Source organism: Neomonachus schauinslandi, chromosome 9 (assembly GCF_002201575.2).
Source record: "Neomonachus schauinslandi chromosome 9, ASM220157v2, whole genome shotgun sequence".
Lineage (NCBI taxonomy): Eukaryota > Metazoa > Chordata > Mammalia > Carnivora > Phocidae > Neomonachus > Neomonachus schauinslandi.
In genome coordinates this window covers 11,026,567-11,098,655 of record NC_058411.1, presented here as the reverse complement: position 1 = coordinate 11,098,655, position 72,089 = coordinate 11,026,567, and the positions used below count along the sequence as shown (strand labels likewise).

Here is a 72,089-nt window from a genome sequence, read left to right as displayed (position 1 = left end):
GTCACAACCTGAGCTGAAATCAAGAGTTAGACGCCAAACCGACTGAGCCATCCAGGTGCCCCTTGTGTCCGGATTTTTTTTTAAGATTTTATTTATTTATATGACAGAGAGAGAGAGTGCACAAGCAGGGGGAGTGGCAGGCAGAGGGAGAAGCAGGCTTCCTGCTGAGCAAGGAGCCTGATGTGGGACTTGATGTCAGGACCCTGGGATCATGACCTGAGCCGAAGGCAACTGCTTAACCAACTGAGCCACCCAGGCACCCGTGTCTGGATTTTTTAAGCACTTAGCAGAATGTTTTCAAGGTTCATCTGCATTGTAGCTTGTATCAATACTTCATTCCTTGTTATGGCTGAATAATATTCCATTGTATGAATATGACACATTCTTTTAAAGATTTATTTATTTATTTATTTATTTGACAGAGAGAGAGAGGGAGAGAGCACAAGCAGGAGTGGGAGAGGGAGAAGCAGGCTCCTCACCGAGCCAGGAGCTCGACACGGACCTCAATACCAGGACCCTGGGATCATGACCCAAGCTGAAGGCAGACACTTAACAACTGAGCCACCCAGGTGCCCCAAAATGCCACATTTTAAATCCGTTCAGCAGTTGATGGATATTCTGGTTGTTTCCACTTGTTTATTATGAATAGTACTGCTATAAACAGTCGCGTACAGGTTTTTGTGTGGACATATTTTTTCATGACTCTTGGGTATACACTAAGGAGTAGAATTTCTGGGTCATTACTAAAATCTGTTTAAGTTTTCTTGCAACTCTTTTTGTTCTTAGGGTATATATGAGAATGTGCAGTCAAATTATCTTGTTTTAAAGTCACTTGAAATAGTTTCCGTTTGTGTGGTAATGCCACAACTCAATACACAGATGTTATTTCATTTTTTATTTTGATTTAAGGGATTTCTTTTTTAAATTTAATTTTTTTATATTTATGTGAGATATTCATATGGGCTCCCCATGTTCCTTCTTTGTTCAGTTCCCTGATAGTCCAGCTGAAAATTGATTGGGCAGGTCCAGACGAGGAAGACAACCAGGTTTGGAGGTGCCTCAGCAGCAGTTAGAACCCAGACAGGTAAGAGGCCCAGCAGGTCAGCGACCTGGCAGTTGGGGTCTCAGAAAGGAAGGTGGCCGAGTTGGCCAGTGACACAGCAGAGCTGGGAGATTAGTTACATGAAGTGGGATTGGGCGAATACATAAATATATTGAGGATAATGGATAATGGGAGGCGGATTTCTCAATGTCAGGGGAGAGAGTTCCAAAACTTTTTTTTTTCTTTTTAAGATTTTATTTATTTATTTGACACACAAAGAGTGAGAGGGAGAGCACAAGCAGGGGGAATGGCAGGTAGAGGGAGAGGGAGAAGCAGGCTCCCCCAGGAGCAGGGAGCCCGATGCAGGGCTCGATCCCAGGACCCTGGGATCATGACCCGAGCCAAAGGCAGATGCTTAACTGACAGAGCCACCCAGGTGCCCGGGAGTTCCAAATCTTATAAGGGAGAAATCTAGAACAAACCTGTGATGTTGGATTGGCATTGGAGGTATTGCTGAACTCCTGTTCCTCAAAATAAAAGATAGCTATAGAAATAGACAGCAAGTAACAATGAACAAACCCAGCACTCAGACCTTGGTTTCTAAATGCCATTTTTTTTTCTAGCCAAGTGAACAAGGGACCCTTGCAGAAGTTACTGATTCTAGGAGTGAGGCACAGGAAGTATACAATAAATCTGAAACATGCTGTGGTATCAGAAATCAAGGAGGTGTTCTCATGAGAGTGACATGCCAATGGGACAAAGAAGCCAGATTCTAGGACAATTTGAACATCACCATAGTTAGTGGGAGTGACAGATGGTGCTCCATTGAATGACACAGGAATCCATGAGTCTACATTGATATCCACAAATGAACGGATGAGTGAGGAGAAAGAAAAGCACTTCCTGCAGTGGAATGTTACCTAATAAATGTGAGAGGAGTGATGGAATCGTAAAATCATCATTTGGCAGTCATTAATTCAGGCATGAAACATCGATGGATGCTAAATTCAGCAGGTGAACCTTGGATGAGAAACAGGGATGGGAGGCTTCTCACTGTGTTCCTACTTGGTGGGGAGGGGAGAGCTCTCTGGTATCTTCTCCTAACAGGGGACTAACCCTATTTAACAGGGCCCCACTCTTATGACTTCACTTAACTACCTTCCTATAGGCTCTATCTCTAAATTCGGTCACATTGGAGGTCAGGGCTTCAATATATGAACTCATGGGGGCACACGATTCAGTTCTGTTGGGGAGCAAGAATTCCTGTCTCCTACAAGGTCCTTCTAGCTAAGCTAAGAATCCACTTGACTTGAGAAATGGACAGGAGAAAATCAAATTTAATTTCATATGTATGGGGAATCCACACAGACATGGGAATTCCGAAGATGGTCAGGCAAAATGAGGTCTGTATGTCCATCCTGAAGGAAGAAGAAAAGGGCAGGGGTCTGGGGCTTCAAGGGAAGGAATGCACCTCATGAGGCAGTAAAAAAAAGCAGACATTAGGTAATTAGATGTTTGCCCTCCCATACACATAGGTCACTCCGATAACATTTATCTCTGGTAATAACCTTTATTCTTGGAAAGGCCTTTAATTTAGATTCTTCTATTTAACTGAGGGAGGGAGAAAGTTTCACCTGAGTCCACCGAATCCCAGCATCTCAGAGCTGGAAGGGACTGAGGGCAAACACATTTAACTCCTTTGGGATTCCTCTGAGCTATCTCTTGATGGGGTGTGGGGAATGATTGGGTGGGGCTCTGCTTAACCCTCTTCCCCACTCCTACCCTCTTCATCCACAATCCTCAATCAGGACTGCTCCACTGTGACACATTTTATATATGGGGATAGACATAAGATTTCCTTTAAAGAAAGAATTCTATGCATAACGATCACTCACATAATGTTAAAAACCACTAATGACCCATTTTACAGATGAAGAAATTGAGGAGGCCCTGAGAGATCAAGGGAGCTGTCCGTGACGCCAAAGCAAGGCACAAAATGCTATTTGTTGATGCCCAGGCATGGGCTGTTTCCAGGACACATAGCCTCTTTTCTACCCAGCCTCACGGCCAATATGGGGTCATATGGGGGCTAGGGACCTCTCAGCAAGGACAAAGACGGGCTAAGGAGTGGCATGGATGGGGGCCTAGGAGGTTTCATCAGGGGCTCGGAGCAGTATAGCATTCCAGATGACATGGAAAACACAGAATTGGTCTGCCCCATCCGGAGGAACTTCCAAACAAGTATGGGAATATGAGTTTCTGTGCATCATTCAGGGTCAGTTCATGGAAAGATTGCATGCTGTGCTCCATAAACAAAAGGATACAGCAATACCCCTTTTGCCTGTCAATCCAGATAGAATATACAGACATACAGACACACATATGTATATTGTAAGTAGTCAGTGCCTCCTACTGCTGGAAGATAAAAATGCACAAATTTCACTCTTCAGATCTGTTCAACCAGGAAGTACAGCCACAGAACCCAAGAGCTGAAGGAACATGGACTCTTCAAATGAGGGTCACAAAATTCCTAAGGGATGCCTATACCAGCTGGGCAGGTGATGGAAATGAGGAATATAATTTGATTCCAAGAGGCAGGACCACAAGGACATGGGGAATACATTTAGCCTCCTAGGGTATTCCAAGTTTAAAAAAAAATTAAAGTTATTTATTTTCAAAAAATAGATTCTCATGGTACAGAATGCAAAGGGTACATACAGAAGAGGATTCATTGAAGAATAGACCTCCCTCTCACCCCTCATACCCAATCATGTTTCCTCCCAGGAAGCTAAGAAAGTGCCCCTCAAGAGATAGACTCTACCCATAAATGATATTTTAAACAAATGATAGCATACATGAACACCATTTTTTTTTAGCTTAACATCGGTTGTTCAGATGTTGGAGTTCATTTCCTATCTCTACATAAGAGCTTCTGTGATTTTTTTTAAACAGCTGCATGACATTCCATTGGTTGAATGTACCAAGATGTTTAGATCAATGAACATTTAACTCATTGCCAGTATTTGCTATTATATAAGCAACACTGTAGTTAATAACTTTTATATGTCATTTTGCCTATGTGTAAGCATAGCTGTAGTATAATTTCCTAAAAGTGGAATTGCCTTCTTAAAGAGAGTGTGTATTTTTTAATTGTTTTAATTAAGATAGAACATAGATACAAAAAAATTAATAAATGTTAAGTATATGCTTAATGAAATTTTACATATGTATCTATACCTCCTATCAACACCAAACTCAAGATGTAGAACATTATGAGCACCCTAGGAGCCTCCACTGTGACCACTTCTAGTCAGTATCTGCCCCCCTCCTCCAAGGTAACTACAATTATTTAACTTCTATAATCATAGTTTAGCTTTATGTGTCCTTCACCTTCATGTAAATGGAATTGTAAGTATGTAGTCTTTTGAACTGGCTTCTTTTAACTCAACACTATGGCTTTAACTCAGTTGTGTCTGATTCACCCACGTTGTTGCATGTAGTTACAGTCTCTTAGTTTTCATTGTACTGGCTTTTTGCCCAGTTATAGACCAGACCTGTAACTGAACCAACATGAGTTCATTCTTTGGTGAGTCCCAGATACACCAGGTGGAGTGGTCATACAAAGTAAACTTCACTTGCAGCAAATAAGGAGGTCACAGGGAATAGCTTCCAAAGCCGTGACTCCCTGAGAGAAGGTGAATGGGTACCTCTTGTTTAGGATTAGGATGAACATTTAGATAGGGAAGCCTTGTCATCGTATGTAGAGATGAGCATAAGGTCGTGCATGCGCCTTAAGAAAACATGCCTATATACACATTGTATGTTATGTAAATGGGTCTGAGGCTCCTCCTTAGGTGGAGATTTTAGTATTATAAGGAGGTAAAGGTAATTGTAGGTCATTTCAGGCGTCACTCGATGGTCCATCCGCATAGGTGTGAGTGAGTCAGTGGTTTAGCTCAAAAGCTCTGGGTGGTCTGGGCCAGCCGGAGGTCTTGTCAAATAGTCACTATCACCTGAGGGGTGTTTCAGGTTTCACTGCCTGAGTTTAGAGGTAAGATGGAAAGAAGAGCTTAAGGGAAAATGTAAGACAAAGGGAAGTGAATACAAGCAGATGGGCATTCAGGTCAGGTCTTGGGGGCTAGCTGGTGACAGGCCTATATTTAGTTTTAATAGATCCCGATTTTCCGAAGTGGTTCTACCACTTACACTCTTGTCAGAAATGCCTGTGAGTTTTAGCAGCTCCGAGAATTCATCAGTACTTGGTATTTTCTTTTTTCTTTTTTTTTTAAAGATTTTATGTATTTATTTGAGACAGAGCGAGAGAGAGCGAGCACGAGCTGGAGGGGCAGAGGTGGAGGGAGAAGCAGACTCCCCACTGAGCAGAGACCGCCCCCCCCCAATGCGGAGGATGTGGGGCTCGATCCCAGGACCCTGGGATCATGACCTGAGCCTAGGGCAGATATTTAGCCTACTGAGACACCCAGGCACCCCAGTACTTTGTATTTACCATCCTTTTACACTTTAACCATTCCGGCGGATGTATAAAGGTATTTCATTGTGATTTTAATTTGCATTTCTCTGATGACTAATAGCTTTCTCATGTGCTTTTGACCAATTATATATTTTCTCTTGTGAAGTGCTTATTTATTAGTCCATTTTTGTTAGGTTGATTGCCCTTCTTTATTTATTTGTAAAAGAGCTTTACCTACTATGGATACAAACCCTTTTCAAATATTTGTATTGTAAATATCTTCTCACAATCTTTGGCTAACTTTTCACTCTCAATTTTTTTTTCCTTTATGGAAAGCAATCCTTAATTTTAACAAAGCCCAAATTATCAATCTTTTCTTTCATAGTTAATATTTTGTGTGTGTCTTGTAAAAGGTTTTTTTGTCTACTTCAAGGTCATAGAGATGTTCTCCTGTTTTCTTGTAGAAGCTTTATTATTTTCCATTTCACATTTTGATCTGTAATCCTTTTGGAACTGATTTTATGTTTGGTGTAAGTAGGAGTGTCTTAGTCCATTTGGGCTGCTATAACAAAAATACCAAAGATGGGGTGGTTTATAAATAACAGAAATTGGGGCGCCTGAGTGGCTCAGTCAGTTAAGCATCTGCCTTCGGCTCGGGTCATGATCTCAGGGTCCTGGGATTGAGCCCAGCGTCGAGCTCCCTGCTCAGTGGGGAGTCTGCTTCTCCCTGGCCCCCTTCCCCCACTTGCTCTCTCTGTCTCTCTCTCAAAGAAATAAATAAAATCTTTAAAAATAAATAAATAAATAAATAAATAACAGAAATTTATTACTGATGGTACTGAAGCCTGGAAAGTCTAAGATCAAAGCACTAGCAGATTCAGTGTCTGGTGAGAACCTGCTCCTGGTTCATAGACAGCTGTCTTCTCACTATAACCTTAATGGTGGAAGGGGCAGGGGATCTCTCTGGGGACTGTTTTATAAGGTCAATAATCCCATTTATGAGGGCTTTACCCTTAAGGCCATAATCACCTCTTAAAGGCCCCAACCCCAAATACCATCACATTAGGGATTAGAATTTCAATATATGAATTTTGGGGGTACCCAAACATTCAGTCTATAGCAAGGGAGTAAGATTCATTTTTTTCCCATGTGGATATCAAACTCAGCAAGGGGCTTGTACATTTTAAATTTTGATATACTTTCTACATTGCCCCCCATAGAGGTTGTATCAATTTACATTTCTATTAATAATACATAAGAATGTCTATTTCTCCACACTTTTTTTTAAGATTTTGTTTTTTTATTTGAGATAGAATGAGAGAGAGAGAGCGAGCACAAGAAGGGGGGAGGGTCAGAGGGAGAAGCAGACTCCCCACTAAGCGGAGAGCCTGATGCGGGACTCCATCCTGGGTCTCCATCCTGGGATTACGGGATCATGACCTGAGCCGAAGGCAGACACTTAACCAACTGAGCCACCCAAGTGCCCCTATTTCTCCACACTCTTGCCAACACAATATGAGTGTATGTTTGTGGGTTTTTAAAATTAAACATTTGGCTGTGGCCAAAACAAAACAAATAAAACAAAAGCAATTAATTGAGATCGCAAATTTATGACCACTAATCCTGGTTCAACTATTCATTTCATAAATGAGGCCTAGGAAGTGGGGCGGTTTGCCCAAGTTCACACAGCTAGGAACTAGAACTATGATCAGAACCAAGGTTTTCTTACTTTCAGCCTAAATATATTCTAGTTCATTATAGTCTTTTTTTTTTCTGATAAAATTGAGGGTCAGAGAGATTAAGGCACTTGAAACTAATTGACAGCCAAATAAGAATCCAGATCATCCAATTTCTGCCTTTTTACCATGCTGTCTCAATTCATTGTACATTATCATTCATTCATTACTCAATATGGCAGATGTTGCCATGGCAATATCTGCCCATGCCTTGTACTTTCCTAAGCTCTGCTAATAGAGCCACGGACAAGAAAGATAGTCCCTGTCTTCCTTCATGTAATCACACGTATGTAAATGCTATGAAGAAGCAGCATAGGGTGGAAGAAAGAGTATAACAGCTGTGTGATGCCAGTCAAGTGGGATGCTAGTCAAGTGGGAGACACAGAAGGGGAGTCACTCCCCACATGGATCTTACATTTTTACTGCTAGGGGAGGCAAATACTCTGATATGTTAGTGTAACCAGTTTATTAGGAAGTCCCAACTCACTGGGGGCACCAACAGGAAATAATTCCATTTCTTCCATTAATTCTCTTCAACTCTACTTTTGATTTGTAGGAGATCCCATTTTTTTCCTTTGAATGATAGTTTCCTTGAGATGATCTGTCTGATTCTATAACTTTCAGCCACTTTCAGTTATTAGAACAGACTTGTCCTGGTATTTCACATTCAGCTCTGTTTAATTCTTCACTTAGATTTGAGTTACCATCTGGTATCATTCCCTGCAGCTTGCAGGATTTCCTTTAATATTTATTATATATTATATTTATTATTATATATTATTTATTTCTCATAAGGCAGATCTACTAACCACAAATTCTCTCAGTGTCTGTTTCTCTGGGAATGTCTTTATCTTGATTTCATTTCTGAGGGATCATTCTATTAGAGAATTCTTGTTTGACGGCTTTTCTCTCCTTCAGCACTTTCAATATGCCATTCCACTGCCTTCTCTCTTCCACTGCCATCTCCATTATTCCTGACGTGACATCAGCTTTTATTCTTGTGCCCTGTGTGTGATGAGTCATTCAGAAGTCAAGCAGTTTACAAGACTGCCCTGTCTTTTATTCTACTGGGTTTTCTAGTGTCTCCTCTGTATCTGTGTAAGGCTTCACGTTGAGACAGGATGAGTAGATGACTAGGGCTCTCTCAAGAGTCTCCTGAGCTTACACAGCCTTGCACACAACCTCCCAGACCACCAAAGTATGTGGGAGCTTATCAAAGTCCATTATAATAACTGTCTCATTGAGCAGGGATCTCCCTGCTAAACTTCTAGGAAGCCTTCTCGTCAGTTGTTGACCCAACCAATATGGCAACCTCGGGCAGCTGCAATGTTGGCATTCCAAACGGAGGCTTCCCCTCGGTCATGAGGATTTTCTGGCTCCGCTCCAAATCAAGTCGCCTTCTCAGGCAGCAAAGCTGCTGGTTTCCCAGCTTTCCCAGCCCTGGTAGGACAATTTCCATGAAACTGGAGGGGGAGATTGGGAATTGCTCTGGGCTAAAATGTCATATACTCTCACTGTTCCTACTCAAAGCTTAGTAGCTTTTCTTGAATAAATGCTTCTCTTTTTTTGGGAAGTGGGGTTTCCTTTTTTTATTTAAATTCAATTAATTAACATTTAGTGTATTATTAGTTTCAGAGGTAGAGTTCAGTGATTCATCAGTTGCATAGAACACCCAGTGCTCATTACATCACATGCCCTCCTTAATGCCCGTCACCCAGTTACCCCATCCCCCCATCCCCCTCCCCTCCAGCAACCATCAGTTTGTTTCCTATGCTTAAGAGTCTCTTATGGTTTGCCTCCCTCTCTGATTTCGTCTTGTTTTATTTTTCCCGGGTTTGTTTCTTTTACTAACCAGAATCATGCTGTATGATTGTTCTTTTTTTTTTTTAATTGTGTTTTAAAGATTTTTATTTATTTGAGAGAGAGGGAAAGAGAGCACAAGCAGAGGGAAGAGGCAGAGGGAGAAGGAGGCCTCCCACTGAGCAGGGAGCCTGACGCGGGGCTCGATCCCAAGACCCTGAGATCATGACCTGAGCCGAAGGCAGACGCTTAACGACTGAGCCACCCAGGCGCCCTGTATGATTGTTCTTTGATGTTGGCCTTTTGGAGATGTTCTCAGCCTAGCACACTCCTTTTATCCATTATATATTCCATATAAGTAGTGTCACTGTTTGGGTTGCTTCATTCTGCTGTTATAATTATGCCCACTTTTGTGCACAAACTTGAACACAGGGGCTGGAATTTGAGGGGAAGAATGCCAGTTTGAGTCCTTGGCAATCTGAGGTGAAGGGGTATTGACTTGACATTGAGCAGGTGGCAGGCCGTGCATGCTGACTCGGGCAGGAGGGCGGCTGGACTGTGAATTTGGGACCCACAGGCCAATGGCATGTGACAGGGATGTGGCTGGTTTTGCTTTTAACTTTTGTTTTTCTGGGAAACTCTCTCTCTCCTTCTATTCTAAATGAAAGGCTTGCTGGATAAAGTATTCTTGGCTGTAGATTTTTTTCCTTTTAGCAGTTGGAATTGATCATGCCACTTTCTTCTGGCCTGCATAGTTTCTGCTGAAAAACCCACTGATAGTTGTATGGGGTTTCTTTTGTATGTCACTGCTTCCCTTTCTCTTGCTGCTTTTAAAATTCTCTCTTTATCACTACTTTTGGCCATCTTATTTACTTTGTGTCTTGGTGCAGACCTCTTTGGGTTGGTTGTGTTGGGGGTTCTCTGTCCCTCCTGGATCTGGATTTCTCTCTCCTTCCCCAGATTCAGGAAATTTTCAGCTATTATTTCTTCAAATAAATCTTCTGCCCCCTTTTCTCACTCTTCTCCTTCTGGGATCCCTGTCATGCTACTGTTAATGGTTGACAGTGTCACTGAGTTCCCTGCGTCTGTTCTCATTTCCCCCCTCTCATCTGCTCAGCTTGATTACTTTCCATTACTCTGTCCTCCAGGTGGCTGATTTGTTCTTCTACTTCCTCTTGTTTGCTATTTATTCCAGGTGGTCTATTTTTGTTTCCATCTAGTGAGTCCAATAGCTCTAATTGGTTCTTTTTTACATCCCCTATCTCTTGGTGGAGGGTCTCAAAGAGGTCCTGCACTCTTCTCAATTCTAGCAAGTATCTTTATGAGCATGATTTTAAATTCTCTATCAGACATATTAGTTATCTCCATTTTGTTTAGGTCTCTTGATTTTGTTCCGCTCTTTCATTTGGGACATATTCCTCTGTCTCCTCGTTTTGTCTATTTTTGTGTCTGTTTCTATGTGTTAGGAAAGTCAGCTACGTCTCCTGCACTTGAAAGTAGTGGCTTTATGAAGAGGTCCTGCAGTGCAATGTCTGTTCCCCAGAACCTGGTGCTTCAGGGGGTGTCTCCTATGTGTGTTGCTCCAGGGGTGTCCTCCCATTGTGGCTGGGATGTGTTTGCCTTCAGTCCAGCCTGCGATGGCTCTCTGCCTGTTGTGGGCAGAGTCGGGTGCCTGTGGTGTTAGTGGACTGCTCCGAGGCTGCCTTGGGCTTGAGTTGAGTCAGACTAGGTGTTTGCCAGAGATGAAGTAGCACCAAACTGCAGGCACTTCCCCTGTGTTGTCCCCGGAGAAGCTTTTGTTGGTGGGTGGGGCCTGTAGTCCGACCAGCTGCCTGCCCCCAGCCCACTGCTGGGGTCACAATCAGACTAGTGTGTGGTTATCTTCCCTCTCCCTGGAGCAGGACTCACTTTGGAGTGATGCTGACCCTTGTCTGGGCTGTGCGCACACTGCAGGCTTATGGCACCGCTTTGATGGGATCTTGCCAAGAGTGATTGGAGGGGGTGGATCTGCTTTGCTGTGGCCTCTTGTCTACTTCGGGCTGTGGAGTCTGTTCTGCCAGTTTTGGGGTTGCTTTCTGGGTTATTTATGCGGATGTGGGTGTTCTCTAGGTAGCCACGAGGCAAGAGGTGAACCCATGGTCCTCCTACTCCGACATCTTCCCAGCAGCCTCTGTTTGAATAAATGCTTCTTTTTTTTAATTTTTAAGAAGATTTTATTTATTTATTTGACAGAGAGAGACACAGCGAGAGAGAGAACACAAGCAGGGGGAGTGGGAGAGGGAGAAGCAGGCCTCCCGCTGAGCAGGGAGCCCGATACGGGGCTCGATCCCAGGGCCCTGGGATCATGACCTGAGCCGAAGACAAACACTTAATGACTGAGCCACCCAGGCACCCCGAATAAATGCTTCTTAATTGGTGTTATGCCTGGGATCGACTCCAGGGAGTTGAAATGGTTTTTTTTTTAATCACAATTTTGTCCAGTCTCATCGTTGCTATTTGGGGAGAGGATTTGCTGAGTTCCTCACTCTGCCATTCCAAAAGTCATAATACAGCCCGGTTTGTTTAAAATCGTATTCTTTTTTTTTTTTTTTTAAGGTTTTATTATTTGTCTGAGAGAGAGACAGCACAAGCAGGGGGAGCGGCAGGCAGAGGGAAGAAGCAGGCTCCCCACTGAGCAGGGAGCTTGATGTGGGACTCGATCCCAGGACCCTGGGTTCATGACCTGAGCCAGAAGCAGATGCTTAACCAACTGAGCCACCCAGGCATCCCTAAAATTTTATTCTTAAGCTCTATTCAAAGTTCTCCCCCCTGGCTCCTGGAGCAGACTATTGGTTGCACTAGAGACAGAGTGGAGGCTGGATTCTCCATCTGGTCCTCACATACCTTCTCTCTTTTTTGAGGAGTTAATTCCTCTGGTGGCATGAGGACAGGGAGGAAGGGAAAAGAAAAAAGCACATTTTCTTACCTACTGGACAAGGTTGTAACCTCTGTCTCTTGGCTCTGCTGTTTCTCTGGCTAATCCAGCCTGGCCCCAGTGACTTCAGGGTGGCAGATCTCTATATGCTGACTCTCTTAGGGAGTATATGTGAAAATTCTGGAAACATTCTTTTGGGGGCCTGCCCACTGCTAATATATTTGACATGGAGCTTCGGCTCTGCTTCAGCTTCTTTCATCCTCACCCCTTCAGTGGTTAAGAGCATTGTCTCTGTAGCCACACTAACCTGGTTTGAATCCCAGATGTACTGCTTACACGCTGCATGCCCACGCAGCTGCACCCTAGCTGACTGTAAGCTAAGGTGGGTGATGGTCTGGGGAGGTCAGAGAAAAGACCCAGAGACAGTGATTGAGACGTAGGTTTACTGGGATAACTTATGTATGGGGAGTCCAGGAGCCACTGACCAGACAAAGCATCCACTGCTGGGATCTACATGCAGCGAGTTTTATATCATAGCAACTTAACTTAGCAATTATCAGTGGCCCTTTCCCTCTTTGCACAACCAGTGTTACTGAGGAGATTGAGGCCTGCCACCTGGACACTCTTCGTTACAAGGGAGACACTCTGGGTTGGCTGCCCCCAGGTCCTGAACTTGAACACTGAACAACACATTCTACTGCACATTCTGCTTGATAGGAATATAGTCAGAGGACAAGATCTCTACATTTTCAAGATAGTGATAAACATGGGCATTCAGGGTATGCTTGCACAAACTAGCTATCCAGTGTGTACCATACAGTGACCATGGGAAAGTAACTAAACCTCTCTGAATCTCAGTGTCTTCACCTGTAAAATGGGGGGGGGGTGTATTAATCATATTTCATTAGGTAAGGCTATGTAAGATACAGTCCCAAATCTCAGTGGCATCTAAAAGCAAAGGTTTATTTTTCACTCCTGTGACCTGCTAGATGTGGGCTGCTTTGCATTTCTTTTTCCTTCCAGGACGCAGGGGGTGGGAGCAGCCCTATCTGGACTAGCCATTCTCATGAGAGAGGAAGAAGATCAAGAAAGCTGATGGAAATACAGAATAGCTCTTAACACTTCTGCTCAGATGTGGTGGAAGGTCTTCTGTTCCCATTCCACGGCCAGAGCAAGTCACATGGTCAAGCTTGACGTCAGTGAGGCTGGAAAGGACACTCCTATAGGAGGCATTGCAATCGCCTGGCAATAGGTAGTGATGTATAATCCTTAACAGGAAGAGCTACTTACTGGTTGGGAACAAGACCACCTATCACAGGATAATAACAGCACCTTCCTTACAGTTGCTGTAAGAATGAAATGAGGTGAAGCACGCCCAGTGTGTGACAGTTGTCTGCACTTAATAAGGGCTCAACAACTGTTAGATAGTATTATTATTACTTCCTGCTGCTGCTGAAAGTTTTCCCATTCACTAAACTGGGCTAAAACCTGACTTGAGAAGAGAAAAAGGAGTTCTAATCACTCCTAATATTCAATTGGAGAAAATAAAACACTGAGTCTAAGGGCGCAGGCTTTGGAGTAATGTGGACTCCTCACGAAGACAGATGATCTTAGACAAGTTACTTAACCTCCCTGAGCATTAGTTTCATCAACCTGAAAATGGGGATCCCTGGGACTATGTTGTGGGCTTGCCATCAGAGCCAAATTAGCCTGATCCTGTGCACCATAGTAGGAGCTGAGTATTTAATTACTGATGTGGATTTTAGACTAATTTCCAAATATTCAATGAACTGTATGCATAACATAACTACAGTATTGCTGGATAGAAAGCCCCTTTACAGGTCTTTTCCATCTTTTGGGTCTCAGCTCAAGTGTCCCCTCCTCAGAGAGACCTTCCCTGATCACACCATTTTTAAAGTGCTTCCCCCACCTCTTAAAATCGACTCCTTCCATCACTGGTTTATTTAATATCTGTCTCTGCCACTAGAAAGGAAGCTCCGTGAAATCAGGGATCTTGTTTTCTGTATTCCCATCTCCCTGGGTCCTCAGCATTCTCATCCGTAAAACTGGCAGGCGAAGGAGGGAGAGGGAGAGGTGAAGGTTGTCGGGTCCACTTGGGTCTCACGCCCCGCCCAACACTTACCTCCAATTCCTTGGGGGCGGGGCACCGCCTCTGTCACCCTAGGGGCGGCAGCGGGGTCCCGCCCCTGGTGGGCGTGGCCTACAATGTTGTGCAGGCCGCCTCCACGGGAAGAGAGCTACGTCACACGCACCAGGCGGAGGAAGGGCGTGGCCAGGAGCGAGGCCCCCGCAGCCGCCGGCGCCGCCGCCTGAGTCGCCTCCAGGTGGCTGCTGTTGGTCCGGGCCGCTCAGGCAACTCGAAAGCCACTCTGTTTTGGGGTCCTCGCCGCCCTTCCACGTCTCCCGGAAGAGTAGCGGGGCCGCGGCGGGGCTGGGGCCACGTTTACTCTGCCGGGCCCTATCGCCGCGGGCTGCTGAGGTGGGGGGCGGCCCAGGAGGGCGACAAGACAGCGGTGCAGCCGCTCTAGAGTCCTCAGGTGAGGCGGTAGCGTGAGCCCTGTAGGCCGGACGGGTCCGTCTGGTGTGTTAACGGCCTTAGGCGAGGGGCTGGCCTCCCCTCAGCGGAGACTCTGGTCTCTCCGCTTTGGGGGGAGCTGAGAGAGAGGGAGGGGAGCCCCCCGGGACCTCAGCAGGTGTTGTTTAGTGCCCTCTGCTCTCCTCCTTTCTCCCGCCCCAGCCTGGTTTGGCCGCTCCTCACGCTCCAGAGGCTCTGCGAGGGGGGTGGGGAGCGAAGTGGGGGTCTGTAACTCGGCTACCTGGGGTCCACTGATGACAGACTCCCTGGGACCCACCGGCTGACCCCAGCCTCTCTTCCTCTGTGTTGACACTTGGCCTTCGAAGCAGGTCCTGCCACTGCTGTCTGCGGACCCCTCCCCATGCCACGCACTGTCACCCTCTCTTCACCGCCGTGTGGGCCATTTCCTGGGAGCAGTGCTTGAGAAATTACTTGAGGGCACTGTACCTCTGAAGTCCGCTGGAGTTTGTCACTGGAGCCAGTGCCAAGGATCCATGTTTGTATTTAAATTGGGTAATCAATATTAAGGCACGGAGTTTTGTTTTAAAGCCCTATTAACTTTAAAATGGGAGGCGAGATAATAGGGAATTAATAAGAGTGTTGCCGCCCAATCACCACCGATGTCTACTTGAGAATAATACTTTACATCTGTAGGGAGTTTTATATGTTACAGATCATTGCACCTCCATTTTCATTTGATGACACATAAACTGTGAAATACACAGGCATGTAATAGTCCCATTTTGTAAGGAGCAGGTTTAGAGGATGAATTTCTTTATGAGGTTATTCAGATCCTGAGAGGCTAGATGGGAAAGGCAGGGGTTAAAAAAAAGTGGGTTTGGCTGACTTAGATTTGAGTTGCTCAGCTGCCATCTAAACTTGGGGATCTTTCTAAATCTTTTCCCCATTTGTGGAGAATAAGATATTACTACTAACCACATAATGTGGTTGTGAAAATTATGTGTGATAAAGGTAATGAGACAGAAGAAAACCATATAAAACATGAAGGGTTGTGAGGGAAAAGCATAGCATATGAACAGAGAATGATAAAACCTAATCTAGATGGAAAGAAAGAGAGCTGTGTTTTGGAGCCCATGATATCGTACACTTCTATATCTATAAGGACTAATTACTTCATCATTCTCATTCATTCTGGCACACCATAAGTACTTAGGTCTATTTATCAGATGAATGGCCATGCAGTCATTTTTTTTAAAATTCTGAACTTAGGGCGCCTGGGTGGCTCAGTTGGTTAAGCAACTGCCTTCGGCTCAGGTCATGATCCCGGAGTTCCGGGATCGAGTCCCACATCGGGCTCCCTACTCGGCAGGGAGTCTGCTTCTCCCTCTAACCCTACCCCCCTCTTGCGCTCTCTCTCTCACTCTCTCTCTCTCAAATAAATAAATAAAATCCTTAAAAAAAAAAAAATTCTGAACTTAGCCAATGTGCGCATAGTGGGTACTGAGTATTTAAATTATTGTAGGTGTACTTTACACAGATTATATATGTGCACACCTAAATTATCCATAATTGTGCTGCATTTTAACATGAAGATGGATTTAGTATCAGAAGTTTCAAGTTTTAGCACCTTGAAGCAAACTCCAGGGAATTGTTTTTATTTGGCTGTACTGCAATTTTGCCATATTGATGATTTGCTATTTGAATGTTTTTGCTATGGTAACATTTGCCTTTTGTTGAAATAGGAGTTATAACAGTAGTGATAGGTGTAATTATTATGCTAATAGCAACTACTAAAATGAGTGTCTACTGTGTGTCAGGCATTTTGCAAAGAGTTTTTTATATATATTATTTCATCTTTAAACTGTCCTATAATGTAAATACATTTATTTTTCTCATTTTCTAGATAAAGCTTCTCACTTTCAGTGAAGTAGTTTGCTCAAGGTTACAGTTAGTAAGAGGCAGGGTTAGGCTTTCAGTCCAGGACCTCACTGGTCTTAACTGCTATGCTCTGCTGTTCGGCCATACTGATCCCTTTATGTCCTTTTTACAGGTTCACCAATAGGATTATTCTGCTACCATCATGTCTTGGTTTGCTGATCTTGCTGGAAAGGCAGAAGATCTTTTAAATCGAGTTGATCAAGGGGCTGCAACAGCTCTCAGTAGAAAAGAGAACAGCAGCAACATCACATATAACAAAAATGCTGACTATCCTGAACTTCAGCAAAATACAGATTTGACTTATCAGACTGGATCCAAAGCTACATATATTTCCTCAGCAGCTGATAACATAGGAAATCAGAAAGCCACTATCTTAGCTGGCACTGCAAATGTAAAAGTAGGATCTAGGACATCAGCGGAGGCTTCCCATCCTGTTGAAAACGCATCTGTTCCTAGGCCTTCATCCCAGTTTGTTCGAAGAAAAAAGTCAGAACCGGATGATGAGCTGCTGTTTGACTTTCTTAACAGTTCACAGAAGGAACCCACTGGGAGGGTGGAAATCAAAAAAGAAAGGAGCAAGACACCTGTCCTTCAGAGTTCTCGGACAGCAGGTGTCAGTTCTGTGAACACCAGCATAACCACCGTCAAAACCATTGAGGAAAATCCTTCTGGGAGCCAAAGCGATGGTAGTTAATCGGCCCTCTGCTTCTTTTAGAGTTAAGCAAATTGGATGTGTTATCCTAGTCTAAACGTTTTGGTAGTGTTTCCCATCCTCTGTTTTGTTACCTTTCCCCACTGGTGTAAAGGCAGTCTCTGAAACGTGTGGTATAAACCAGGGAGACAATGTGGCATGCTATTAGTCAGTATACAGTTATAATAGGGACCTTTAAATGCTGTCTTTTGGGTAACTTTACCCAGCCTAGCATCTAAGAAGTTCTGTCCAGAATGGTTTTCTGAGATATTTTAAAATAAAAAAGGACAGTTTTGAAATCGGAAAGAAAACAGTTTAGTTTGGGATTTGGGACTATCTCATTTCATTTCTTTCTGGGATTATAAAATAGGAGGCTGTACTTTACATATATTCTGGATTGTGAGAATTTTTTTGTGTGTGTTTTTCTTTCCCCCTTGCATCCCTCAGAAGTAAAGCTGAGAGACCGAACTTGAATCCAAGTTGAAGGGTTGAAGGCATTGACCTGGTGGTGAAGTAACAGTTTAGAATTCTGGTATTCAATTGTTTAATTTGCCGTGAAATTACCTCTACGTGTATATCTTCTCACCCGCAAAAATGAGGTTAACATGGTAATGTGGCTAATTCAAGTACCTACTAACCATTTTAAAGCTTTTATTTATTTATTTGTCAGAGAGAGAGAGAGCATGAGCAGGGGGAAACAGCAGGCAGATGCTAGATGCTCCCTGCTGAGCAAGGAGCCCGACGCAGGACTCGATCCCAGGACCCTAGGATCATGACCTGGGCTGAAGGCAGATGCTTAACCAACTGAGCCACCCAGGCGTCCCCTTACTAACCATTTTATCTTTTTTTTTTTTAAAGATTTTATTTATTTGACAGAGCACAAGCAGAGGGAGAGAGAGGGAGAAGCAGGTTCCCTGCTGAGCAAGGAGCCCGATGTGGGACTCGATCCCAGGACCCTGGGATCATGACCTGGGCCAAAGGCAGCCGCTTAACCGACTGAGCCTCCCAGGCGTCCCCTTACTAACCATTTTAAAGTAACAATGTACATGATAGGTTCTTGCAGAGATTCTTTATAAAGTTGATGATTAATGGAAGCTTGTTTTCTTAAATGTTACAGCTTCTCCCACGGTCTTGGCTGTTGGTGAATAAAAATATGCCTTGTATCTTCGAGATAAAGTGGTAAAGAGACAAGTGTTTGGGGTATTCAAGACCAGATCATGCAGTAGCTGTTGACTATGTACACATACTCCTCAGTTTCTCTCAACAGGGTCTGGTGGGTGAGGCAGACATGTAAACGGATAATTTACATATAGTATATTAGTATATAGTATAGTAAGTATAGCGATTGAGATATGGTTAGAGTATTGTGGAGGCACTAAGGAGAGAGTAACTAATTGTCTAAGGTATTCAGGTAAGGATTCATAGGGGGTCTGTAATTTGAGCTGGGTCTTAAAAAAAGAGTAGAAATTTTCCAGGTGAAAAAGAAAAGGGTTTGGAGACAGCATTCAATGCAGAGATTCTTTAAAAGTTTGGTAGAGTGTCCTGGGAACAGTGCGTATGAGATGGACAGCAGTGAAGAAAATGAAACTAGCAAAGAAAGTTGGGAGCTGCCTTTGTATGCCTCTGTTTACATATTTAAACCTATTATTTGTAAACATCATTCTTTCTTAAAGAGTGGTCCCTGAACAACCTGCATTGAAAGTACTTGTGTGATTAATAAAAAATGAATCATTGAGTGCCTCCCCAGACTTCATGAATCAGGTTTTTCTGGGGAAGGAGCCATGGCATGTTATTTTTTGTTGTTCTCCAAGTGATTGCTCGGCCTATGTAAGTGTCAGTGACCCAGTAATGTGATGCTAATAGAGGTCTTTCAAAGAAAGTTGACAGTATTTTCTACTTTTAGGGAAAACTACTTAGATTTAATTGTAAAGGATGGATCAAAGGAAACCTGGTTGACAGGGAAATGAGTTAGAACCAGTTAATACATGGGAGTTATAATGATTAAGTTTTGTTTCTCTAGGGCAAGGTTTCTCAGTCTTGGGACTATTGACATTTTGGGTGGAATAAATCTTTGTTGTAGGAGGCTGTCCTGTCCTTTGCAGGATGTTCAGCAGCATCCCTGGCCTCTTAACCCATTGGATGCCAGTGACATCCCCAATTGTGACAACTAAAAATGTTTTTCTTTATTGCCAAATGTCCCTTGGGGAGCAAAATCACCCTAGGTTGAGAACCAGTGCCCTAGGATGCCTAGAAATGTCTTTAAATGGAATTGCTGAGTTGTAGGGTGTGACAGTGTTCAAGTACACTAGTTTTCTGAAGAGGTTGTACCAATTTATACTTGACCAACTGTGGTTAATATTCCTTTTGCTCTGCATTCTCACCAAGGTTGGATATTTTCAAAAACTTTTTATGTTTTGTTAATCAGGTGTGGAAAAGTTTGTTATATTTTACTTTTCTCATTACTAATGAGGTTGAGCATCTTTTCAAATATTTAATTATTCAGGTTTCATCTTCTGGGAAGTGCCTGTTCAGTCTTTTGATTAATTTTTTCCAATGGATCATTTGTCTTTTTCCTTATTGATTTATAGATATTCCTTATGTATTCCAGATGGTAACTCTTTCTACACCTCCTCCAGTTTTACCTTGGTTTTTCCCCCCACCTCTCTCTAAGGTGTCTCAATAGAGTTCTTAATGTAGATGAATTTATCAATCTTTTCTTGATGGTATGTTTCCTTGTGTCTTAGAAAAATTTTCCCTATCCTAAGATCATTAGGATATTTTCCTATATTATCTTCTAAGGGTTTTATAGTTTTACCTGTCATATCTATATGGTTATTTAAATTTTTGGTTTTTTTAATGAATGGTGTGAGGTAGGCATCTCATTCCATTTTTTCCCATATGGGAAAGTCTTTCCACCCCATTTCCCCAACTACCACTGTTCTGATTTTTTTCACCTAGTTTTTGTCCTAAAACTTCATTTAAATGGAATCATGTAGTATGTGTACTCTCTTATCTTCAGGTAAGGATTCACAGAGGGTCTGTAATTTGAGCTGGGTCTTAAAGAATGAGTAGAAGTTTTCCAAGTGAAAAAGAAGAGGGTTGGAAATCTGTTATCTCAGCATCTAGCATCATTCATTGAAAATATTTCCTTTTCCAGGCACCTGGGTGGCTTAGTAGTTAAGCATCTGCCTTCAACTTGGGTCATGATCCCAGAATCCTGGGATCCAGCCCCGCATTGGGCTCCATGCTAGACGGAAAGCCTGCTTCTCCCTCTCTCGCTCCCCTTGCTTGTGTTCCTTCTCTCGCTGTGTCTCTCTCTGTCAATAAATAATTAAAATCTTTAAAAAAAGAAGAAAAAAAATATTTCCTTTTCCCTATCAATCTGCAATATCACCCCTGGCATATTATCAAGCATCCATCTATACATCGCTCTGTTTCTGGGCACTTAATTCTGTTTCATTGGGTGGTTTTTGTGCCAATGCCACACTATCTTAATTAATGTAGTTTTATAGTGTTTTGATATCTCCTAGAGCAATTTCTCCTACCTGGTCCTTCAAGAATGTTTTGGCTATTCTTGGAATTTTTTTTTTTTGTACATCCATATTCATTTTAGAATTTGCTTGCCAAGTTTCACAAAAATTCTGTTGGTCTTTTTATTGGGAGTCCATTGCTTCTATATGGACAGTTGAGTGAGAATCAGCGTCTTTACAATACTGAGGTTTTACCCATTCTAACATGGTATAATCTCAATTCAGTTTTTAAATGTCTTTCATTAAGATTTTATTATTTTCTCCATGAAGGTCTTGCATACTTTTTGTCAGATTAATTTTTTTGAAACTTATAGATGGTATCTTTTTTATTTTATTTTATTTTTTTAAATTTTATTTTATTTTTTTAAGATTTTATTTATTTATTCATGACAGAGAGAGAGAGAGAGAGAGAGAGAAACAGAGGGAGAAGCAGACTCCCAAGGAGCAGGGAGCCCGATGCGGGACTCGATCCCAGGACTCTGGGATCATGACCTGAGCCGAAGGCAGACGCTTAACCATCTGAGCCACCCAGGCGCCCCAATGGTATCTTTTTTAAATTTTTGCTTTCTTTTTTTTTTTTAAGATTTTTTATTTATTTATTTGACAGAGAGAGAGAGAGCACAAGTAGGGAGAGCGGCAGGCAGAGGGAAAGGGAGAAGCAGGCTCTCTGCTGAGCAGGGAGCCCGATGTGGGGCTTGATCCCAGCACCCTGGGATCATGACCTGAGCCGAAGGCAGCCACTTAACCAACTGAGCCACCCAGGTGCCCCATAAATTTTTGCTTTCTTTTGACACACAGCAACCTACATAGCTCTTAATCTTGATATTTTTCTGTACATTCATTTAGATTTTCAACAGTACAGTATCTGTGGATAATGACCATTTGGTTTCTTAACCCTTTTATCTTTTTAAAAAAATCTTTTCTTTGCCTCACTGCATTGGCTTGGACGGAAAACCAATTTTGTATCTTTGTCTTAAATAGAAGGCTTCGACTGTTTCACCAAATACAGTGTTTGTGTTAGGTTTTTCACAGGTACTTTTTATCAGGTGAATATTTCTATATATATCTAGTTTCAGTTTTTCTGTTGAATTTTAGCAGCGTTTTTTCCTGTTATGTATGAAATATCGTATGTTTTTTTATATGATTTTTGTTCTTTAGTATTAATATGGTATACAAATCAATTGACTTTTTATAACCTAAAACCAAACTTAACTTTCAGTTTGCTGATGTTCTGGTTAGGATTTTTGCATTTGTTTCATAAGCAAGATTGATCTGTAATATTGTTAGGTTTCGGTATTACAGTTATGTTAGCCTTATAAAATGATTTGCAAAGTGCTCCCTCCTTTTCTGTTGTCTTAATTATTTGATGTAAGATTATTTATTCCCTGATTGTTTGCTGGAACTCACTGGTAAAACCATCAGGGTCTGGGTTATTATTTTTTTTTTTTAAGATTTTATTTATTTATTTATTTGAGAGAGCGCGAGTGAGAGAGAGCACAAGCTGGCAGGGAGAGGCAGAGGGAGAGGGACAAGCAGAGTCCCCACTGAGAGGGAGCCCAACGTGGGGCTAGATTCCGGGACCCAGGGATAATGACCCAAGCTGAAGGCAGACAGCCACCCCGGGCCTTTGGGGTCTTCTTAATGGAAGATTTTAACTATTGATTGCATTGGCTTTCCACTTCCTCTCTTTTTGGTGAGTTACATTTTTTCCTAAGAATTTGTCTATTCTATGTACACTTTGGGGGATTATATTTATTTTACTTAATTTCAGGAAGTAATGAAAGTGTCACAGCTGAAACAAGCCCATTTGGACCTTAATCATTCATATTAACCCTGCAGAAACCAAAGCTTGATCACAGATACTACCAGAAAAATATCAATATCTGGCACTGTGCTAAATGTCTTTTTTTCAAATAGTGTTAATGAAGTATAACTGACATAATAAATTATACATACTTAAGTATACAATTTGGTAGGTTTCAACGTAGTATACATTTAAAAATTCATTGGCATAATGTTAATTATATGTCCCTCTGAATACCATTTTAATTCTCTCTAGCAAGTTTCTTTTCTATTTTGTTAATTTCTGGTCTTTATTGTTAATTTCCGCTTTGGGGTTTATTCTGCTGTTTTTTATAGCCTTTAAGGTGGATAGAAAACTCATTAATTTTCTTACTTTCATTTTTAATATAAATATTAAAGACTATAGATGTCCTTCTAAATACTACTTTATTGGATATATACTTTATTTCTTCTGAAAAATTTTTGTTTTGGAAATTTCAAACATATCAAAGTAGATTTTGATGACTCCCTCCAATATTACCTGTCTGGCTGTATTAATCAACACTTACGGCCATTCTTGTTTTATTTATACCTCCCATTTTCCATCCCTCCTTTACCTCTACCCTCCACAGAATTATTTTGCAGCAAATCACAGATCTCATATCATTTCTTCTAGAAATATTTCATTTTATTACCCTAAAAAAATGCAAGCTTTATTTTTTTTTAAAGATTTTATTTATTTGAGAGAGAGACAGGGAGAGTACAAGCAGGGGGAGGGGCAGAGGGAGAGGGACTGGCAGACTCCCCCGCTAAGCTGAGAGCCCAAGCTTGATCCCAGGACCCTGAGGTCATGACCTGACCCGAAGTCAGTTGCTTAACCACCTGAGCCACCCGGGTGCCCCAAAATGCAAGCTTTAGAAACACTCATACCATCATCACCCTAAAAATGTAATAATTCCTTAGTATCATCTAGTGCCTAGTCATTATTCAAATTTCCATTTCTCATAATTTTTTCTGTATGTTGAAATGCACAAACCTTAGCTATACAGATAAATGGCTATACCTGTGTAACCCACACTTTTATGATAACACTTCTTTCCCTCACGTCCCTTTCCAGTTAATCTTTCCATCCCATTTCCCCAATTACCACTGCTCTGATTTTTTTCACCTTAGTTTTTGTCCTAAAGTTTCATATAAATGGAATCATGTAGTATGTACACTCTCTTATCTGACTTCTTTTACTCACCATGTTAGTGAGATTCATCCATGTTATTGGGTATATCAATAGTTCTTTTTTATTTTGTAGTATTCTACTGGAGATACACCACAATTTATCCATTCTCTTTTATGGACAGTGGATTGTTTCCAGTTTTGGGTTATTGTGAATAAAGCTGCTATGAACATTTTTGTACTTGTCTATTTGTGGGGAAATGTTTTCGTTTCTCTTGGAAATGAAAACCTGGGAAGGGAATCACTAGGCAAAATGGTAGATGCATATTTAATTTCATAAGAGACTGCGGAAACCTTTTCCCACCGTGGTTATACCATTTTGTACTCCCACCAATAATCTATGAGAGTTCTGGTTGCTCCACGTCTTTGTCTGCATTTGGTGTTGTCCTTTTAATTTTAGCCATTCTAGCAGGTGTGTATTGGTTCTCATTGTGGTTTTAATTTGCGTTTCCTTGATCACTGAAGATGTTGAGAACCTTTTCATAAGATTATTGATCATTTGTTTATCTTCCTTTGTGAAGTGTCAACTCTTTTGCCCATACAGTTACTTAGTGCATTTTATCATTTAGATACAGTTCACTTTTTAGCACATACCTAATTTTTTTTAGAGTAAGTAAAAAATGCATTTGGGCGGACACCTGGGTGGCTCAGTTGGTGAAGCGTCTGCCTTCAGCTCAGGTCATGATCCTGGGATCAAGCCCCACGTTGGGCTCTCTGCTCAGCGGAGCCTGCTTCTTCCTTTCCCTCTGCCTGCCGCTCCACCCTGCTTGTGCTCTCTCTCTCTCTGCCAAATAAATAAATAAAATCTTCTAAAAAATGCATTTGGATCACATTTAGTCCAAAAACAAGATGAATCTGAATTTATGAGTCTCTCTCTCTTTGTATAAGGCATTTTAGATTCCAGTTTGGTATGTAACAAATGGCTCTGACCTATTATTACTCTTTTGCCTTGAAACCCACAGCTGTTCTTTTGTGCCTTTCTAGTATTTTCACTGTTGAGACTTTCATCTTTTTTTAAGAAAATGCTTTGGAGACAAAGGGGGACTGAAACCCTTTTTACCTAATCCCAACTGCTTAGATTATCTCTTGATTTTCTTCTTTCCAGAACTGTATTCTTGTGTCTATCCTTTATCACCATCCATTCAGTATATCCAAATTTTGAGATCCTTAGAGATCTATAGCCTCCCATGTAGGAGAATGAAATTTCATCAGAAGGAAATCTCTTGAGAATTTAAGTTTACTTTTTTATGATATTTTAGCTATAGCAGTCAACTTGAGCCAAAAGGCATTCTACCAAAGTAAGCAACTAATGTGTATGTAGTGAGTGTTCCAGTGTAACAAAAATGTTTTCCTTTTTTTATAGTAACGTCTAATAATTCAGATTCTGGCCATGAAGTTCAAGAGGATTCTTCAAAGGAAAATGTATCATCAAGTGCTGCCTGTGCTGACCACAACCCAACACCTACTCACGATGGCAAATCCCATGAACTGTCTAATCTTCGATTGGAGAATCAACTGTTGAGGAATGAAGTTCAGTCTTTAAATCAAGAAATGGCCTCATTACTTCAAAGATCCAAGGAAACTCAAGAAGGTAGAGTCTTATTTAAGTTGTGGAGGATTAGGAATTTAACATTTCAAAAATAAACTGAAAACTTGAGGACATCGGAACTTAACAAAACACAAGACTTACAAAATCGTGTTTTCATAGAAATACAGGGCCCAGATTTAGAAATAGAACCAGTCATCCTCCTACCAGTCTGAAACAGAACATTGCCTTTGTTTGGTCATTCCCTAGGAGTCATGAAATTTAAGAACTTAGTAATTTAAGAAATTTAAGAACCTTAGTAATCATCTGGTTCATTTGCTCTCTTCTGAACCTTCAGGGGGAACTGTTCATGAACCAAAGGTGGGATTAAACAAAGGAGTGGATACCAGTAGACAAGGTCACAGTATTGTACTGCTCCAGGAGATGTGAAGTGACCATGGAATTCAGTTTGAATAATACACTCTCGAAATATGCAGTGAAGTGTCCCTAGAGTAGAAAACTCTTAGATTCCTCAGAAATGGGTAATTTAAAAGTAAATAATCTCATAAATGAGGTGATGGGGGAATATGTTAGTCTTAATGTAAGTGTGGGCTGAGGGAAAACAAAAGGGAGAAGAGAAGTCTCTGCCTTGGTTCCTGGCAGTGATTAGAAAGGAGGGCGGGGACAGTGGGAAAAGTTTTGCCAAGATATGGATGGAGGACCAGAAGAGTGAAAGAGGAAGAAAGTTTAGGGCTTGTTGGACTGACTTCAGAAAAAGCTTTGCTTTACCAGACTAATAAAGACCTAGAAATAGAGCTTTTCCTGAGACCCTGTAGAGTTTGCTTCAATTTAAAAAAAAAAAAAATTTTTTTTTTTTGGCCTGCAAACTGCTGTTATAGATATGTGAGTGTGTGGAAATCTGCACTGCTCTTTCTGCACCAATGTCCTAGGTTTAAAAAATAAAATCTTTTTGCTACAGTAATCAAGAGAAACAGATTCTTTCCTGTGTTTATCTATAGGTTTTGATTTTGTTTGTTTTGGTCTTATACCAGGGTGTACACCATCTACCCTTGATTTGTATTTGCATTCTTCCTGTCTCTAGCAGAGCTCAACAAATCCACTGACTTCTCTAGTGTTCTGAACTCTGCTGTATACTGGGGTGGGCTCCCAAATGCTTTATGATAGGTCTCAAAATTTTTTTTTTGTAGGGAGCAGCTAGCATCGTGCCCTTTCCAACCTATTAACTGTGATGTAGATGTGAATGTTGGGCTTGAGATATGGGTATCCCATTTGAAGCAAATGATTTGAAGATATTTGTAAGCTCTTAATTTTGGCAGAAATTACTACGGGGATACAGAGGGGAGTCTCTGTGTGCTCTGAGAAAAGTGTGTCTGCTTGAAGAGAGAAATCTCTTTTTTTTTTTTTTTTAAGAATTAACCAAAGCAAGAGCAAGAGTTGAAAAGTGGAATGTCGACCATTCAAAGAGTGATCGAATAACCCGAGAGCTGCGAGCCCAAGTAGATGACCTGACTGCAGCGGTGGATGCCAAGGACTCACAGCTGGCTGTGCTGAAAGTGAGGCTGCAGGAGGCCGACCAGCTCCTGACCACACGCACCGAAGCCCTGGAAGCCTTGCAGACTGAGAAATCACGGTAGCTCATCCTAGTGATCATGAGAAAGGGAACTAGAAAGATTCTTTCCCATGCAAGTAATGATAAATACTGTGGTGGTGTATACTACCTTATGAAAACTTAGCTTTTGAAATTTAGAGGGGGCAAATTTATCTTTCGGTACTGTTGTAAATGTGTGCGATTAAAAGTTGATTTATTATTTGAACCTTGAGATGCATTGTTAGCAAATTCTGAATTTAAAAATATTTGACGAATATAGTGTCCTTAATTTTTTGACATATAATGATGTGTGTGCTTATATTTGGATGCCTAAAAATATAGGTTACATTCCATTAAAAGGCAAAAAGATTTCTTTAAGGATATTTTAGTCAAACCATCTTTTTTTTTTTTTTTTATTTTAGAGAGAGAGGGGTGGGGGAAGGGGCAGAGGGAGAGAGAGAATCTCAAGCAGACTCTGTGCTGAACGTGGAGCCCAACAGGGGGCTTGATATCAGGACCCCGAGATCACGACCTGAGCCGAAACCAGGAGTCAGATGCCTAACCGACCGCACCACCTAGGCACCCCAGTCAAATCAGCTATTTTGTGCTGTCAAGCCGATGCTTTAAAAATTATTCCACCTTGTACACTGTGGAAATAAGTCTTTTCAAGTGATGTCTTTTCTTTTAGAATAATGCAGGATCACAGCGAAGGTAGCAGCCTGCAGAACCAAGCTCTGCAAACTCTTCAGGAGAGACTGCATGAAGCGGACACCGCCCGGAAGAAAGAGCAGGAGAGCTGTAAACAAATGCAGGTTAGAAAGGAAGAATGCCTTTATGCTGTTTGATAACATTTGCTCTTTAAGAAAATTCTGCAGTGCATTTCAGAAAAATCTGTTTCTGTCACAGAAACCAAGTATTTGAAAATTTAGCTTGATTCTTGCTGAATTTACTTAATCTTATGTATTGGGATACAATTAAAATAAATGTCAACATCCTCTATGATCAACAAGGCATTGACCAGAAATGTGGGGGCTTTTCTTCTGAGATGGTATTTGAAGGGACGATGCACAGGTTGGACAATGGTCCTAGAGAGGAGGGGTGTTATACTTATAAAAGGAGAGCAGCCCCTCAGCACCCCTTAAAAAAAGGAATACAATTAAAATAGAATATTCAGTAGAGATAGATATTTCTTTATTTAATTTTGTTTTTCAACCAACATTACCATTATTTGATGAAAAACTGATTTGGGTCCTTTTTCTTAAAATTAGATGGTGCTGAGAAACTTTCGAATAAAACACTGCCAAATGAGGGAAAAAATTGATGTGGGGCATCTTGTTTATTTTTTTATTTAAGCTTTTTCTGATTCTAGTTCAATCTGATTGATTTATTTCCAGAGGAAATTGTACATAAAATGTAGAGTTTTACACTTAAATGAATTTTTTTGCATCTAGTTCAGTGATTCTCAGCCCTGTCTATACATTAGAATCACTTGTGTAGCTTTTAATACTTTCTGATGCCAGGTCTCTACTCCCAGGGAGTCGGATCCCATGGTGTGAGGTAGGGCATAAGCAGTGGTGTTTGAGTTTTATAAGATTTACATGTATCTATTAGCCAGTGAGGTTGAAAACCACTGGTTCAGACTATCTTTTCAACAGGTGAAAATAGTTGAGCCCTGAAAGTAACTATCAGTTAATGTGGACTTTTTGAAAATCTTATGAATGTATTTTATTTAACACAGTATATCCAAAGTACTGTCATTTTGGGGCACCTGAGTGGCTCAGTCACTTAAGCATCTGACTCGATCTCAGCTTACATCTTGATCTTAGGGTTATGAGTTCAAGCCCCGCATTGGGCTCCTAAAAACAACAAAATCAAAGTACTATCATTTCAACATATAGTTAATAATAAAAATCATTGGGCGCCTGGGTGGCTCAGTTGGTTAAGCGACTGCCTTCAGCTCAGGTCATGATCCCAGGGTCCTGGGATTGAGTCCCGCATCGGGCTCCCTGCTCTGCGGGGAGCCTGCTTCTCCCTCTCCCACTCCCCCTGCTTGTGTTCCCTCTCTCACTGTGTCTCTCTCTGTCAAATAAATAAATAAAATCTTAAAAAAATAAAAATAAAAAAATAAAAAAATAAAAATCATTAATGAGATATTTTACATTCTTTTTTGCAAACTGATACTTTAAAATATATTTTATACTTAATTCAGTCATAAATTTGCTTATGTAATACTTGATGTATATTTAGATTTCATAAAATTTAGAGGTAAAAAAATAATTCACATGCCCAGTTGTTCTAAACTACTCAGAAGTTTTCTACTGACAGTTCCTCAAAAAGTTAGGTGTAGAGTTACCATATGGCCTAGCAGCTCTGTCCTAGGTGTATACCCAAGGGAATTGAAAATATTTGTCCACACAGAAAATTGTACACAAATGTTCATAGCAGCATTATTCACAATAGCCCCAAACTGGAACTAATACAAATATCCATCAGTTGCTGAATGGATAAACAAAGTGTGGTATATGCCTACAAGGAGATAGCATTCAGCCATAAAAAGGAATGAAGTACTGATCGTGCTACAACATGGATGAACCTGTAAGACATTATGCTAAGTGAAAGAAGGCAGACACTAAAGGCCACATATTATATGATGTCACTTCCATGAAATGTCCAGAATAGTTAGATCTATAGAGAAAGTAGATTAATCATTGCCAGGGGCTAGGAGGAAGGGAGAAGTGGGTAGAGGATCTCCCTTTGGGGTGAAAATGTACCTGATATTAGGTAGTGGTAATGGTTGTACAGCTAACTCTGTGAATACACTGAAAACCCCTGAATTGTACACTGTAAAAGGGTGAATTCTATAGTATGTTAATTATATCCCAATGAATCTATTAATTGAATTAAGTGGGTTTTTTTTTGAAAGATTTTATTTATTTATTTGACAGAGAGAGACACAGCGAGAGAGGGAACACAAGCAGGGGAAGTGGGAGAGGGAGAAGCAGGCTTCCCACTGAGCAGGGAGCCCAATGTGGGGCTCGATCCCAGGACCCTGGGATCATGACCTGAACCGAAGGCAGACGCTTAACGACTGAGCCACCCAGGCACCCCTGAATTAAGTATTTTTATGTTTAATTAAAGCTAATTAACAGAAAAATTAGCTAAAGTTAGTAAACAGAAAAACTCAATTCTAGTTGCATTAGGCACATTTCACATGCTTGGTAGACATTAGCATAGTCCTCTTGCTCTTTTTATTCAAAGCAGGAGTTAATATTGGGTCAAAGGTTTGTGGCTTTAGTTATTGGTGTGTGAACTTTTGCTTTCGGACTTTTGCCTCACCTTCTGAGTGTTCTGGTGATGGGAACTTTTGAGAATAAAGGCAAAATATAAATAATTCTCAGAACTAGTTAGGCTAGTAAGTGATAGGCATGTGTTTTTCTAGAGTGTGCTTTGGAAGTTTCTTTTTTTTTTTTTTAAAGATTTTATTTATTTATTTTGAGAGAGAGAGAATGAGAGAGAACACATGAGAGGGGATAGGGTCAGAGGGCAAAGCAGACTCCCTGCTGAGCAGGGAGCCCGATGCGGGACTCGATCCAGGGACTCCAGGATCATGACCTGAGCCGAAGGCAGTCACTTAACCAACTGAGCCACCCAGGCGCCCGGAAGTTTCTTAAGCTAAAAAATTATATTGAATAGTTCATTAGAAAATTTGAAATAAAGGGAAAATGTTAGTCATGCTATTAAAAAAGATGTAGCTGTTTACTTATCTCTGTGGTTTGCCTTTTTTTTTTTTTAAGATTTATTTTATTTATTTGAGAGAGACTTAAGCAGACTCCGTGCTGAGCACAGAGCCTGACATGCGGCTTGAGCTCCTGACCCTGAGATTGTGACCTGAGCTGAAACCGAGAGTCAGACACTTAACCGACTGAGCCACCCAGGTGCCCCTTTATTTGTTTTCTGATAGACTTTCTGTTTTATTCATTAATCAGCTAGTATCAGGCTGGCCAGATTCACCTTGGAAATTTCTTAAACAGATTTCCATTTCCAAGCATAGTCTTGGAAATTCCAATTCAGTAAGCCTGGGGACAGCTTTGGGTGGCTGTATTTGTTTAAAACTCCTTAATTGGGGCACCTGGGTGGCTCAGTCAGTTAAGCGTCTGCCTTCGGCTCAGGTCATGATCTCAGGGTCCTCGGACTGAGCCCTGCATCAGGCTCTCTGCTCAGCAAGGAGTCTGCTGCTCCCTCTCACTCTCCCTCTGTGCTTTCTTCCTCTCAAAATAAATAAAATCCTTAAAAAAAAATAAAAAACTCTTAATTGATTCTGATGCATTGCCATATTTGGGAGCCAACAACCTTAGATTCCCTATTCTTCAGTTCCTAACAAATGAAGTGTTTGGTTTGTTTTGTTTTTGTTTTTAACCTCCCTGTTATGTTGTTGGGCTGAGCTAAAAAAAAAAAACAATCCCATAAGACATCTGATTGGATGGTTGTAAAATATATTTCAGAGGAAATGATGTAAAGATGATATAAAAATTTGTCACAGAGTGAGTTTGCTGCACGCCTTAATAAAATGGAAGAGGAACGTCAGAATTTGGCAGAAGCAGTCACTCTGGCGGAAAGAAAATATGCGGAGGAGAAGAAGAGAGTTGATGAGCTACAGCAGCAAGTTAAAGTGTACAAGTCCAACTTGGAGTCCTCTAAGCAGGAATTAATTGACTACAAGCAAAAAGCTACTAGAATACTCCAAGTAAGCATGAAATGTCTTTTGGATGTTAAGATTTGCCAGGTGGGAGACACTTTTCGACTCCATATAGATCTGAGAGAGGATTTGTTCGTGTTTGGCTGGGTTGGCTCGCTTCAGGTGCCTTCCTGCACTTAGAGGTATTACAAAAGTCCGAAATGTCCCTTGTTCCTACCGTTTTTCTTTCTTTTTATTTAAAATTCATTCTGCCACAGCCTAGCTCAGGTCTTCAGCTGTCACCTTAAGCACGGCACTGTCGACGTTTGTCGTTAAGCAGCCACTTTATTCTTCCTGGCTGGTCCCCCATTGAGTTTTTCAGAACAGCTGGTCTCGGCCTCAGCCAGCTTCCCCCATGTCATCTCATGTAGTCTTGGGCTTCTCTGTCCTTTGCCTCCTGAGGGAAAGGTATCCTTTCATCTTTCCCTAGGAGGGTTCCTCTTCGCCGTATATAAGCTCTTCCTCCTGAGTCTGAGTCTGTCCTCTCTCTGTTTCTTCCACTCTGCCTCCTTTTTCTGGCTCAGCCTACTCAAGAGCATATGGTTGCTGGGTGGAAGATCAAAAACTAGATCTTGGAACTCCTGCTTAGGGAAAAAACAATCCTTTGTCTTTTTTGACCACTTGGATCCATTTTCCTGTTCTTTCTTTCAATATCAGACTTAATAGAATTCTTGTAAATATGCCATCTTTATTTTAGCGCTGTTAACTCTAACTCCTTCGTATCATTTCTGTCCCTGATACATTTCTGAAATTGTCTTCCCAGACATCTTTAATGACCTGAATATGTATTTTCTTCCTTTTCTTAATATCCATCCACTTTGATGTGGATAGAGCATCAGACACCATTAGCCCTTCTACCTTCTTAAACTCCTGCCTCCGGTGCTACTTGAGCTGCCCTCTCTCTCCGTCTTCTTTCACTGCTCCAGAGTCTCTGGAGACGAAGAGTTCTCTCAAATTCAGTCCCAAGACCTCTCTCACTCCTTACCTGGCATTATCCTATACTCACTCTGCTTCTGTCTGTCACCTCGAAGTGACTCCAGCGTGTCTCCCAGCCTAACTTCCTGACCCCGGTTTCTGAGTGCCTGCCAGGCTTCTCTGTGTGGGATTCCCCATCGCTCACACCAGCTTCTCCTTCATTCTCTAATTTTGGTAAATATTATACCTCCTTCCCAGGCAGTAGAGCTTGAACCACGATGACGTTTTGACTCCACCTTTTTCCTTTATCTCCTGCCTCCCGTTGCGTGTGAGCACTATTTTGATTCTACTTTCATGAGACAGCATACCCATCTCCTCCAAACTGTTCTGATTACTTTTGCTGTGTCACTCTAATTTATTATTGAGCACCTAACTATTCTAATGAGGCATTATGATAGATGCTGGGGGGGTGTTTTCTTTCTGAAAAGAGCGTTCAGTTGGCAGAAAGACACTGAGGTAATCGACGTGATGAAGTTATTGATGCAGTAAGCCCTTAAAATCTGCCAGGGAATGTCAGGAATGACTGGAGATGCTGTATAAAGAGGAACTTGAAGGATGAGTAGGAGGGCTTGTGGTAGGGAAGAGATTTCAGATAGAACAGCTGTGCCAGAGCAAAGGGGGTCTGCGGGAGCACAGCATCTTTAGTGGATGGCAGCTGGTTCCCTGCCGCTGGAGCGTGAAGGGTTAGGGACTAAAAGCGGGGAGAGAAAACTCAATGACAGGCAGAAGCCAGACCATGGAGGGCCTCGCATCCTGTGCAGAGGAGTTTTGATTTTTATCTCCTAGGTAGTGGTAGGGGTGAGAGGTGAGAGACTGAGCAGCGTGAGGACTTGCGGTGAAGAGGAGAGTTGGCACTGGGTCAGGCCCTTAGGCGGTGCTCAGTAAATTGCTGCGGACGTTGATGGGTGAGGATAGGATGGTGAGAGGGTAAAGAGGAGAGTATCGGAATTAATGGTGTGAAGTAATGAGGACCTGGTCTAATTTGTGGCAGTGAGGGTGACAGATGGGACAGCTAAGAGACATGTAGGAGGTGGGATGTGTGACACTTGGGGTTTCAACTGGAGGAAGGGGAACTGCAGGCAGACCTTAGGAGGACTCCGGTTTTCTGGGTTCAGATGTGAGCGATACGCCCTGGGTAGTGCAGCAGAGACACAGGAAAGACATCCGGCTAGCACTGATGGACACTAGGACAAGTGACAAAGAGTTTGCAGAATTTGACTGCACCGAGTGACACCAAGGTGAAAGTTTTAGGAAGGCAATCAGAAGTAGAGGCCTGAAGCTCAGCCCATGGGTCTGGGCATTAGCCATGTGGGAGCAGAGAGAGAGAATTATGTGTGTTACAGAAAATATGAAACATGCAGAGAAGTTTAACGAAGTCACCCATAATCCTACCACGTGAGAAGAAAAACTATTTTTGATGGAGGAGAGTGCCTCTCAGATATTCATATTGAAGGTGAAAGAGCTGATAGTCCTTACTGCTGGCCTAGAATTATATAGCACTTCTTAAACTGGTCTTCCCACATCGAATCTCTTCTTCCAACTTATCCTTTCCATTGGGGGTCACAAACTTTTTCTGTAAAGGGCCAAATAGTACATATGGTAGGCTTTGCAGGTTCTATGTGGTCTCCATCGCATACTCTTTGTCTTTATTTTTTTTATCATCTAAACATGTAAAAATCATGCTTAGCTTGTGGGCTATACACAAATAGGCCACAGGCCAGATCTGGCCCATCAGCCATAGTTGGTGAACATCTACTTTATACCACTGCCACATTAACCCTCCTTAAATGCATCCGTGCTCATATCACTTCCCTGTCTACTTTTTTAGTTGTTTGTTTTCGCCCACCAGGATAAAAGTCAAACATTTTAGCCTGGCATCTGAAGCCCCTCCCGACAGATTGGTCCTAACATACTGTCCGAGCGCATCTCAACAATACTTTCTTACACTCCCTAATGCTTTTGCATTTTTATGCTTTGTCCTGTTTTCTCCACACCTGTTAAAATCCTAGCCATTTTTCAGGATCAGCATAACTGCTGCTTTCAGGTAAAGCCTTCACTTCCCCAGTAAGTGGCTTCTCTTTGGAACTCTGCAAGTAATCTTACAGATGCCTCTCTCAACTTGTTTATTGCCTTCTTGTAACTTCCCTCCAGTTTTTTAAGGCGGAGGGTACTATCTCAAATGAGAGACCTCTTCATTGCATGGGACTCTGAGCATAATGCCAAACCCATTGTGCTCTGTAAATATTTGCTGAGTAGCATATGATGGAGATAAAAAGCATGAGAAAGGATGAGAAGAAAATACGAGGGAAATCTTGTTAATAACAAGTTTTCAACAGTAACATAGTCTTGGATACTAAAATCCAAGGCTGGTGTACAGCAAGGCCCTGCTGCGTTCTTATCCCAATGTGGACTTTCTTTGATGGAGAACGTAATTGGACCATTTCCGTAGTGGCTTAGTTGGTGTAAGATTGATGTTATTCAGTATACGAGCTAATCTCTGTTTTGCTTAAAGATATTTCTTTTTTTATCATAGTCTAAAGAAAAATTGATTAACAGCTTAAAGGAAGGATCTGGTTTTGAAGGCCTCGATAGCAGTACTGCTAACAGCATGGAGCTGGAAGAACTTCGGCACGAAAAGGAGATGCAAAAGGAGGAAATACAGAAGCTCATGGGCCAGATACATCAGCTGAGATCCGAATTACAGGTAAGATTCGGTACAGCTGCGCTGCACAGCCAGCCACTGACCCCGGCGATTGACAGGTGAGCGGCGGTGGAGTCTGTATTTTGGGGGAAGGGTGTTAGTGGTCACCATGCAGCAGTGCGTCCAAGGCGATCGGTTTCCTGTCTGTTGATGGACTGTGAAGTCCTGGCAATAACAAACATGTAGCTAACTAGATGCACTAGTTAAATTCTTACCCTGTGCCTGCCATGTGCCAGGCATCTTGTAGGCTTGGAGTTAGAGCAAGGAACCAGACAGAATCTTCATATTTATGGATCTTATAACAATCCAGTGGTTAAAACACAAATGAGATTTGGGCTTGTCTATAAAACTGGGATGTTTTCTGATACTGGAATGGACACAGGGACAGTCCCTTAATTATAGTTTCACGAATAATCTTATGATTTATAGTTTATGTGTAATTGCAGTTTTTAATCCAAAAGTAAATTGGACCTTTTGTTTAGATTAAACATGGAGTCTTTGACGTAAATATCATAGGAGGAGTCTCTGAGAACGAGAGAAGGTAAAATGCAGGCTGACAACCCTTCTTTAAAAGAAAAAAAAAAACGTGTTAACTCAGCAAATTATTGGTTCATAAGATGTGCATGACCTATAAAGGAAAGTACGGAAGTTGTAAGGTAGGGTTTCTTGTCTGGAGTATGGGCTTGAATATCAGATATGGAGAGAAGCCCCGTCTTTGGCACTTAGTAGATGTGTTACCTGCACGAGATATTTCATCTCACTGAGCCTTAGTTTTCTCATCTGTAAAGTGGAGATAAACACAGGTTTTCTTGAGGATAAGGGATATGCATCGAAGGGCCAAGCATTGTTCCTAACATGCATTAGGCCCTCAACAAATAGTAGCTAATGTTACTTCTGGATTTCTTTCTTACTGGTAAAGTAGAAGAGCTGGTCCTCAAGGCTGTCATCCTTATAGTCTGTATGGTTGGATTTTTTTTTTCCTATAATTAATTTTGAATGCCAAAGAATTCAGTCCTGTGAACTTAGAAACTGAATAGATGCTAATCCTGTTCATACCTTGTCTTATTCACCTGTGTATTTGGGGTGAGATTATAAAAAATATGACTTGTTTTATTTAATTTCCTTACCCCAGCATCATTGATGACATTGACCATTTCTCAAGAAGCTTATAAAATCTACAGTAAGGATTATAGTGTATCTAGCAAAATGGGAGAATTGTTAATGACTGTAATAGCTAAGCACTTAACTTGCCAGGCATTGCACTAACCTCTCAGCATACAGTCTTCCATTTATTCCCTACTGTAATCCTCTAAGGGAGATGGTATGTTCTCATTTTACAGTTTGAAGAAATTCAGTCACAGAGAAGGAAAGTAGTTTCCTATAACTATAGTGAAGTAGCAGTCAGGATTAGAACCTTAGTCTGTCTGATTTCCAGAACATGTGTTTTGTTTTTGTTTGTTTTTTTTTCCAGAACATGTGTTCTTAACCACTGCTCCTACTGTCTGCCTCTCAAGAATTTGTCTAATTAAGTCAAATTGATGACAGAGATTAGTTTACCTACTGCTAACCCCAAAAACTCAAGGATAGGGGAAAATCATTCTACTTATTGCTGCTTTCCTCTAAATCCACAAAGTTGTGACTATATAGACTATCACACTGGTATTATTATCTGGAGTATCATTAATTTTTAGTTCTTTCAAACCGTATATGAAATGCCAGAGTTTGTGTAGATGAATATAAAACAGTGTACCAAAAGATAAAAAGCAAATTAAGATGCTGTTTTAATCTCTTGTAGTACTGTATGGATGGACACATGGTTAACCCATACAGGGGGTAAATATAGAAATCTAGAGTCATGTTCTTTGCCACTAGTAGATTCCACAGGAAATCTAGAAGGTGGTTTTTTGAAGAAGTGAGAGTAATGACACTAAGTGAAGCAGTAAGAAATAAAGATATAAAAACAGGTAATGGTAATAAAGCTTTAAAAATGAAATAATAGGCTAACCTCAGGTGATATGAGAGAGAAGTTATATTCCTACTTGACACACACACACAAAAACTAACTATAACCTGCAATTCCAGGGGCCATCTTTTTGATGTTATGTTTCTGTTCCTTTGGAAATTGTTAGCTTTTGGATAGAGCTATAATCTCCCAATGAGCCGCTGTTGACTCATACTCCTTCAACCATATGGTTCATGCGCCGTGGCGGCTATGGTGTCCTGTCCGTGTCTCTCACCATTTGCCGTATCATACAGTGAAGCATCTGTTTATGTGCTCCTTTCAGGCTGAGACCATGTCTCACTCGTCTTTTTCCCTCTAGTGCCTCCTGAGCCCAGTTCATGGCGCACAGTGATTACTTGATTAATGCTGAAATGAACAGTTAATGATTGCTTTCACATATAAGGCTCATCATTTTAGGATATGGAGGCACAGCAGGTTAGTGAAGCAGAATCAGCAAGAGAACAGTTACAAGATCTGCAAGACCAAATAGCTGGGCAGAAAGCATCTAAACAGGAACTGGAGGCAGAATTGGAGCGACAGAAGCAGGTAAAGATTTTATTTATTTATTTATTTTTAAATATTTTATTTACTTGAGAGAGAGAAAGAGAGAGCGATCATGCACACGAGTGAGAGAGCATGAGCGGGGAGAGGGGCAGAGGGGCAGAGGGAGAGGGAGAAGCAGACTCCCTACTGAGCAGGGAGCCCAATGTGGGGCTCAATCTCAGGACTCTGGGACCATGACCAGACGCTTAACCAACTGAGCCACCCAGGCACCTTGTGGGTAAAAATTTTAGTTGGATGATTACCAAGGAAGATGCTTTGCTGGCAGTCCTATGAGGAGACTCTCCAGTGAAGCAACTTACTGAAATTCTTACAGAATGGGTGTGGAGTGGTGATGATAAATGGGACCTTCTAGTTCCCTCCTGTCTTGTTACTACCTAGCCCCCTCACTGTTTATTTCACAGGTTAAAAATAGAGCTACAGGATGGCTATGAGACTTGCCTAACCTCACACAGTTAACTAGAGAATAGAATAGAACCCGGATGCCTGTCCCAGAGTTCTTTCTACTATCTTGTCTGTGTTTTATTATATCTCTTTGTCACAGTGTGTATGTATGGAAAACTTAAAAACATCCGTTGATTTTCACATTTTATTACATTTATACTTTCTAGGGACAACAGTAATATTTTTTAATAGAAATATTAAATACAACATTAGTGCTGTAATTAGACTGCTCTTTGTTTGAAGAGAAATATTTATAGACTGTTCTTACAAATCATGTTTAAAATTACATTTCTTTGTTCAGTTAGCAGTTGTCTGCTCCCCAAACCAAATTAGTTTACCTTAGTATACTTACATAATAGTTTTCTTATTAAAACAGTTAACCATGCTTACGTCCACATTCTCAGAACAAGATGCTGTATCTTATGTTAATAATATCTGTAACTTATTGAATAATGACACTGTTATAGGCACTTAGTATACATGATCTTATTTTATCCTCACAATAAAATCTGTATTCTCTTCATTTTGCAGAAAACTATTTTATAATGATCAGTGCATCACTTAATGACATTTTTAGCTTTGTGTATTTATATTCTTAAGATCTTTTTTATTAGGATTTATCATTTCTGAAACTGGTCTGTTATCAGAAATGTTTGTTTTTAGTACGAAGGTATGACTTACATCTGTTTCCTGAGTGGTAGGAAAAACGATTGAGTAGCCACCTGCAGAATACATCATAAGCTGTCTTAGATAATTTAGTTATAAAATTGGCTGTCCTTCCAGAAATTGCATTTTAATTTATTCCAGGAGCTATTATATATTGAAAGGCAAAAATTTGATGTTCTTGATAGTGAGATAATTTTCATTTTATTATGGCAGATAGACTTCCCACATCCGCTGCCAGTGCCTGTTTTTAAAATGAGTCCAGTAGAGGCGAGTGCAGCTGAATGTAGCTCTAGGCTATTTATTTAGTCATCAGATGTTCTAGGTGCAAGTGCTTAGTCTTGGGATTAAATAGTCCTGTAGTGCTCTTTATTATTTTTAAATAATTTCAACCTTAAATTTTGTGCTAGCCTGGAGATTTAAAAGAAATCATGCAGACCTTTTTGTAAATTGCGGTTCTCCTACCCTAATTACTGCCTCATTTTCTCTGTTCTCACTTATCTCAGTTTTTTCCACCCGTGAAGTGAGCAGGTTGAACTAAATGTTCTAAAGTAGGGCGCCTGGGTGGCTCAGATGGTTAAGCGTCTGCCTTCGGCTCGGGTCATGATCCCAGAGTCCTGGGATCGAGTCCCACATCGGGCTCCCGGCTCAGCGGGGAGCCTGCTTCTCCCTCTGACCCTCTCCCCTCTCATGCTGTTTCTCTCTCGCTCGCTCTCTAAAAAATAAATAAAATCTTAAAAAAAAAAAAAATGTTCTAAAGTAGTCTAGCAGTTTGATCCTGTCTTCTGTTTACTTCTTCATACAGCTCCCCTTACTTACTTTATCTGCACAGTTAAGCATAATGCTTTTTTTTTTTTTTTAAGATTTTATTTATTTATTTGACAGAGAGAGACACCGCGAGAGAGGGAACACAAGCAGGGGGAGTGGAAGAGGGAGAAGCAGGCTTCCCACTGAGCAGGGAGCCCGATGCGGGGCTCCATCCTAGGACCCTGGGATCATGACCTGAGCCGAAGGCAGACACTTAACCGACTGGGCGCCCCAAGCATAATGCTTTTGAAGATTCTTAGTTAACTAATTATTCTTTCTTCCCTGGCATGTGCTTTGCTCTTAAATTCCAACTGACACCGACTCATCATATCCATTGTACAAACCAGCAGCAGGTTTGTGTAGTTGTTAGTGAACCCGGAGGTATTTCTTTTTTCCTCTTTTATCTATGATAGGACAAAACAGGTTCACGATACTGCCTGATAGAAATAAGCACATGAAGAGCTGCTCAGCACCATTAATTGTTAGAAAAATGCAAATTGAAACCACAGCAAGATATCAGGACGTCCCCATGGAATAGCTACACTTAATGAGACTGATGATACCAAATGTTGGGAAGGATGTGGAAGAACTGGACCTCTCTCATATTGCCGTGGGAATGCAAAACGGTGCAGGGATATGAAACCAGTTCAGAAAACAATTTGGCAAGTTTTTCCCTTTAAGTTAGACATAACACTTATGTGATCCAGCAGTTCTATCGCTACATATCTACCCAAGAAAAATGAAGACCTCTGACCATGGAAAGACTTGACACATCATGCTGGAGTACTGTTCATCAGACCCTTCCAAGTCTGTTCACTTGTTCATTCAGTATAGATGTGGCGCGTGTTGGCTGAGTGCCTCCTGTGTGTCAGGAACTGTTGTAGGTGCTGGGGATGAAATGGGGAACACTGATTTAGCTTCTGTTTATTCATGTCTCACTTTGTAGGAGTTCCACTACATAGAAGAAGATCTATATCGAACAAAGAACACATTGCAAAGCAGGATTAAAGATCGAGAAGAAGAAATTCAAAAACTTAGGAATCAGGTATGAATGAGTGTTCACAACTTGGGAAAAGATACCATTGCAAAGCTAATTTTTTTTAAAGGATATAGAAAGACCTTTTCCCATATTTTCAACGGAGTTCTGCTGTTACAACAGTGAGATGTTACTTTCAATCTGATACAGAATTTTCATCTAATGCCATTTTAGTCTGTGTTTGCTGTATTCTATGGCTTCTTCATCTAGAAGTGTCTTCTAGCCAGAGCCATCCGAGGACACGTGACTTACCCCAAAATTTCATACCTTTGGTTGTGCTGATTGCCAGTTTCATAATTATCGTTTCTCTTTCCTAAGAAAAATCCAATGATAAATCTTCCTATTAACAGTTGATAGGTCTTTCATAAAGGCGCCAAGACTTCTTTTTAACTCTGAAAATGTAAAACATGAGAAATAACATGTGCCCACCACCCAGATTTACCAATGCTTATCATTAATTGTGACAAAATCATGCATCCACTTATCCTGTAACTCTAGCTTGTCCTTTTCTCCCTTATGTTCACATTGTCCTTTATCCCTTATATTTATTGACTTAATAAATAATGAGCTCATTGATCATTTAAATAATTTACATAAAAATTGAGTCTTCATTTTTTAGTTAGCTGCTGACTTAGTTTGAACATAAAAAGTCAAATAATTTTAGTTTTTAAGTTGTCAAACTTCATAGTAGTCCATAATTTAAAATATTTTAAAATATTTTAAAATATTTTAATTTTTGTAAGAGTTGGGAACATCTGATTTCAGTGTTCCATTCTTCCCTCACCTACCTTTGTGAAGTGCTTATAAGTGGTAACATGACTTGTTAGCAGAAAGTCAAAAGAAAGGACCATAAACCACCAATTGGTTTAATCCTTTTAAACATTCCTTATTTATTAAATGTTTTTTGAGTGCCTACTAAGCATAAGATATTGTGCTATTTTTGTTACTTAAGAATTAATCTTAGAGGGATATTTCTTAAAGATTTTTTTATCTAAGAACAGAGGAAAACCTTTGTCTCATAAAAGGAAGTTGATTTATACAATTTTAAAAAGAGATCAGCATCTTCATACATTGCCAAAAAACAATAACCAACCCATAAACGAGTGGCCAAATACGAATGTAAGTTGGTGCTCAAAATCATCAGTCATCAGGGGAAGCAAATTAAAACCTCAGGGGGATATACCACTCTACTGATACTCACTAGAATGGAATAGTATCCCTGAACATCGTGTACAGAGAGGTGTAGCAATTTGTCCAATGTCAGATAGCTAGAAAACTGCCGAGCAGAGGTGAAAACCTCAGTTTGTGGCCTTTGCACTGTGCCGCAGCTGCTGAGTTATGGAGGGTTTTGAATCCCGGTCCAGAAGTTCACACTGTCCTGTGGATCGATGCTTTCAAATATCTTTGACCATGATGCCACAGTAAGAAGTAAAGTATACCTTGTGTCTCGATACTCACATGTACTTAGAAATACAACACTAAACAGAAGTTTCACAGAACAGTACTCTTACATACTATGTGCTGTGTACTCTCTGTCCCATTCTGTTCTATCACTATTTTAAAATGTGGATTGTGACCCACCAAATTGATTTTGTGGCCCGTTAATAGTTTGAAAATCTTTTCTGTAGACAGTGAGTTTTGAGAAATTGAATGATGCTACACTTTATTTACATGTGGGGATGTAGATTCTATGTTGTATGACTTTTACTTTATGTAATAATTTTATGAACACTTTGCCTTTCAGCTTACTAACAAAACTTTAAGCAACAGTAGTCAGTCCGAGTTAGAAAACCGACTCCATCAGCTAACAGAGACTCTCATCCAGAAGCAGACCATGCTGGAGAGTCTCAGCACAGAGAAGAACTCTCTGGTCTTCCAGCTGGAGCGCCTCGAGCAGCAGGTGAACTCTGCCAGTGGAAGTAGCAACAATGGGTCTTCCATTAATATGTCTGGAGTTGATAATGGCGAAGGTAACAAAAAAAGGAATTTGAAAAGAACATTGCATTGCCTTAATTTCCAACCTTGCTAATTCAGACATGATGACTTTGAAAAGTTACAGAAAGACCATTTTTATTTGAAAAGAAGCTCCATCCAGCAAAGCACTGCTTTTCTCCTGATGTGAGGCCTGAGCCATGCACTGTTTGACATGATCTTTAGCAAACGGGACAGTGGACTCCAAGTATGGGACTTGGAGAAGGGAGACCTGAGGAACAGTGATCATAATGAAATACGTAGGACATTGAACAAGATATTGATGACAAGGAAGATAATTTGGCAGAAAGGGGCTTTGGGGGAAACTTAAAGGAAGATTTGTTTTACAAATCTTCTAGTCCGTAATTATGAATATTAAAGTTAATAGTCACATAAGTATATCCATGCTCTATAATTTCAATAGAGAAATCTGTAGATTCCCAAAATACATAATCAAGAAAAATGTTAGATTTCAGTATAAGCTTCAGCAGATCAGGTATTTAATCTTAGAGCTTCATAAAGTCTACAAAGTAGTCATTCAGCAAATCTCTCAGTTCTTTGGCTTTAAATTAAAAGTTTTTTTAAGGGGTGCCTGGGTGGCTCAGTCAGCTAAGCATCTGCCTTTAGCTCAGGTCATGATCTCAGTCCTGGGATCGAGCCCCTCGTTGGTCTCCCTGCTCAGCGGGGAGCCTGCTTCTCCCTCTCCTTCTGCCACTCCCCCTACTTGGCTCTCTCTCTCTGTCAAATAAATAAATAAAATCTTTTTAAAAAAATAAATAGAAGTTTTTTTTAATTTTTTAAAAATAACTTATTATTTTATATATATGTTTTTTTGATAAAATGGTTGCTGTCAAAAGAAATCTCAAAAATATAATAAAATGATCCAAATAATCTGTTCCCCTCAGATAACATTTTGGAATATCTCCTTTCAGACTTTTTTCCTGTATATGTTTATATGTTTTATTGGTTTTTAACTTTTCATATAAATCAATTTTTTTTTAAAGATTATTTATTAGAGGGGAAGAGAGAGGGAGGGAGGGAGGGAAAGAAAGAGAAAGAATCTCCAGCAGACTCCCCACTGAGCGTGGAGCCCGGTGCAGGGCTTGATCTAACAACCATGAGATCATGACCTGAGCTGAAATCAAGAGTCGGATACTTAACTGACTGAATCACCCAGGCACCTCTAGAGCTTACTTTATTTATTTATTTATTTAAAAAAAATTTTTTTTAAGATTTTATTTATTTGCGAGAGAGAGAATGAGAGAGAGCATGAGAGGGAGGAGAGTCAGAGGGAGAAGCAGACTCCCTGCTGAGCAGGGAGCCTGATGTGGGACCCGATCCCGGGACTCCAGGATCATGACCTGAGCCGAAGGCAGTCACTTAACCAACTGAGCCACCCAGGCGCCCTCTAGAGCTTACTTTAAAAAACAAAAACAAAAAAATTCTAGTCTGTGACAAAATAGCCCAGAAAAAGATCCTAATTAATATATAAGAATTAAACATATAATAATCTGTCAGAAATCAGTGAATCATTATGGTGCTAGACTAGCTGGTGAGCTGGGGGGAATTTGTTTAAAGTTAAACCTTCATTTCACTTGCACACAAAATTAATCCTTGTCAGATTGAAGAATTAAATATTAAATCGAAACATGGAAAAACTAGAAGAAAATTATGGTATTTCTGATTAGAGAAATGTTCAGTCTCACTAGTAATCACACACACCAAAGAAGGCAAAATAAAGCACTTTATTAAAGTCCCAAAGGAGGTAAGGTGATGGTAAACTAGAAGGAGGTCTGTAGGAAGAGTTTCCAGGCAAAGAGAAGAGCAGGTGCAAAGGCCTAGAGGTAGGAGCAGTGCTGGCATGTTGCAGGAACAGCAAGGAGGCCAGTGCAGCTGGAGAAGACTGAGTGAGGGGGGAGAGTAGTCAAAGGGGAATTCAGAGAACTTGGAAGAGACTGTTTTGGCCTGTGTACGGACTTTTACTCTGAATGAAGTAGGAAGCCATTGAAGGATCTGGAGAGGGGTGACTGACTGCATTTTAGCAAGATGCCTCTGGCTGTTGTGTCCAGAATAGAATGCAGAGAGCTGAGTGGAGGCAGGGGACCAGAGAGGAGCCATCATATTAATGTGTGTGAGGGATGGTGGCAGCTAAAACCCGATTGGGGTTTGCAGGGGTTTATTTTAAAGGAGAGCGGGTAGATTGGTTGTGCAGTTTGAAAGAAAGAAAGGAGTCAAGGGTTTTGGCCTGAGCTGATGGAACAATGTTGTCATGTACTGAGATGGGGAAAATGGCAGGGTGAGTAGGTTGGCAGGGAGGGCAGGAAGTCAGAATCATGGTTTTGGGCACCTGAGCTTCAGGTGATGTTAGACATCCAGATGGAAACAAAACAGACGATTAGATGAGTCTGGAGTTGGTGGTCCAGGCTGGAGATACAAAGCTGGGAGTCATCAGCATTGTAGAAAGGGTGTCTGGCCTCACTCTTGCTAGCACAGGAAGAAAGTGCTCATTAATATTGACTCTTGGCAACACTTGGTATTTGTAAACTTCAATTTTTGCTAATTTCATGGGGAAATGATTTTTTTAGTTTTTTAATTTTTATTTTTGTGGATATGGAAGTTTAAATATTTTATATAATCAGATTTATCTATCTTTTCTTTATGGCTGCACCTTCTTTGTGTAATGCTTAGAAAGTTGGCCTTGAGAATTTCTTCCATTTATAATACAATAATATATTCAACTATGATTTTGTTAGGACATTGCTTTTGGTGTTTGTACATTAATTCATTATTTTCTTGTTTAAACAGGCACACGGCTCCGAAATGTTCCTGTTCTTTTTAATGATGCAGAAACAAATCTGGCAGGAATGTATGGAAAAGTCCGAAAAGCTGCTAGTTCAATTGACCAGTTTAGGTAAGCAAGGGCAGTAATGATGAGTGAGGGATTGTCAGCTGTTTTTGTACCATTTTCCGGTGGCTTCAGTCACAGTGAGTCCCTTCAGACAGAGCTGATATTTAGAGTGATATTTCCCTACTTCCTCTCACGATATTTCAATCTCATGAGATTGCTCTATGTGGTTGGCCAGTGCTTGTGTCTTACTGAAGATGATTAACCCTGATCATTTCTCTTCTTTTTTTTAAATTTTTTATTGTTATGTTAATCATAATACATTACATCATTAGTTTTTGATGTCATGTTCCGTGATTCATTGTTTGTGCATAACACCCAGTGCCCCATGCAGAACGTGCCCTCTTTAATACCCATCACCAGGCTAACCCATCCTCCCACCCCCCTCCCCTCTAGAACCCTCAGTTTGTTTTTCAAAGTCCATCGTCTCTCATGGTTCGTCTCCCCCTCCGATTTCCCCCGCTTCATCATTCTCCTCCTGCTATCTTCCTTTTTTTTTTTCTTAACATATATTCCATTATTTGTTTCAAAGGTACAGATCTGTGATTCAACAGTGTTGCACAATTCACAGCGCTCACCATAGCACATACCCTCCCCAATGTCTATCACCCAGCCACCCCATCCTCCCATCCCCCCCACTCCAGCAACCCTCAGTTTGTTTCCTGAGATTAAGAATTCCTCATATCAGTGAGGTCATATGATACATGTCTTTCTCTGATTGACTTATTTCGCTCAGCATAACACCCTCCAGTTCCATCCATGTCGTTGCAAATGACAAGATCTCATTCCTTTTGATGGCTGCATAATATTCCATTGTATATATATACACCACATCTTCTTTATCCATTCATCTGTCGATGGACATCTTGGCTCTTTCCACGGTTTGGCTATTGTGGTCATTGCTGCTATAAACATCGGGGTGCACGTACCCCTTCGGATTCCTACATTTGTATCTTTGAGGTAAATACCCAGTAGTGCAATTGCTGGATCTTATGGTAGCTCTATTTTCAACTTTTTGAGGAACTTCCATACTGTTTTCCAGAGTGGTTGCACCAGCTTGCATTGCCACCAACAGTGTAGGAGCGTTCCCCTTTCTCTGCATCCCCACCAACATCTGTCGTTGCCTGACTTGTTAATTTTAGCCATTCTGACTGGTGTGAGGTGGTATCTCATTGAGCTTTTGATTTGGATTTCCCTGGTGCCGAGTGATGTTGAGCACTTTTTCATGTGTCTGTTGGCCATTTGGATGTCTTCTTTGGAAAAATGTCTGTTCATGTCTTCTGCCCATTTCTTGATTGGATTATTTGTTCTTTGGGTGTTAAGTTTGATAAGTTCTTTATAGATTTTGGGTACTAGCCCTTTATTTGATATGTCATTTGCAAATATCTTCTCCCATTCTGTCGGTTGTCTTTTGGTTTTGTTGACTTGTTTCTTTTGCTGTGCAAAAGCTTTTTATCTTGATGAAGTCCCAATAGTTCATTTTTGCCCTTGCTTCCCTTGCCTTTGGTGATGTTTCTAGGAAGAAGTTGCTGCGGCTGAGGTCGAAGAGGCTGCCTGTGTTCTCCTTTAGGATGTTGATGGACTCCTGTCTCACATTTAGTCTTTCAACCATTTTGAGTCTATTTTTGTGTGTGGTGTAAGGAAATGGTCCAGTTTCATTCTTCTACATGTGGCTGTCCAATTTTCCCAACACCATTTGTTGAAGAGACTGTCTTTTTTCCACTGGACATTCTTTCCTGCTTTGTCAAAAGTTAGTTGACCATAGAGTTGAGGGTCCATTTCTGGGCTCTCTATTCTGTTACATTGATCTGTGTGTCTGTTTTTGTACCAGTACCATACTGTCTTGATGATTACAGCTTTGTAATAGAGTTTGAAGTCCAGAATTGTGAGGCCACCCAGCTTTGCTTTTCTTTTTCAACATTCCTCTGGCTATTCGGGGTCTTTTCTGGTTCCATACAAATTTTAGGATTATTTGTTCCATTTCTTTGAAAAAAGTGGATGGTATTTTGATGGGGATTGCATTGAATGTGTAGGTTGCTGTAGGTAGCATTGACATCTTCACAGTATTTGTTCTTCCAATCCATGAGCATGGAACGTTTTTCCATTTCTTTGTGTCTTCCTCAATTTCTTTCATGGGTATTTTATAGTTTTCTGAGTACAGATCCTTTGCCTCTTTGGTTAGATTTATTCCTAGGTATCTTATGGTTTTGGGTGCAATTGTAAATGGGATTGACTCCTTAATTTCTCTTTCTTCTGTCTTGTTGGTGTATAGGAATGCCACTGATTTCTGTGCATTGATTTTATATCCTGCCACTTTACTGAATTCCTGTATGAGTTCTAGCAGTTTTGGGGTGGAGTCTTTTGGGTTTTCCACATATAGTATCGTATCATCTGCAAAGAGAGTGAGAGTTTGACTTCTTCTTTGCCGATTTGAATGCCTTTTATTTCTTTTTGTTGCTGATTGCTGTGGCTAGGACTTCTAGTATTATGTTGAATAGCAGTGGTGATAGTGGACATCCCTGCCGCGTTCCTGACCTTAGGCGGAAAGCTCTCAGTTTTTCCCCATTGAGAATGATATTCGCTGTAGGTTTTTCATAGATGGCTTTTATGATATTGAGGTATGTACCCTCTATCCCTATACTCTGAAGAGTTCTGATCAAGTAAGGATGCTGTACTTTGTCAGATGCTTTTTCTGCATCTGTTGAGAGGATCATATGATTCTTGTTCTTTCTTTTGTTAATGTATTGTATCACATTGATTGATTTGTGGATGTTGAACCAACCTTGCAGCCCAGGGATAAATCCCACTTGGTCATGGTGAATAATCCTTTTAATGTACTGTTGGATCCTATTGGCTAGTATTTTGGTGAGAATTTTTGCATCCATGTTCATCAAGGATATTGGTCTGTCATTTTCCTTTTTGATAGGATCTTTGTCTGGTTTGGGGATCAAGGTAATGGTGGCCTCATAAAACGAGTTTGGAAGTTTTCCTTCCAGTTCTATTTTTTGGAACAGTTTCAGAAGAATAGGTATTAATTCTTCTTTAAATGTTTGGTAGAATTCCCCTGGGAAGCCATCTGGCCCTGAGCTTTTGTTTTTTGGGAGATTTTTGGTGACTGCTTCAATTTCCTTAGTGGTTATAGGTCTGTTCAGGTTTTCTATTTCTTCCTGGTTCAGTTTTGGTAGTTGATACATCTCTAGGAATGCATCCATTTCTTCCAGGTTATCTAATTTGCTGGCATAGAGTTGCTCATAGTATGTTCTTATAATTGTTTGTATTTCTTTGGTGTTGGTTGTGATCTCTCCTCTTTCATTCATGATTTTGTTGATTTGGGTCCTTTCTCTTTTTGATGAGTCTGGCCAGGGGTTTATCAATCTTGTTAATTCTTTCAAAGAACCAGCTCCTAGTTTTGTTGATCTGTTCTACTGTTCTTTTGGTTTCTATTTCATTGATTTCTGCTCTGATCTTTATTATTTCTCCTCTCCTGCTGGGTTAAGGCTTTATTTGCTGTTTTTTCTCTAGCTCCTTTAGGTGTAGGGTTAGGTTGTGTATTTGAGACCTTTCTTGTTTCTTGAGAAAGGCTTGTATTGCTATATACTTTCCTCTTAGAACTGCCTTTGCTGCATCCCAGAGATTTTGAACAGTTGTGTTTTCATTTTCATTGGTTTCCATGAATTTTTTAAAATTCTTTAATTTCCTGGTTGACCCGTTCATTCTTTAGTAGGATGCTCTTTAGCCTCCATGTATTTGAGTTCTTTCCGACATTCCTCTTGTGATTGAGTTCTAGTTTCAAAGCATTGCGGTCTGAAAATATGCAGGGAATAATCCCAGTCTTTTGGTAAAGGTTGAGACCTGATTTGTGACCTAGGATGTGATCTATTCTGGAGAATGTTCCATGGGCATTAGAGGAGAATGTGTAATCTGTTGCTTTGGGATGGAATGTTCTGAATATGTCTGTGAAGTCCATTTGGTCCAGTGTGTCATTTAAACTCTTTATTTCCTTGTTGATCTTTTGCTTAGATGGTCTGTCCATTTCAGTGAGGGGGGTGTTAAAGTCCCCCACTATTATTGTATTGTTGTCGATGTGTTTCTTTGCTTTTGTTATTAATTGCCTTATATAATTGGCTGCTCCCATGTTAGGGGCATAGATATTTACAATGGTTAGATCTTCTTGTTGGATAGACCCTTTAAATAGGATATAGTGTCCTTCCTCATCTCTTATTAGAGTCTTTGGTTTAAAATCTAATTTGTCTGATATAAGGATTGCCACCCCAGCTTTCTTTTGGTGTCCATTAGCATGGTAAATGGTTTTCCACCCCCTCACTTTCAATCTGGGGGTGTCTTTGGGTCTAAAATGAGTCTCTTGCAGACAGCCTATCGATGGGTCTTGTTTTTTAATCCAATCTGATAGCCTGTGTCTTTTGATTGGGACATTTAGCCCATTTACATTCAGGGTAACTACTGAAAGATACGAATTTAGTGCCATTGTATTGCCTGTAAGGTGACTGTTACTGTATATTGTCTGTGTTCCTTTCTGGTCTATGTTGCTTTTAGGCTCTCTCTTTGCTTAGAGGACCCCTTTCAATATGTCTTGTAGGGCTGGTTTTGTGTTTGCAAATTCCTTTAGTTTTTGTTTGTCCTGGAAGCTTTTTATCTCTCCTTCTATTTTCAATGACAGCCTAGCTGGATGTAGTATTCTTGGCTGCATATTTTTCTCATTTAGTACTCTGAATATATCATGCCAGTCCTTTCTGGCCTTCCAGGTCTCTGTGGATAGGTCTGTTGCCAATCTAATATTTCCATTGTAGGTTACATATCTCTTCTCCTGAGCTGCTTTCAGGATTTTCTTTGTCTCTGTGACCCGTAAGTTTTACTATTAGATGTTGGGATGTTGACCTATTTTTACTGATTTTGAGAGGGGTTCTCTGTGCCTTCTGGATTTTGATGCCTGTTTCCTTCCCCAGATTAGGGAAGTTCTCTGCTATAATTTGCTCCAATATACCTTCTGACTCTCTCTCTCTTTCTTCTTCTTCTGGGATCCCAATTATTCTAATGTTGTTTCATCTTATGGTATCGCTTATCTCTCGAATTCTGCCCTCGTGATCCAGTAGTTTATCTCTCTTTTTCTCAGCTTCTTTATTTTCCATCATTTGGTCTTCTGTATCACTGATTCTCTCTTCTGCCTCATTTATCCTAGCAGTTAGCGCCCCCATTTTTGATTGCACCTCATTAATAGCCTTTTTGATTTTGACTTGGTTAGATTTTAGTTCTTTTATTTTTCCAGAAAGGGTTTCTCTAATAACTTCCATGCTTTTTTCAAGCCCAGCTAGTATCTTTAAAATCATGATTCTGAACTCTAGGTCTGACATTGTACTAATGTCCATATTGAGTAGGTCCCTGGCAGTCGGTACTGCCTCTTGTTCTTTTTGTTGAGGTGATTTTTTCCATCTTGTCATTTTGTCCAGAGGAGAATAGATGAATGAGAGAACAAAATGCTAACAGGCTAACAATGTCCCCAGAAAATATACTCTAAACAAATCAGAAAGACCTGAAGCCGGGGGGCAAAGAAAGGGAAAGAAAGAGAAAAGAAAAAGATAAAAACAAACAAAAACAGAACAAAACAAAAAACAGAATATGATCAAATATGATCAGGCTGGTACATAGATCAGTGCCACACACTAGATTTTGGGTGTATTTTGGTCTGTTAGAAGAAAGTGCCTCCCAAAATTTTAAAGAAAGAAAAACTTACATATGTACAAAAATAAGGGTTGATACGATGAAGGGATGGAATATGACTGTAAAGATGAAAATTATAAAATATTTTATAAAAGGAATTGGTAAGATAAGTTGTTTGAAAAAAAAAAAGAGGATTTAAAAAAAAAAAAAAGAATGTGCTCAGGCAGGAGACTGGAACAAAGCCATACACTAGAGATTTAGGGTATATTTTGATCTGTTAGAAGAAACTGTATCTCAAAATTTTAAAGAGAGAACAACTTATATATATATGCCAAAAATAAGGCTAACTACTATGAAGGGATAGAATATGACTCTAACAATGAAAAATAAAAATGTTTTTTTAAAAAAGGGATTGAGAGGGTGCGCCTGGGTGGCTCAGTTGGTTAAGCAACTGCCTTCGGCTCAGGTCATGATCCCGGAGTCCTGGGATCAAGTCCCATATCGGGCTCCCTGCTTGGCGGGGAGTCTGCTTCTCCCTCTCACCCTACCCCCTCTTGTGCTCTCTCTGTCTCTCTCTGTCTCAAATAAATAAAATAAAATCTTTAAAAAAAAAAAGGGATTGATCAGATGTTGGTTGAAAAAGGGAAAAAGAAAAATTCAAAAAAAAAAAAATAATAATAACTTTGAAAGACTAAAGAATCATGGTAAAAAAGCCATGAATTCTATGTGCAGTATTCCCCTAGCGCTGGAGTTCTGCTGTTCTCATTGATCGGTAAACTTGGTCTTGGCTGGCTGTTCTTGCTGATCTTCTGGGGGAGGGGCCTGTTGCCGCGGTTCCCAAATGTCTTTGCTGGAGGCGGAATTGCCCCGCCCTTGCGGGTCCGGGCTAAGTAATCTGTTCGGGTTTGCTCTCGTCTGCAAGCTTTCCATACAGCTTTGGAGGCCGAGTGTGAAAATGGCGGTCCTCCCAATCTCCACCTCGGAGGAGCTGAGAACTTGGGGCCCCACTCCTCAGTGAGCTCCCAGAGAAAAGCAGTCAGTCACTCCTGTCTCCCCGGTCTCCAGCCGCACTCCGTGCTCACCCAGCCTGTGACTGCGCGTTTCTTTCTCTGGCACCCGACCCCATGTGGAGTCTCCAAACCCAGCAGATCCCTGCGGTGCGCTCCCACGCCGCTCTTCCCGGGGGAGGAAGGGGAGTTTCCCCGGATCTGCCGCTTGTTGGGTCCCTGCTGGAGGAGCAGTGGCCCGACTGTGCCGCGGATCACAGCTTATGGCCACCCCGAGCTGAGAGCCCGTGCCTCGGCTCCATCTCTGCAGCCGACTTCCCCGCTCCGATACCTGGGAGCTCTGCCACACTCAGGCACCCCCGGTCTTTCTGTGACCCCGAGGGTCCTGAGCCCACACTGTCCCGTGAGGGTTCCACCCCCCGCTTAGTCACTGGAGTGACATCCCTCAGTGGAGCTGACTTCTAAAAGTTCCGATTTTGTGCTCCGCGGCTCTATCACTTGCCAGAAGCGGCCGACGGAGGCCCCCTCCCCCACCATCTATCCTCCTGAATATCACCTCGGATTCACTTCTCCACACGTCCTACCTTCCAGAAAGTGGTCGCTTTTCTGTTCAGAGAGTTGTTGCTCTTCTTTTCTTCGATCTCCTGTTGAGTTTGTAGGTGTTCAGAATGGTTTGATCCCTATCCAGCTGAATTCCTGAGACCAGACGAAATCCAGGTCTCCTACTCCTCTGCCGTCTTGCTCCCTAACCACATTTCTCTTCTTTCTATGGTAAACTCTTACAGATTTCAGTGAGAAAATCTCTATCTCATGTAAATACATCCATTGGAATATTTTCTTTCATTACTTTATCATGTGATGAGAATAAAAGATGCCAGTATGTACAAGTGAACAGTATTCGTTTTAATATATACTTTATACTATGTAAGTAATTATCATTTGTATACATGTTATTGTATATGTGTAACTTCTTTATACTAGCAGATATGCACCTTATGAAGAAAATGTTTTAACAGTGTATGTTTGCCTTGATAAACTTCATGTTTAAATAATCCACAGAACTCTTTTGCTTCTTAGTGTTTATAATTAAACACAATTATAATGAATTGTTGCAAAATAGAGCAGTCTTTTCTTTTTGTGTCAGAATAGAGCTGTGATGTTAAAAATCAAGAGGATGATTTGCTTAGGTTCTTGAGGCCATGGACCAAAGATGCCATAGTCGTAATGTCCAGATTATTAAGCACATTTATTTCAACTATTCATTTATTCAACCTATATTATAATTTTTAGAGAAACTAGATACAAGGCATTATTCTGATGGCAGTGAAAGAAGCAGAAAGGCCTAGAAGAAAGGTGTATTTTGCCTGTGTGTGTATCTATCTTGACTGGGAAAAAATGTTGCAAAGAGGCATGAGTAGTCAGGTCTGGACTTCATGTTCTTCCCACATTTACTTTAGTTAAGTGTTTACTTGAGTTTCTATAGTTCTCAGCCTTTTCGAAGATGTGTCGGTGCACCAGCTTCCAGATTAGCTATTGCAAGTTTGTTAACCAAACAGACTCTTTTTCCTATTCATGTGTTGACACTTGCCTTATCCCTTTCTTCTAACTTCTTTGGTCTCTAAAAGAAAAATTATTTAGAGAGTTTGCCTCCTATAGTTGTAGCTGAAGAATTAAGGGAAATAGATTGTATTTAACAGTCAAGCCACAAACAGTAGAGAAAGTATTTACTGTGATGTTTCCATATGGTTATTTTAAGTAGTCATTTAACAATCTACTGTAAAATGATTTTTCTTTTATGGTGGCCACATAAATAGTTTAAATGAGAGAAATGCTAAAAAGCATCATTAGCCATGACCACAGGAAGATGTGCTTTGAGTGTAACTGTTTTCTCTCCTCCCCCCCCTCCCCACCTCCATTTGCACAGCATCCGCCTGGGAATTTTTCTCCGGAGATACCCCATAGCACGAGTTTTTGTAATTATATATATGGTAAGTAAACTTATTTGAAAAAATAATGCTACAGTTGATTTTTAACAAGTTTTTTTCAGCTGCTGATCATTTTGACTAAAAGTCCAGTAATTAGTTTTGAAAGAAAATAGAACTCATTTCTGGTCATTAAAACTTTTTTTCTCAAGGATGCAAGTAGAGTTACAGTTATTACATCTAAAATATAAATTGCTCAAAGGCTTGTCCTACAATAAATTTACCTGTAATGCAGTTTAATAGTTCCCTCCACTTCTGAGCCCCTCTAATGACAAAAATATGGTGCAAAACAATTGATTTCATTTTTATGTTGATGTAAAGTTTCTTTGATTATTTTTTTATTATTTTTGTTTGTTTTGCTTTATATTCTGAAAGGATCTCAAGGCTGATTTTCATTCTTTCCAATTTCTTAGCTCTAATACAATGGTCACCATGGTTTGGGATACTGTTTCATGTGTCCTTTGACCCTAAAAAGTCTTCTAACTGTTCTGAGTGAGGACGTCTAGTTAAGACAAGCAGTCTTCCTGAAAAAGAAAAAAGCTTACTTAGAAAGAAATTTCTATGTGATCCACTAGAGGGAAGAGTTACTCCTTCAAATAAAAAGTTTTTTAAGAAGTGAGGGATGGAGAGAGGAAAAGAAACAAATTGAACAGCATCAAGAAGGTTTTAGAATAGGCGCCACACAGGTGGATTCCCGGTGTTAGAGATGATAACGAACACCTGTGCCATGTGTCATACTCAGCGCTGTCGTGAGGGAGCTAGGGCACGTTCCTCACTGTAGGTCCTGTGCTAGACCCTAAATCAGCCTCTGAAGCCTGACACATTATTCCTGTCAGGAATGTCTTCCCATCTCCTCTTCACCAAATCATGGCTAAACCTTTTTGCAAAAACACTCACCATGACTCTGTTCTAAAAAGCCTTTGCAACCAACTTCATGTGTATCTAGCAATTTTAATCCTGGCATCTACTCTGCATTATAATCACCTGATTGGTTATTTATGTGTACCCATGCATATTATGAATGTGCTAACGACTTTGATAATTCTCAACTGAGAATTGTGTAGGTATCCAAACCGTTACCCTCCATTGCACTTAGCTCGTTTGTTTGCATGTTTGTTTCTTCATTATTTATCCAGTAAACAGGTACTGGGCCCTTGCAAGGTTGCAGAGACCCAGTGCTAACCACAGGACTGCAAAGACAAGACATGGTTCCCGCCCCCAGGGTACGACACAGCGGGCCTTTGGTGAAGATTGATTTATTGGCTAATCTGTAAATTGTTTTCTCTTTCTTTAGGCTTTGCTTCACCTCTGGGTCATGATTGTTCTATTGACTTATACACCAGAAATGCACCATGACCAACCACATGGCAAATGAACTGAGCCCAGTTACTTCAGTGATTGGTTGTCTTTTTTCAGACTTGGGATCTGCAAAAGGACCCGTTGGCTGAAATTGCTGAGAATGGTGCACAAGGTTATTTCATCACTACAACCTTTTAACTCGTTAAGTTATTATACAAGTACTCTGCTACCTAATCTTCCTCTCGTTGCCTTCAAATGGTAAGAGTTTCTAAAACAGACAGACAATAATTTAATAAGCTCAGCTCTGCTTTTTCTGAAGTCAGAGGTTCAGTGTATATTTGTATACACATAGACCTGCTGGGTTTGTTCACCTCTGTACAGACCATCCTATTTTAGGTGACACGCATTATGGGTTATAATCAGGGAAACCAATTGTATTTAGTGATACAAATAAAATGTTTTCTTTTTGATAATTCAGTCTGCTTTTGTATTTTCGTATATTTAGCTTTGCAAATATGGATTTACTTCTTACATGTTAAAGACTTGATTGGTATAAGTTTTCGTATAAACACATAAATAAAATTTACTATGCATTTTTCTTTTTTATTTTATTTTATTTTTTTTAAAGATTTTATTTATTTATTTGACAGAGAGAGACGAGGAGAGAGGGAACACAAGCAGGGGGAGTGGGAGAGGGAGAAGCAGGCTTCCCGCCGAGCGGGGAGCCCGATATGGGGCTCGATCCCAGGACCCCGGGATCATGACCTGAGCCGAAGGCAGACGCTTAACGACTGAGCCACCCAGGCGCCCGCATTTTTCTTTTTTAAAGTAATAGTTTCTCATCCCCATTAAATAGGACCTTTCCAAACGAACTGTAGTGAGTAGAGCAGAAATCAGCAGTGGCGTCACGTGTAAGTGATTCCTGGTGCTTTGCCCCTGCTCCGTTGTATGCACCTCTCCCTCCCATCCCCACCGTACCAGCTTCCTCTGCTTCTTATGCACCCATCCACTGTCCTCCTCTTCTCCTTTTCTCTAGCCTGTACCTTGGGTTAGCTCAAGACAACCCTGCTTGTAGCATTTAGGAATGAAATCTGTTTTATCAACCTTTGCACTTTTAAGACACTCCGTGCAAAGACATTGCAGAGTTATTCTCTAAAAAGAGACATTTTCTTTGCTTTAAATTCAGTATAATGTCTCTTTTGGCTTTCCTTTTCCTCCACATGTCGGAATTCTTATTTTGTACTCTGATTACTGGTGGTCTTTCTTCACGTGTGATTAATACATGTAGATCTTGGGCAGGGGTGTAGTTCTTCCTATCAGGAATGTTGTTGAAAACGTCTGCTGGTGCCCAACTGAAAACCTGACCAGAGTTTCTGTTCTTAATGACATCTGTACTATGACTTTAATTGACCTATACATTCTTCAAAAGTTTTGATACCCTAGGAAATGTATATGTTTCTTATTTTTCATCAGAAAATGAAGTTTTGAAGGTCATCTGATGTAGACTTGAGCTTTTTCTCAACTTAGCGTGAATGAAAAAGGCAGAAATGCCACATCAGCTAAAAGTAGAGATGAGAGATTGGGGGTAGAGACGCATTATTCAGTCTGCGGGTTTATGTCACTGTTCTTAACTCGGGTGTGATGGCCTGTCAGAGTGGAGCTGTGAGGCCAGGGTTGATCTCAAACAGGATAAAGTAAAAGTTTAGTCTTACTGATATCTTTTAAAGGTGATTTTTCCTCTCTTCTAATTTGGAAAAATTCCTGGAAAATGATTAAAACCAGGTTACGTAACTTAAAATGGAAAACAGCACATGCTTCATCGTCGTGTCCTGCCAGACTTCCCATCTCTGCGTGTCCTCCTGGCTTTTGTAGGGATGCCTCTAAATCTTTTTTCAGTCTTTGCACTTTCTTGGCTTTGGAAATAGTTTGACAAAGTGTTTCCAAGATTATTTTTCTAAAGTTACTTTTTAACTGAGTTTCAGTTTCAGTATTCTTAGCCACTAACAACTGGGGAATTTTAAAAAGTGTTCCCTTTCATTTATCCTCAGCACGAAACCTTGACCTAATTAAAAGGATTGCATGAGAGCCAATCATTTTCCTTTTCTATCCAGTGTATTCATTTAAAGATGTTATATATATATACATATATATAATACATAGAGTGTATAATATACATACATTATATATATGTATGTTAACATATATTATCAGAACTCTTATACTGCTTTGTATTTATAGCTATCAATTAGAAAATAAGATTGTTTTATTATTATAAGAATATTTCTCTTTCTCTAAACTTTGTGCTTACCAAAAGCTATCATTTCGGTTGCTACAAAACAAAACCATCAAAGGAAAAGCATGGGTTTTGTAAACACATGTTAAACGGCCTGTTTGGTGGAGGAGGGGATAGGCTGTCTGGAGCTGGGCAGTCCAGCTTCAGCTTAAGAAGCCTTAAGAATCCAACTCACCCTGTGGAGGCAAAAACCCAAACTACTCTAATATGCCTCACTGGGTGCTAGCTGTCTGTGGCAAGAGGCCGGCTGTATTGGAAAAGGCCCGTATTGGCACTTTGGTAGGATGGAAGTAGAAGGAAAGAACTGTTAAAGCCAAAGAGCATAGTCAGGGACTGACGGCCTAAGGCAGGCTCTTTAGGCTGTGATTGGTCAGAGGAAAGAAATGATTGAGGAAAAATGTCTTAGTGGTTATGCTGAACATGTTTAACTAGTATTCCTATTAACTCTTTCCTGAGTGAGAAGAACACAGAGTAAATGAACTTCACACTTCTAAGACTCAAACACACAAGACCTCAAAATAAGTAAGTTTTTTTTTTTTTTTATAAGAACATGTCAGCGTCAAGTGTGTTACCTTCAAAGCCTTATTCATAGAAGATATCTCAAAGAAAAAAGTGAGTGGTCAAGTTTTATTTTAAGCTATAATCAGGCTACAGAGTAATTCAAATTATGAGTGCCTTGTGTGCTAATCCCTTCTAGGAACTGGGAGTAGCAGGGACCAAGTCTCTGCCCTGGTGGGGCTTACATTTAAGTGGGAAGGCAGACCAAACATATGCATAACATGACCCTTGATAATAAATGCTGGGAAGAACAATGTGAAGGTACAGAGAGAGGTAGGGGAGGGGACTGGGGAGTCCTCTGCAGAAGTGACCCCGGCACAGGGCCTGAGTGCAGGGGTGGGCCGTGCGCAACCCAGTGGGCTTCCTGGGCATAGCTTACATAAGGGCAAAGCCTCTGGAATGGAAGCAGGCTTGGTGAGGCCAAGGAGGCCAACGTGGCTGGAGCAGAATGAGGGAAGAGAGAGCGGTGCGGTCAGTATGGTAGCGACCTATAGCCCGAGGTAAGGACTTGGAATGTGAAATCCTTTTGTTTCTCCTTAGTAACCGCCTCTGACCTTGAACCACCAATTCCTTTAAATTTCTTTTCTAAATTTTAAAACTTCAAAAAATCTGTATTTAAAAATCCACAGGCTACAATTGCTCCACACGCAAATGATGAATAGTATAGATTTCATTTTGTTGCGGTGAAGACAGGCTGAACCCGAGGCGGGTGACTACATTTTCCTATGTAGTTACGAAGAATACCAGATCAATGAATTTGTGCATTCCCCCACAACTTCTCGGTCTCCACATTCACTATTAACTCCTCATGTTTGTTCAAGCCAAGAACAAACAAAAATGAAACGAAATCCAAGAGTACAGCTGAAGACAAACGTGTCCCAGGTTTGACTGACCAAGTGCAGGATGACTCACTTCCTGGCACCACCTCTGTCGCACGGTCAGACCTCAGAAACCCCAATGTTTTTGGACATCTCTGATCCCCAGACGGCAAGGACTGCCCTTTTTTATCCACTGTTGTATCCTCGGTGCCTAGACCAATTCCTGGCCCATCACTGGCCTTGAGTTGATGTTCACTGAACTTCACTGGCTGCATCAGGCAGAGCACCAAGCTCCTGCACATTTCCTCTAGTGCTCCGAGACCTTCGCTCAGCATCTGTCCCATTCGTGCAATGCGTCTGGTTCCTAAAACCAGACCAAAAAAGAGCAACTAACTAGCTGGGTATGTTGACAGTGCTGAGGGCTCAGACTGGGCGGGTTGCCAGGGTTTCCCCAAAAGGAGAAAGGCCGTAAGTGTTTACAATAACAAAACCAAAAGGTGACCCGAGGATACTGCTGCTTTAATCATCAGGGAAATTTCAGTCATGCTTAATGGACTTTCCCAAAAGACAGTGGAGAAGACTTCTGAAAGCAGAAAGATACTCAGGTTCAATTTTTGGAAGTCCGGCAAAGCAACAGCTGCATATAATTAGGTTTGTTCCTCATACCAAATTTCCCTCTCTTCCCCACTGGACCTCTCCCCTCTAGGAGTGATGCTTAGGCGAAGTTTGCATAAAGTAGTAAGGTTGGTGCGTGCACACTTTTCAGCCACTAGCAATTTGCTTGAACTCACAAATATGGTGTAAGTCAATTGAATTCAAGAATTAATTAAAACCTTAAATGGAATCACAGCTAGATCATGCTTTCTAACGGGCCGATATCACCAGCAAGGGGGTGAAAATTGGTTCTTAGGAGGGCAAAAACACTGTTTTCGTATGTAAAGCCCAGGTGTATGTGCCGTGAATACCAGGCAACCTGGCACTGAGATTTCATGGAGGGGAGTGACGAGGACAGAAAAGGCTGGGAGACACTGGGCTGGACCATAAGGCAGAGACCCAGCTCCCGCCCTCATGGAGCCTGCACCCCAACAAGGGAAACTGATGCACATCGGAGCCATGCATGGTCTGGTCCTCACCACCTCTGAGCTTCAAGCCCCATCACACATCTTACTCTGCACTCCGGTCTCTTGGACCGTTTCAGTCCGATCCTCCCCAATTATTCACGGCTCCTTCCCTTGAGAGGATTTTACTTTCTGTCCCGCCGATGTCAGCCCTGGCCATAAACTGACTTCTTTGGCTGGTGAAATGTGAGTGGAGGGGGTATGTGTCATCCCAAAGCAAGAGCTTTGAGTATCATCTTGTGGTTTGCCCCTCGTTCCTCTGCCGTGAGCCCAGCATGTCCCCGATAGGCGCTGCTCTTTCAGCCTAGGTCCTGGAATGATGACATGGAGCACAGTCAGACGTGGAGTGTGTCCACAGGGGACATGTAGCTTAAATGAGCAGTAAGTCTTCGCTTCTGTGGGACCCTGAGACTTGGGAGGTTGGTTGTTGGGGAACATAACCTAGTGATTGCTGACATGTACCCACCAATACACCATGCCTCCTCTCCACCTCCAGACCTCCCCTCTGCTTACGACTCTTGCCTTCTTACCCCCTGTCCCTCCTGCCGTCAGTTTAAATGCCACTTTATCTACGAAGTCTAAACACCTCCGTGGGCGCCTGGGTGGCTCAGTTGGTTAAGCGACTGCCTTCGGCTCAGGTCATGATCCTGGAGTCCGGGATCAAGTCCCGCATCAGGCTCCCTGCTCAGCAGGGAGTCTGCTTCTCCCTCTCCCGCTCCCCCGTCTTGTGCTCTCTCTCTCTCACTCTCTCTCTCAAATAAAATCTTTTAAAAAAAAGAAAAATTAAAAAAAAGAAACACCTCCCTCCCTCTCCCTCCCAAAGAAGAAAAGAGATGGATGCTGGGTGCCTATAGTGGGCAGGATAATGGCCCCCCAAAGATGTCCATGTCCTAATCCCTGGAACTTGTGAATACGTTACGGTAAAAGGGACACTGCAGACTCAAGTAGGTTAAGGATCGTGACACGGGGATTATCCTAAATTATGCAGCAATCCTACATCGGTCCTCAGAAGATGGAAGGAGAAGGCAGAAGAGTTGGAAGGAGATGTGGTGGCAGAAGCAGAAGTCAGAGGGGTTCAGTTGCTGGCTTTGCAGATGGGGAAGGGGCCGTGAGCTGAGGAACGCAAGCGACCTCTCCAAGCCGGAGAAGCAAGGAAACGGAGTCTCCCCTTGAGACTGCACAGAGCAACGCAGCTCTGCCAAGGCCTTGATATTAGCCCAGTGAGACCCCTTTCAGACTCCTGACCTCCAGAACTGTAAAAAGTCATTTGTATGTTTTAAGCCACTACGTTTGTGGTCATTTGTCACAGTGCAACAGACATCCATGGTGTCCCCCCGGTTACGAGCTCCCGTAGCACACCGCAGGCCCCACTCATCACACTGTGCAGAACGGAGCTGCCTCTTCACTTTCCGTCGCTCCAGCTGGACTCCACGCTTGATACACCTGTCTTGTGTCAGTGGTGTCTTCAGAGCCTCGGAGGGTGCGTAGGACAAAGGAGGAACAGTGATGTGTGACAACGAAGAAATACAAAGCTAAGAATTGGATGCTGCTGCTTTCCGGCTTGCTTACCTGGCTGTGGCCAAGCCACTAAACAACTCTGACTTTAGTTCCCACATCTTTAAGAATGGAGACACGGGAAAGAATCATACGGAATTTCCCCATAGGTAAAAAGAGCATTTCCTAAGTTGAAGATGTATTCAAATGTTAGTTTTTTTGGTTGGGTGGTGTGTTTATTTTAAAGTTGGGATGGACTGAGAAAGTGGGAAACAACCCTGCCGACAACCAGTTGACCATGTTTCCTAGAGCAAGATGGTGACAAGGCCATTCTTGGGAGCACAAAAATGACTAAACCTCCCCTCTTCGACAAGCACTGTTCCTCTCTGAGCCATTGCTGCTCTGAGCAGTTGGCTATCTGATAGAAGGTCCTCCATATTCAATTCTCTCATTCTACCTGCAAGCAAATGAGTTCGGAGACCTGTCAAGGTCCTCCCAAGTAGTTACAAACATGAGATCAAATAGAATCTTTTGCTTGTTTGTTTTCATACAGCCATGGGGTTAAACTCTTTGGTCACTGAACATGTCCCCTTACCAAATCTGTCTGGTATCGAGTCTTCCATTTCCCATCTTGGCTAGAACCTTCCAAGAGCTTTTAGTCGCTGGAGAAAACCTGCCATATTTTTTCAAATAACACTTAGTCCTGGGGCAAAGCCAGATATGTTCTGATGAGAGTTAATTGTTCTTTATCAGCATGAAAGGAAGCAGGTGTGTGTTCCCTGCTGCCATCTGATTTATTTCTCCGAGCTCCAGGAGCAGACACTCCATCAGCCACGCAAGCAGGAAATTGCCTTTCTGCAAAAGGTAAACAAAGAGGGTTTGTGTTATTTTTAACTGTAAAATTGGACTTAAAAACCATTCAAATCACTTGGGCTTTTCCCCCGGATCATTAGAATAATATTCCTTTAATAGCGAGAAACAGAAAACTATAAAGAAGAAAATATCATTTATCCATAGGCCCATCACTCCAAACTAATAAGTCTTCACATTTGGCCTGTTTCCTTCCAGTCTTCCCCCCACCCCTTGTGTATATGCAGAAAGATCCAGAAGTGGAGAAAGAGTGGGTATAGTTGAAATCATTGTTTTCAATGAATCCATGCTCATTGCAAAAACTCCAAGTACCAATGTATACAGAACATTCTGGTGTCCTTTCAGCACCTCCCCATCCAGCCCCTTTCCAGTGACAACCACTGTGAAATTAGGAAGAAATGGGTTAATACACATGATGCTTTAGTACTCATAAATAGTAAATAACTGTTTAATGGTGTGTGGCACTTGTTAAGTGGATTCTCCTCACCCCCTTTGTGTCAGACAAACCCTAAGCTTATCTCCAGTGATTTCTCACCTCCTGCTGCCTATGGTTTTGGGTAATTCCTTCCTCACAAGTGCATGTGGGACTCATGACTTGCTTCTAACCAATAGAATATGGCAAAGGTGATGGGATGTCACCCTCTTGATATTACATGGCAAAGGTGATAGGATGTCAGCCTTGTGATTATATTACATTATATAAGAGTCTGTCTTAGCAGACTGGATTCTCCTTGTTGGTGATGAAATGAGTGGCTGTGGCTGTTGAGGAAGCCCACAAGTGACTGTGGGCAATGTCCAGCCAACAGCCAGCAAAAACCCGGGGCCCCCAGTCGTACAACCTCAAGAAAATGAATTCTGACAACAAGCTGAAGGAGATTGGAAGTACATTCTTCCCCCAGGCAAGTCTCCAGATGAGACCATAACCCTGGCCAACATCTCAACTGTAGCTTTGTAAGACCCAGAAGAGAGCACCCCACTGAACTGTGCCCAGACTCCTAACCCACAGCAATTGTGAGACAATGAGCGTGTGTTGTTTCAAGCCACTAGACTTGTGGTAATTGGTTATATTGGGATAGAAAGCTAGTACACTTTTCTATGCATTTCCATACTGTAGTGGTCGGGACTCCTTGGGTGCCAGCAACAGACACCAGCTCTGACTGGTATAAGCAACAAGGAAATCGACAGGTTCACCTAACTTCAGGCACGTTTAAATCCAGGTATTCTGACACTGTAAACTGGTATCTTTTTCCTTCCTTCTTAGTTCTTCTTCAGTGTCAGCTTGATTCACAGGAAGCTACTCCCCAAACAAAGATGACAACACATCCCATCAGCTGGACAACCTCTGTGAAAAAGAGTACTCCTTTTACCATATAGGTCCAGCAAAAGCCCTGGGGTTGATGTCCATTGGCTCTGGTTGGACTAACTGAAGACGTGCCCACCGATCCCCAGGGACAGATGGATGTGGTTCATAGGCCCACATCCAAACCTCATGAACCAAGAGAGGGAGGGGTGAGCTCCAAAAGTAAATAAGGGTGCTGCTAGTTGAAGCAGGTGGAATGGAAGCTGAATGATAAAAGTAACAACTGTTCACTGTGGGTACCTGCCTACTTGTATATGTACATGTCTATGCAACTTTATATAATACTTTGATGTCCCAACGGTTCTAACAATATTGTCATAAATACCTGCCATGCAATTTTTGCCAATGTTGCTAAAAATCAGCACAGAAAATGTTAAAACTCACAGGTAAGTTGAAGAAGTAACACAATGAATATCCACATGCCCTTCACCAAGATCCCCTCATTGTTAACACTTTGTCCCACCTGTTATCTGGTTTTGTTCTGAATGACAAAGTAAATTGCAGATCTCATGACCCTTCATCCCGGGATATCTCAGCTGGGATCCAGGAAGAAAGTGTCCTATTTAACAATACCATTAACACATCCAAGAAACTTAACATTGTGCAAAGATATTCCCTAATATCCAGTTCCTGTTCACATTTTTCTGAGTCCAGAAAATGTTCTTTGTAAGCTGTTTTGTAAGTTTTTTTCTGATCCAGGATCCAATCCAAGATTGCACCAAATTAACCTATCTCTTCAATCCCTTTAATCTAAAACAGCTCTCCCCTCCCCTTCATTTGTCCTTTGTGCACTGATTACATATATATATATATATATATGTATTTTGTTTTTGGTGCACTGATATTTTGAAGAGTATGGGCCAGTTACCTTTAGTATGGATTTGTCTATTTCCTCATGATGGGATTCAGGTTTAATATTTTGGGGAAGAATACTACATAGGTGGTGTTATGTCATTCAGGAGGCACGCCATGTTGGTGATGCTATATTTGATCACTTGGTTAAAACGGTTCCTCTCCATCATAAAGACATATTTCCCCCCTTTTTTGGTAATAAATGTTTTCTGAGGTGGTACCTTGAGACCATGGAAATGTCCTATTCCCCAACAGTGGTTTTTAAACATACTGACAATCCTTGTCTGAATTTTTATATTGGTAATTGCAAAATGGTGATTTTTCTCAATCTGTCATCCTTTTTCTACCATTGTTAGCTGGCCATTTTATTTCCCTCCACTTCTCTTTTTTAATTTGATCACTATGTACTTATGGATTCTTTTTGTTTTTCATTCAGTGTGATAAAATCCACTCTCATCACTATACCTGTTGGTATTTAAATTGTCCCAGACTTGGCTGGCGGGAGCCCCTTTCAGCCAGCTCCCATGTCCTGTCCACCTGTCCCCATTCATTTTGGAGCACTTCTTTGCTTTGTGACACACCAAGATATGCCAATCTAACCTGGAACTTTCCCTGCCCTGGATCTGGAATCAGCCATTTCTGCAAAAATCCCCTTGGTTCTTTTCAATGGATAGGATTTAGAAACAACAATCTCAACATTAGGATCTTCCATAACAATTTTTTAAATTGCTAACCACCATTTTAAATTGCTTCATTATATTTCCACTGTGTGGTTGGACTACAGCTTAATCATTCTATTCATTCAGGGTGTTTTGGAGAGAAAGAATCCTTTCACCACTCAAAATAACAGTGATGGAAAGCTCTGTGTGTGTGTATATATTTGAGTTGAGAATGAGTGGCTGAGAGTATATCCTAGCGTGGAATTAACTAGGTAAAAGGGTAGAGACACTTTTCAGACTCTCTCTGCAAATTGGCTGATTGCTCTCCAGAGAGTGTCAGCTTACCCACCCTACCAGAAGAGAATCCAATTCCTGGTGCACGCTCACCAGCAGTGTTAGAATAAAAAAGACAGATGGGGTACCTGGGTGGCTCAGTCGGTTAAGCATCTGCCTTCGGCTCAGGTCATGATCCCAGGGTTCTGGGATCAAACCCCGCGTCATGCTCTACACTAAGTGCTGAGTCTGCTTGTCCCTCTCCCTCTGCTCTTCCTCTCTCTCTATTTCAAATAAAAACAAATCTTTAGGGCGCCTGGGTGGCTCAGTTGGTTAAGCGACTGCCTTCGGCTCAGGTCATGATCCTGGAGTCCCAGGATCGAGTCCCGCATCGGGCTCCCTGCTCGGCAGGGAGTCTGCTTCTCCCTCTGACCCTATCCCCTCTCATGCTCTCTGTCTCTCATTCTCTCTCTCTCAAATAAATAAATAAAATCTTAAAAAAAAAAAAAATCTTAAAAAAAAAAAAAAAAGAGAACAGTTCTAGAAGTCCAACAGAGAGCACGGTATCTCATTGGTTGAGCATTTGTTTCTTTGATTATTGGTCGGGTTGAGTATAGTCAGAAAGAACATTTTTCATATTTATTATTTGAATGTGTTTTATAAAATCAGGTCATGTTAGCAGGAAGACTCAGCAAAAGAGCAACCAAGTGAATGCTATTGATGTTCTTGTCATGTTGCAAAAGGCAGGGCAGGGAATCACGAATCACTGGGCCCAGTTTTTACAATCAAAGTGGCTTTGAAGGAAAAGCGACAAGCTAGTGAGGTGTGGCTCTAAAGGAAGAAGGCTGAGGACACCGTGACAGTCCCCAGGCGCCATGCCCCATGCTAAGGGAGAGATGTGAATATCATTTAGTCCTTATAACCGCCCAACAGGTAGGCACCATTGGTGGAGAGGACAAGTAACCTGACCAAGGTCGCACGGCTGCGAGTAATGGAGCTGGGACAGGAACCAGGCAGTCGGGGCTCAGGGCCACCCCGTTACCCACCATTCCATTGCCTTCCCGCCATGACACCGGGAACGTGAGGCCTGGGTGTGCGGCCATGTGTGCGTCACACTCTCTACTTTAGGTTTCAGCTACTTTAGCTTTTTGTTTTATTTATTTATTTTTTAAGATTTTATTTATTTGAGAGAGAGAGAGCATGTGAGAGAGAAAGACAGGGAGAACACAAGAACAGAGGGAGGGGAAGAGGGAGAGGGAGAAGCAGACTCCCCGCTGAGCAGGGACCCTGATGCCGGGCTCGATCCCAGGACCCTGGGATCATGACCTGAGCCGAAGGCAGACGCTTCACCGACTGAGCCACCCAGGCGCCCCAGCTTTTTGTTTTCTTAACAAACGAATGTGGGACTAAGATGAAACAATGCTTGGGATTCCTTTGGAGAAAGAAAAAACATGACACAAGTTCAAAGTTAGAATAAAAAATATGATTACGACCATTCCTCCAACCATTCCTCCAGCGAGTCGTGGAAATGTTTGAGCTTGCAACTCAGACCTGGCTCTGCCAATTGCCGGGCAAGTCATCGGGACTCTCTGAGCCTCTGTCTCCTCATCCATCAAGTGCAGCCCCAGTTTCCACAGCGACTGCAGGGATTAGATGAGTGTGCAACGGCGTCTGGTTCTGCCTGGCATATGGCCAGCACTGGATAACTGCAAGCTCCCTTCCTCAGTATCTCTGCCTGTTCCCTGGGAAAATCCCGGAGGTCTGGAAGGAAGACTTGGAGCAGCTTTGCCAGGCCACCTGATGGGAAGAGGGCATCTCTGCAAGCTCTCTTTCCCTGCTCATCCTATGTGGATTGCTCTTTCCTGCCAAGGCTTAATTAAATCCTGGAGCAGCAAGCACAGATAATTAACGGTGAGGCTCGTTAGGCGTGACTTTGGTTAACGTCTATGACTGTGGAAGATTCTAGTCACAGGCAATTAGTATTAACGTGTAATTAGGATGCTCAGTTGGCAGGAAGTGGGTGAGCAGCTTGCCTGTTCGGGCAGCAGATGGAGGGCTGGGGCTTGCCCAGGCGTAGTGGGCCGGATGTAGGCCAGACAGGGACAGGAGTCCTGCCAGGCGTTGTGGCCCAGCCGCCCTGAGCACGTGGAGGCCACATGGCAGCTCGAGCCCTGAGCGGCTCTGCCTTTAGATGGCAACTTTCAGCTCAGGGAGTCAACATCAGAAGCCTGGATGGGGCATATTTCAACTCTGAATTACAATAAAATGGAAAAGCAGATTATTAAAATTGTTACATTGTATTTATTTAAGTTCTAAATAGGTAATACATTCATGTGGTTCTACCTTCAAAACGCATGAAAAGACAAACTGGAAGTTTTCCTTCCCCCCCCACCCCCTGACTCCCATCTGCTGAGTCCCCCACCTCTCCCCACCCAAGGGTAGACAAGGAACTGCTGTCACCAGTTTTTGTGGGGCCTTTCCAGAAGTTGAGTTCTGCACATGCAAGCAAATCCAAATATGCACTCTGTCGTCTCCCACTTTAAAAAAAAAAAAAAAAAACAGGGTGCCTGGGTGGCTCAGATTGTTAAGCGTCTGCCTTCAGCTCAGGTCATGATCCCGGGGTCCTGGGATCGAGTCCCACATCTGGCTCCTTGCTCAGCAGGAAGCCGGCTTCTCCCTCTCCCACTCCCCCTGCTTGTGTTCCCTCTCTCGCTGTCTCTCTCTCTGTCAAATAAATAAATAAAATCTTTAAAAAAAAAAAAAACACAAATGTTAGCATATACATGTTGACCTTTAAACAACACGGGTTTGAATTGTGCGGGTCCAATTATACATGGATTTTTTTCGATAAATACAGTACTGCAAATGTGTTTTCTTTATTATTTTCTTAATAACATCTGGGTTAGTTTATTATAAGAATACAGTATATAATACATGTAACATCCAAAATGTATGTTAATTGTTCATTATCAGCAAGGCTTCTGGTCAACAGTAGGCTATTAGTAGTTAGGTTTTTGAGGAGTCAAAAGTCATACATGCATTCTTGACCGCATGGGGAGCGGGGTCAGCTTCCCTAATCCCCGTGTTGTTCAAGGGTCACGTGCACTGTTTTAATTCTTGCCTTTCGTTCCCCCCAAATAATAAAGCGTTTCTTTAGGGCACTGAAACTATTCTGGATCATACTATCATGATGGAGGCATGTCATTTTACATTTGTCCAAACCACAGAGTGGACACCACCAAGAGTGAATCCTAATGTAAACTCTGGGCTTTGGGTGAGGACCCGCCAGTGTAGGTTCATCAACTATAATCAGCACACCACTCTGCGGAGGTGTTGACAGTGGGGGTGGCTGTGCATGTGGGGGGGAGGGCATCTGTGGGAAATCTCTGTATCTTTGGCTCAATTTTGCTATGAACCTAAAATTGCTCTAAAAAATAAAGTCTAAAAAAATAATAAAAATAAAAAATAAGTCTAGGGCGCCTGGGTGGCTCAGTCGGTTAAGCGTCTGCCTTCAGCTCAGGTCACGATCCCAGGGTCCTGGGATCGAGCCCCACATCGGGCTCCCTACTCAGCTGGGAGTCTGCTTCTCCCTCTACCTCTCCCCTCTGCTTGTGCCCTCTCTCTCTCAAATAAATGAATAAAATCTCTTAAAAAAATAGAATCTATTAAAAACAATTTTTTTAACTTCCTCATTTTTTCAACAACTGCATGGAATCTCACTGGACAGATGTGTCTCCATTTCTTTAGCCAGTCACCTGCTAGTGGGCCCTTAGGTCACTTCCAATCTTCTGCTATTACAAACAATGCCCCAGGGAAGGACACTAAGGGGACAACAAATACCACAGGGGGTATAGTAGTAGCTGTAGGATTGTAGTAGTTGGTGACCAGGTTAAATGCTGTTACAAAGAGACCTTGGATGACAGGACAGAATCCCACCATCCCCTTGGCCACTGTCCTGTGCTGTGTTTGCAGGAGGGAGAAAGAGAGAAAGCCCAGGGCAAACAAGGCTTTTAAACAGCCAAGAGCGGAAGTTGTGTGGGTCACTTCTGGGCCCACTGCAATGGAGACCCCAGTCATGGCCCCAGCTGGCTGCAGGAAATATATCTAGCTGGAAGCTTACCGAGGAAGGAGGGGGCACGGAACTGGGAAGACAGCCAGCAGTCGGTTCCCAGGGAAATCTCCAGACTTGGACATGCCGGACCAAAGGGTATAGACAAGAAAAGAACGAATTCTTGGTAAAGTGTGTTTGTGAGACAAACATCTCTTGAAACATGAGCTCAAATAAAAGTCATGACCTGAGGCGCCTGGGTGGCTCAGTCATTTAAACGTCTGCCTTTGGCTCAGGTCATGATCCCAGGATCTAGGGATCGAGTCCCGCATCGGGCTCCTTGCTCAGCGGGGAGCCTGCTTCTCCCTCTGCCGCCCGCTCCCCCTGCTTGTGCTCTGTCTCTGTCTGACAGATACATAAATAAAATCTTAAGAAAAAAAAAAAGGGAAGTCATGACTTTTGGGAGCCACTGACCAGATGATCCCTTTGGGGCTCTTAAAAGAAATTTAAAACAAAAACAGAAAAGAGCAAGTGTTGACAAGGATGTGGAGAAATCAGAAGGATTAACACAGTTGCTGGGAATGTAACCGGTGTAACCACTATGGCAAACAGGATGGAAGTTCCTCCAGAAATTAAAAATCTGATCCAGCAGTCCCACTTCTGGGCATATACCCGAAAGAATTAAAAGCAGGGACTCAAACAGATATTGTTCATATGTTCATTGCTATTTATTCGTAGCAGCATTATTCACAATAGCTAAGAGGTAGAGTCCACCCAAATGTCCGTCGTCGAATGAATGGATAAGCAAAATGCCCTGTATCCATACAAGGGAATATTATCCAGCCTTAAAAAGGAACAACATGAATGAATCTTGAGGACGTGATGCTAAGTGAAATAAGCCAGTCACCAAATCAAATACTGTGTGATTCCACTTCTATGTGGTGTCTAAGATAATCAAACTCATAGAGACAGAGAGTAGAATGGTAGTTTCCAGGGGCTAAGGGGCAGGAGGAATGGGGAGCTGGTGTTCAGTGGGTAGAGTTTTAGATCTGCAAGATGAAAAGGTTCTGGAGATTTTCTCACAACAATGGACATATACTTAACACTATTGAACTGTACACTTAAAAATTAAGATGGTGGGTGCCTGGGTGGCTCAGTTGGTTAAGCGACTGCCTTCAGCTCAGGTCATGATCCCGGAGTCCTGGGATCGAGCTCCACTTCGGGCTCCCTGCTCAGCAGGGAGTCTGCTTCTCCCTCTCACCCTACCCCCTCTTGCGCTCTCTCTCTCTCTCTGTTTCAAATAAATAAAATAAAATCTTTAAAAAAATATAAAGGTGGTAAATTTTATGTTTTTTTAAGATTTTATTTTTAAGTAATCTCTACACCCAACGTGGGGTTCAGACTTCCAACTCCGATTTCAAGAGTCACAAGCCCCACCGACAGAGCCAACCAGGTGCCCCAAATTTTATGGGTTTTTTAATCACAATAAAAATGCACTAAAAAAAAAAAAAGAAGGAAACCTCTGGGATATCTTAAAGATATTCAAACTCTGACTTAGTAACTCCACTTTTAGCAAGTGGGGGGCAAACCTATACAATTATTTAAGCACCAACAGCTCAAGATAGACTTATTAACATCAGCACAAAATTGAAAACCATCACAAGTTGAGACACAGAGGCATGATTAAGAAATTGTGACACCCGCAGTCGAGGGAAAATACTGCAGACTCTTCAAACAATGCGCAAGAAGAGATGCCTGTAGACCACTTGCAACGTGAAGAGAGCTAAATTATAATTAATGGGGGGAAAGAGGAATAAAAATGTTATGCACCATGCTATGTCAAACCCAAAAAGACGTCCATACACACACACACACACACACACACACATACACACACACAGTGAAATGCTAACAGAGTGGTTTCCAGGCATAGGATGACATGGGGATTGTTTTTCTCCCTTCTCTCTTGGTTTTTCCCCATTTCCAAAAGTTAGCATACAATTTTTTTTATCATGAAAAATTCCTCATTTGGGGATAAACAAACTGGGGTGCATCCAGACAACAGAATAGTATTCGAGGCTAAAAAGAAATGAGCTGTCGTGCCACCAGGACCCTTAAATGCGTGTGCTGAGTTGCAGAAGCCACTCTGAAAAAGTT

General features: G+C 41.6%; 1 protein-coding gene across 2 annotated transcripts; it reads left to right on the top strand.

The window, feature by feature from the left end:
• The first annotated feature begins 14,300 nt into the window (after positions 1-14,300).
• GOLGA5 (golgin A5) lies at positions 14,301-56,056 on the top strand. 2 transcript variants are annotated; one of them, XM_021679649.2, is made up of 13 exons: positions 14,301-14,521; positions 16,571-17,144; positions 25,055-25,282; positions 26,648-26,867; positions 27,514-27,637; positions 31,366-31,569; positions 35,069-35,239; positions 37,656-37,784; positions 40,660-40,758; positions 42,494-42,719; positions 45,526-45,631; positions 54,233-54,296; positions 55,585-56,056. In XM_021679649.2, exons 2-13 carry the CDS (start codon positions 16,601-16,603, stop codon positions 55,663-55,665), a joined length of 2,196 nt encoding a protein of 731 aa, XP_021535324.1. In that variant the 5' UTR covers positions 14,301-14,521; positions 16,571-16,600; the 3' UTR covers positions 55,666-56,056. The 2 variants fall into 2 exon arrangements, with proteins under 2 accessions (XP_021535324.1, XP_021535323.1); XM_021679648.2 differs by lacking the exon at positions 14,301-14,521 and adding an exon at positions 15,020-15,055.
• Positions 56,057-72,089: the final 16,033 nt, after the last annotated feature.

Coding starts and splice junctions, on each gene's coding strand:
- GOLGA5 (XM_021679649.2), top strand. CDS start 16,601: ATGTCTTGGTTTGCTGATCTTGCTGGAAAGGCAGAAGATCTTTTAAAT. Junction 37,785..40,659: donor AATTGGAGCGACAGAAGCAG/GTAAAGATTTTA, acceptor CTCACTTTGTAG/GAGTTCCACTACATAGAAGA. Junction 42,720..45,525: donor TGGAGTTGATAATGGCGAAG/GTAACAAAAAAA, acceptor TTGTTTAAACAG/GCACACGGCTCCGAAATGTT.